Source organism: Arvicanthis niloticus, chromosome 29 (genome assembly GCF_011762505.2).
Source record: "Arvicanthis niloticus isolate mArvNil1 chromosome 29, mArvNil1.pat.X, whole genome shotgun sequence".
Taxonomy (NCBI): Eukaryota; Metazoa; Chordata; class Mammalia; order Rodentia; family Muridae; genus Arvicanthis; species Arvicanthis niloticus.
Window position 1 is genome coordinate 95282 of NC_133437.1, and position 70089 is coordinate 165370.

Sequence of the window (70089 nt, forward strand, 5' to 3'; positions counted from 1 at the left end):
CACTCAGTTACACATGATTGGTTGCATTTTCACTCAGTTACACATGATTGGTTGCATTTTCACATGGTTACACATGATTGGTTATTTTACAAATTTTGAACATAAGCAGGCTGTAGCACTAGGAAAACCTCGGGGGGGTGGTAAACAAGAACAGTGAAAAGTTAGCTACTTCTTGGAACCAACCTGATGACTTGCATCTTTCTCTGTGGTCAGGAATGTCTTCTTGCTTTGGGCCTTCCCCATCCTGAGGCTTGAAGAATATTAATCCAGCAAGTGTCCTCTGATTCAGGGATAATGCCCTCCACCCAGAATGTGTCCCAGGGCAGTGAAGACCTGAAATCTTACATCCAGTTCCACTTTCTGGAACTTGCATTCTTTTACTCAGGTCTAGGGTAAAGAATAACCTGTATATATTTCATAAAATCGTCTTTGTAATTTTTCACTCGACATCCCCACTTTTTCTGATTAGGTTATGTTTTTAATCATAAAAACTCAATTATTAATAAGTCTATTCTCACCCCACTTTTTCTGATGTGGATCTTTAGAAAAATTTAAACTCCCATGTCATCATAATTAAAATTTTCTTGACCTAAAGCTCGATATTGATGGCACAACACAAAAAGCTAAACAGCACTTATCCTTTCTCTAACAAAAGTTACTAATCTATTTACAATGTCTAACCAACTTTGCTGCACCTCTCTATCTTTCTGTCTCTGGTATAACCTTAACATTCCTCTCTTAGAGTAGCACACAGACCTTCTTCTTTAAGAAACAGCAAGTCTAATCCTCTTCTGTTCTGCAGAACAACCTCTGAGAGGGAAGATAATGACCCTGATAACTTTGATACTGATTGTTTTAGGGCTCTCAAATCTATATCAATGGCAGCCCTTAGCTCATGGAAATAACCGGGTGTCTGTAGTAGTGCAGCAGTACCTATTCCCACACCTGTGGCCACTCCAGGTCCCAATGTAACAGCTAGATTCAAGGAAAATAGGCTCTCTGTGGAAGCATCTAGGGTGTATTTCAAACTCAGATCTCAAGAGTACCTGTAGGATGGTAGTAAACCCGGGGAAGTAGCTGGACAAATATATAATAATCATTGGCCTCATGTAAGACAGAAGTAGGTAAATAAATACAGGATTAATCTTGAACTGCAAGCTCACCATTTATCAATCTTAGGCACTAAGTATCTGTTAGCAGGGGTCCTTGGGCTCTATTTTATTGGCTAGGGGTCTCAAAATGTTCTTATTCATTTCAAACACACTTTCAAAGTTGTCCTCTGACTTTTACCATATTTTATGGCACATAGTTGTTTACATACACATGAAATCACATATATAATAAAGACAAATTGGAAAAAGAACAAGTCTATATAACTCTAGATTCAAATTTTGATTTAAATCTTGGAATCACAAGCTGTCATTTAACTTTGGGTGTACACACCCTAAGCCCCACCCTCTAAGGCAGCATTACCCCTGTTCCTCTAGGGTGGGATGTCTCAGGTGTCAAGGCCTGCTGTTCTTTGGCCTAGTAGAATAGCAGAAGACCTTGGGCTAAACAGCAGGGTGTTGTTCTGGATGTCTTCAATTGGCATCAGGCACAGGTGGTGTTGGTGAACTTCAAGGAGGTTGGATGGTCACCAGCACCAGGAACAGTCTCTTAGTAGCCTGAAAAATCATTTTTCACACAAAAGGGACATTCTGGGTGTGGAACAAGGACAAGGAACACTCTAGCCAGTGCCAGTTCCTGAGGGCAATTAAGTTTTAGGGTTCTGTATATTCTCTTTACCTGTCCTGAGCTTCGGAGACAGTACAAACTGTGGAGCTTTTAATTAGTCTCTATTATCTCTGACAATTCCTGACTTACCTTAAAAACAAAAGTAAAACTGCTACCTGATTTAATTACCTAGGATACTTGAAACCTCGGGAAGGTCCCTATTCTAGGCTGTTTTCTCCTAGGTATTTTCTTATTTACTCTAAGTCTCATAAGCCTTTGCTTGTTGGCATATCTTACACTGTCTAATTATTTCTCTGGCCCAAAACCTGAGGTCCATTATATGTTTTAAATTTCTTGGCTGCTTGGTTGCACTCATATCTTAAGAGTCCATCTGTGCATTTAGCCTGGTAAGTCTTTTGTTTTCTGGGGAGTATAGTTCTCCCTTCTTGTGTGCACCATTGTCTCTTTTTCTCTAGATAGTAGCTGGCAGGATGGCTAGCAATCTGAGTTCTTTCTCTTACTCTGTGTTTTAAGTGAGGCCATCTCTTAGGCCCAAAACTGGGAAGGGCTCCTGTATTAAGCCACTTGATCTGTCTGGTTATTGCCTCAGGCCACTGAGTCTCCTCCCTTCTGGTGTCCTGGGCAATGAATATTTACAGTTGTTGGCTTCATCAGGGTTTCCTCTCTTGGTATATAGTCCTGCAGACATGGGATGTGGCAAAAACATACCTGCTGTCCATGCAGATGTTGATTTTTTTGTCAGCCCCAAGTTCCAAGGTTGCTCTCTGCACTGACAATCCCAGGGGTGGGGAGTCAGCCCAGATGACATTTGTGTCCACCAAAATAGCGCTGGCTTGTCTCTGACCAGCATGGAGAAAACTGCTCCCGTCTGTAAAGCAGGTTACCTCGGCTCCCGGCTGGAGTCAGTAGGAGAAGCCTTTCCTCTACCCGTGAGTTCTTGTCAGCTAGTTGCAGCCCATTGGGTAGAAAGTGTATCTGGGCCCCCATCCTTGGGAGTAAGTCTTGACCCGACAAAGGGTAGGAAGAATCTAGGATGACTATAGATGGGATATCCAGCCCATCTCTTAGTCGACCATTTTTTGGGTAGTCCATGAATACATTTTGGCCCATTGGCCTGGAGGAGGACTCTGTGTCTATCAAGAGTTGGGTGGCTCCAAGCTGCCCCATCTATCTCAATACCTGTCTTCACACAGAGCTAATATCTTCGCCATTTGGGGTGTTTTTCAAGGCCTGGGATTTCCTGGCCCTGGCTTCTATTTGTTGGGGCCCTCTTGGACCCTGAAGCTGGTTCCTTCACTTGCAATGTGCACACTGGTCATTTTCAAGCAGTTTATCTCCCTTTGATTGGAGTCCCTTTTCTCTGCTTTGTTTAAATTCTTTTCCTGTTACCTTTCTTTTTCTTCACCTCTCTCTAGTCTCAGCAACTTACACTAGACCTTTTATCTTACACTAAACCTTTTATCTTCTCCACTCCTTTTCTCTAGACTTTTACTAAACCTTCTCCACTCCTTTTCTCTAGACTTACACTAAACCTTCTCCACTCCTTTCCTCTAGACTTACACTAAACCTTCTCCACTCCTTTCTTCTAGACTTACAATAAACCTTCTCCACTCTTCTTCTCCACTCCTTTTTTCTAGACTTACACTAAACCTTCTAATGTCTTGTAGTTTCTCTAGCCTCCCTGTTTAACCTCATGTGCCTTGGTCAAAATTATTGGGGTCTCGTGCTATTACACAAGATCTATCAACAGGATCTGGCGTGGGCCTTTGGGTGTCCCTTACCTTCTGTAACCTGCTGTTGACCATGGCCTGATCAACTGATGGGGTCCCTATGTCTGAGGGAACATTCTTTTTCCAGTGTCCTCTCTTGTTCTTCACTCCGGAAGAACAGAACCTACAAGGGTCTTGTGGAAGAAAGGCTTTTACCAGGGTAAGGGTATTCTTCCACTAGATTTATCTAGGTGACTATATTGGGCACTAGATCTAGGTGTCTGAGGGATCCTGGCCTACCTATTGCTATGATTACTAACTTAGTTTTTACTATAAATTTGTATCTGTACCAAAATGGAGGACTATTCTTTTGGCTCTTTGACTCAGGACAGCCTGTAACTTCTTGTAGTAGGCAACCAGCCTGACCTGTCTGCAGGCAGTTTTGTTGGTTCAGAGTTTCTAAGCTGAAGTCATATCAAGTGACTCATCACAGAGCTAAGTAGTGTACACACTGGTCTTTTTCAAGGAGTTTATATCCCTTTGATTGGAGTCTCTCTTTTCTGCTTTCTGTAACTTTTTTTTTTACTTTTCTTTTTTTAGAAATCTCAGCGCCAGTCACTCACTATATTTTTAATAAAAATATATAATTATAACTCTCAGGTGAAAAATCTTGCTAGGGCTGTTTGTCCAGCTGCCCTGGCTACACTGCCCGGTTTTTAACCACCTGTGCCCTATCTATCTTCATAGGCAGCAGGTGGAAAACCACCAGTTTGCTACAGCAATGACCCCAGGTTCCCAGTACAATTATACACACCAAATTAGGTGGTGGCCAACTTGCGGGGCTGGGTGGCTCAAGGAGGCTCTGCTGGGGAAGCACTAGCTGTTGTCCACCAAGTGTGGGCTGGGCAAGGGTACCCTCCATGTGCTGTTACCTGGAGGATGTCCTACATGCAGTAGGTGGGCTGTCTGAACATGAACCACAAACACAAACTGCAGTGTGTGCCCCTTACTAAAGGACCTGCCAGCCTCTCTGCTCTGCAGCAGTACTCTTACACTGACAGCTTCATCTCTTTCTCTGCTGGTGATAATGTTATGTCTTTTTAACTCAGGATGTTTAACACAGTAGATTAACAGCTAACACACAGACAATTTGCCAAGAAAACACACACAAAAAAATAACACAGATAGCTCACCCTTCTCACGGGTGGCACATAAACCAGGTGATACAGACAATTCTCGCCCCTGCCATGGGTGCAGAGACCAAGTTAAACAATAAGGGCATAGAAAGACAGCCAGAAATCCGCCTGTCTTTGCCCCCCCAAGTAAGACTCCAATAACCAGACAGTGCAGTCAGTCTTCACAGATTCAGATTTAACAGATTCAGATGACTTGGCCAGCCTATGCTGGACCAAGTTTAACAGATTTCTAACATGCCAGCAATGAACAACCCAAAAATAGACACACTGTCATGAGAGCACAACAGCCGCTGCTCTAGGCAGTGGTGGCCATTTCTGACCTTTTCTCTCTGCCCCATTGTTAACACACAAAGAGACTAACAAAAGCCCATCTCAATTGCCAGTGCCAGCCAAGAGGGATACCACATCCTCTCTAGCACCTAGATGAATCCCCAGACATCTCTGGGGGTGCAGCAGCTAGTGACATCACAGCACATCTGCTAGTCACTCGTTTATCTCCTCCCGAGACAGAAACGGTTTGCTGCCCCTCACAAGACAGAAACACCTCAGTCCAAACCGAAAGTGCACTTTTCAGAAACCAAATGATTCAAACATATGGACACAAACAACTTAGAAACCAAATAACTCAGACTTAGAAACCAAGTAACTCAGACAAACCAGCACATGAGAAATCAGACGATTTAGACAAACACAACCAGACAGAATACTGCAGTGTTCCCTCACCTCCCAGTGGAGTTCTTGGATTAGGGTGGTCGCAAAATCCAGGATGAGGCCCCAAATGAAGCTCCCCAAACATGGGAGACCTTTACTCAAGTCTCAGGAAATCACAACCACCCAAAAATCACAAGAAACCATACCTGGATGCAATCAGCAGAGGTTTATTGGGGAGAGATGGCTAGCCAAGGTCAAAACTGCTTGTCCACAAAGGAACAGAATTTTGACCATGTATGTTGTTGTTGTCATCATCCTATGGCATATAAATACTTCCCAGTTTACTTTCATTTGTTTTAGCTTTCAGCCTTGCTTCTGACATGATTGAGTGGATCTGTCATCTCACAAGTTTTTATTTGCTCCCAATGTTCTAATTTCCTTGACAAGTTTCTCCTTTGTGTTTTTAATTACCCTCCCAGATTGTTGGTGCTTTCGTCAACTCAGCCAACTTTCTCATCTGGGGTCATGAATGATCTGCTCAATTGTTTCATCAGTATGGGTCCTGCAAGTGGCTGTGTTTCTTCATATACTGGGACTCTGGAAAGGTATTCATAAATTTCATTCCCTCCTTTCCTCGATTATGTTGTTTATGGTGTTAGACTGTTCTGTTTGAAGGTGTGATGACAGTGAATGTTTTCTCATATATATGTGCAAATGTATGTGTGTGTGTGTGTGTGTGTGTGTGTGTGTGTGTGTATGTGTGCATGTGTATATGTGCATGTGTTTGTTTTGCACATTTTTGGGGTGGTTAGTCTCTGGTTTTTAATTCTCATTTTCCTTGTCCATGTTGCCTCTATTACTGGGACTGTCCAGTGTTCTGTCTTCAGCTGAATTTATATTTCTTACTGCAGTGTGTTGGGTAGGGAGGGAGAACCACAGCACCAGATGCAGTGATTGACAGCCAGCCCAACTTAACCTGAAGTAAAACAATTGTGCTTCTCCTGTGGCCCAAGTAAGGTCCAGAGACAATGAAAGTAGAGATCCTTGTCTCCATGTGTTCTCTTTCTAAGCAGGTCTTTCTTCTGGACTGCACCCAGATTAAAGACAAAGGTCTCATGTTCCTTTGACTCTGCTTTCCCAGGAAGTAAATCGTAGAGAAAGTTACTTCTCAGTCTGTTTATTTAGGGAATATACAGAAACTCAGCCTCTGCCACTAGGGTACCATTTCTGCTCTGTCTTCATAGCCCTTGCTGGTTTCACATTTGCACATCAAGATCCTAGGCTCATTCCTGCAGCTCAAACTCTCTCCCCTCTCTTTACCTGAATATGTATTGTGCATATTGTCTTGTGCTGAGGTCTGTGCATAGAGGAGGCCAAGGCCATTTCCAGTTTTCTAAACCTTTAATCAAAGTATTCTGGGTGGATTAGTTCTGTACCCATTCATAGCTGAGTGACAGTGGGATTGGGTCTCATGACACGGTTTTTACAAAGAACCTATCTAGTTTGTCTTGTGATGAGAGTTTCAATGTATTTGGTTTAACCCTGGTCCCTGTTTGGTCACATGGCCCTATCTAGGATCTAGACCTGAAAAGCCATTTTTGGATAAGGATCTGCTTAAGGGTATAGATTTCACCCTGTATATGATGAGCACTGAGCCTGGGCGGTTAAGGTTGCACTGGAATTCTGGCTGGCCTTGATTGGCTTTAGCACATAGCTAGGCTGGACTGGAACAGAGTCACTGAACTGTTCTATGGTCCCCAGCCAAGACCTAGGTCTGCAGTGCTGCTTCTTGTGTGCATAGAGCTGTCAGTCTCAGAGCACATCTTATTACATTTCATCTCTCAGGACATTTCAGGATCAATGCAAACTTTCATGTCTGTATCTCCCCAACATGTATCAATATCATTGGTCCTATGTTTGAGAATGCCAAAATGGTCATTCCTAAAGGCATGCTAAATATTACTCTTTAATCTTGTATTACTTGGCAAAACACACTTCAGTTCCTCCTCAGATCTGGTTTCTTTTTTATGGCAAAAATACTGGATTACCCAGAAAATTCTTTGGTTAAGATTTTGATTTCTACAGTTGGATTGTTAAGTATAATTTTACCCTCTTTATTTTAGGAGCCTTTACAAGTTGTGGGAACCTTATGGTTCCAAACACAGACATTTGTCTCACAGTGTAAAGTTAGTGGAAGAGAGCTAAAAGTCTATACCTGGACAGCCTAGATAGGTGATTGTTGAAATGATCCTTTTCCTAACAGAGTTTTATAATAGAGTCCTAACCAAAATTAGAACTATGAATGCCCACATGCTTTTTCTGTGCTATAGTGTTCTATAGAAACTAACTAAGTATGTCAAATAACTAAGAATATATTTGTTGAGAGAGGAAGTACAAGGGCAATAGCAAAGTCTTCATTGACATGGAGAAATGATGCAGCTTTTATCTTTCTGGGACAGAGTCACTTCACTCAGAATGCGTGTATGTAGCTCCATCCATTCACCTGCAGACTTAATGAATAATATTCATTCATTCATTTTTATATCTATATCTGTATCTATATTTATATCTATATCTATATCTATCTATATATGTTTTTCAGTTGAAAGCATCTAGGTTGTTTCAAGATTCTGATTATTACAAATAAAGCTGCTAGACCATATTGAGCAAGTCTCCTTCTGGTAGGCTAGAATGTCCTTTGGGTATATGCCCAGAAGTGGTATACTTCAATTTTGGGGTAGGTTTATTCCCAATTTTCTGAGAAACTACCATATTGATTTCCAAAGTGACTGTACACATTTGCACTCCCAACAGAAGTGGAGGAGTTTTCCCCTTGCTCCACTTCCTCACCAGCATGTGCTATCACTTGTGTTATTGATATTAGAAATTCTGATACATGTAAGATGAAATCTCAGAGTCATTTTGATTTGCATTTTCTTGATGGCTAAGAATTTACTATTATTATTCTTTTAATTAATTAAAGTTCAACTTGGTGGTTTTGTGGGACTCCTAACACTGGCAGCAGATATGTCTCTGATCTTTTTACCTATTCTTGAGGCACTTTTCCTTTTGATTGCTTTGTCCAGCCTCATTATGAGGACTTTGGCCTTGACTTATTGTATCTTGTTTTGCCTTCTTTAGCTATTATTTTCTGAAGGCCTGATCTTTTATGAAAAGGAAATGGAAGGATATAGATCTGTGGAAATGGGAAGGTATGAGGTGAGGGGGAAGGAAAAACTGTGCTTGGGATGAATTGTATGAGAAAAGAATCAATTTTCAATTAAATTTTAATGCTGTAAAATCTTAAAGAAATAGATGCATTTGTAGACATCCATGACCTATCAAAATCAAATATCTCTCTAAAGAGCTAAGAAATTGGAGCAATACTAAAAGATCTCCTAATGAAGAAAAGACTACATTTAGCCTTCATCTAAGGTCTTTAGCACCAAATTAAGACTGCTGAGGCACCTAGTCTCGTCTACTGAGCAGTTACCAAGTTCTTCACTTTATTTGTCTAGTATAAAACACCAATTATTGGGCTAGTCCATCCATATCATTATGTGTAATTCCAGACATTTAAGGGTAAAACTTACAGCAAACAATCTTCAAACTATTTTATATCATTATGAAAGAGCAGATCACTGCTAGTTTGTGTCTGGCATATGACTACTACATTGATATAAAAATTAAATTGGAACTCAGCAAAATTGTATATACCTCTTTCTCTGAGGAATAAGTTACTTTTTGAAATATGTGTGGTAGTGATTCTGCATGCTTTTAATTCAACACTCAGGAGGCAAAGACATGTGGATCTTTATGAGTTTCAGGTCTGCCTGGTCTACACAATGAGTTCCAGGACCACCAGGTTTATACAGAAAAACCTTGCCTGTATAATAACAAAAGAAAGAATGAGATGGAGAGAGAGAAGAAGAAAGAAAAGAAAGAAATAAAGAAAGAAAGCATAGAAGGAAGGAAGGGAGGAAGGAAGGAAGGAAGGAAGGAAGGAAGGAAGGAAGGAAGGACTATGAAAAAAACAAAATCAATAGCATATCTTAAACAATCATAGGTAATGGTGGCTGGAGCAGACACCCAAATAGTCTGCTCCTGTGTGGACAACTTATCGCAAGACATCCTAGAGGGGCCACTGAACTCAGAACAGCAGGTAAGAACAGTCGCCCACTGCCCTACACTCCAGAGCTACAACTTGGAGCAGGGAGTGCTTAGGACCCACCAGACACCCAAACGCCACCACTGTGAAATACCCCTCCCCTTCAACCCCTCACCTGGGCCTTGTGGCTTGGGCAGACACCCAGCCAGTGTGTTCTCATGAAGACACCATATCCTGAGACATCCTAGAAAGGCCATTGACCTCAGAGCAGCTGACACCATATCTTGAGACATCCTAAAAAAGCCACTGCACTCAGAGCAGTGGGCACCCATATCCTGAGACATCCTAGAGGAGCCATTGCACTCAGAGCAGTGGACACCATATCTGGAGTCATCCTAGAGAAGCTACTACACTTAGAGCAGCAGAAACCTAGCTGGTCTGCTCCTGTGAAGATAACTCATCCTGAGACATCCTAGAGGAGACAGAGCACCCAGGGCAGCAGACACCTAGCAGGTCTGCTACTGTGAAGACACCATATCCTGAGACATCCTAAAAGAGCCACTGCACTCAGAGCAGTGGGCACCCATATCCTGAGACATCCTAGAGGAGCCACTGCACTCAGAGCAGTGGAAACCATATCTGGAGTCATCCTAGAGAGGCCACTACACTCAGAGCAGCAGAAACCTAGCTGGTCTGCTCCTGTGAAGACACCTCATCCTGAGACATCCTAGAAGGGACACAGAACTCAGGGCAGCACACACCTAGCTGGTCTGCTACTGTGAAGACACCAAATCCTGAGACATCCTAGAGAAGACACTGCACTCAGAGCAATGGGCACTTATATCCTGAGACATCCTAGAGGAGCAACTAAACTCAGAGCACCAAACACCCAGCTGGTCTACTACCATGGAGACACCATATCCTGAGATATTTTAAAGGAGCCACTGTACCCAGAACAGCTGGAGCTCATGATCACAGAGATATGCGGACCCTGGGGAGTTCTGACACAAGCAAGATAACTGGAAAGGCAGGCTCCAGTCAGAACCAGTGAGTGCCGGTAGAACTAGAGCTAAATAAATGGTGAAAGGCAAGCTCAAGAACATAAACAACAGAAACAAAAGTTACTTGGCATCACCAGAACCCAGTTCTCCCAACATAGTAAGTCCTGAACACCACATCACACTGGAAAAGCTAGATTCAGAATTAAAATCACTTTTCATGATGATGATAGAGGACTTTTAAAAGAACATAAACAACACTCTCGAAGAATTTTCAGAGAACACAGGTAAACAGATAGAAGCCTTTCAAGAATTGGAAGAAAACACAACCAAACAGGTGAAGGAATTACACAAAACTATCCAGGATCTAAAAATGGAAGTAGAAACAATAAAGAAATCTCAAAAGGAGATTACCCTGGAGATACAAAACCTAGGCAAAAGATCAGGACTCATAGATGCAAGCATCACCAACAGAATACAAGAGTTAGAAAAGTGAATCTCATGGGCAGAAGATACCATGGCAAACATTGACACAACTGTCAAAGAAAATGCGAAATGTGAAAAGCTCCTAACACAAAACATCCAGGAAATCCAGGACACAATGAGAAGACCAAACCTAAAGATAATAGGTATAGATGAGGGTGAAGACTCCCAACATAAAGGGCCAGTAAATATATTCAACAAAATTATAGAGGAAAACTTCCCTAACCTGAAAAAAAGAGATGTCCTCAAACATACAAGAAGCCTATGGAACCCCAAATAGACTAGACCAAAAAAGAAATACCTCTTGTCGCATAATAATTAAAACATCAAATATACAAAACAAAGAAAAGATAATAAAAGCAGTAAGGGAAAATGGTAAACTAACATATAAAGGCAGACCTATAAGAATTACACCAGACTACTCACCAGAAACTATAAAAGCCAGAAGATCCTGGACTGATATTATACAGACCTTAAGAGATCACAAATGCCAGCCCAGACTACTATACCCAGCAAAACTCACAATCAATATTGATGGAGAAACCAAGATATTCCATGACAAAACCAAATTTACCCCATATCTTCCCACAAATCCAGCACTTCAAAGGATAATGAATGGAAACCTCCAACACAAGGAGGAAACTACAACCAACAAAGAGCAAGAAAGTACACTTCCATCAACCCCAAAAGAAGATAGTTACACAAACATAATTCCACCTCTAATAACAGGAAGCAGCATTCATTTTTCCTTAATGTCTCTTAATATCAATAGACTCAATTCTCTAATAAAAAGACATAGACTATCAGACTGAATACATAAGCAGGACCCAGAATTTTGCTGCATAAAGGAAATGTACCTCTGTGAAAAAGACAAACACTACCTCAGAATATAAGGATGGAAAACAATCTTCCAAGCAAATGGTCCCAAGAAACCAGCTGGGGTAGCAATTCTAATATCAAATAAAATTGATTTTCAACCAAAAGTAATCAAAAAGAATAAGGAACGATACCACATACCTATCAAAGGGAAAATGTACCAAGAAGAACTCTCAATTCTGAACATCCATGCCCCAAATGCAAGGGCACCCACATACATAAAAGAAACTTTACTGAAGCTTAAAGCATGAATTGCATCCCCACACAAAATAGTGGAGGACTTCGACACCCTACTCTCAGCAATGGACAGATTATGAAAACAAAAAATTACCGAGACACAATGAAACTAATGGAAGTTATGAACCAAAAGGATTTAACTGATATCTATAGAACATTTCATCCTAAAACAAAAGAATATGTCTTTTTCTCAGCACCTCATGGTACCTTCTCCAAAACAGACCATATAATTGGTCACAAAACAGCCTCAACATATACAAAATGATTGAAATAATCCATTGTACCCTATCAGACCACCATGGACTAAGGCTGGTCTTTAATAATGACAAAAACAATGGAAAGCCCACATACACATGGAAACTGAACAAAGCTCTACTCAATAATGACTTGGTCAAAGAAGAAGTAACAAAAAGAAATTAAAGACTTTTTAGAATTTAATAAAAAGGAGGACACATCATACTAAAACTTGTGGGACTCCATGAAAGCAGTACTAAGAGGAAAACTCATACCTCTAGGTGCTTACAAAAAAAACTGGAGAGAGCATATACTAACAACTGGACACACATCTGAAAGCGCTAGAAGAAAAAGAAGCAAATATACCCAAGAAGAGTAAACAACAGGAAATAATCAAACTCAGACCTAAAATCAACCAAGTAGAAGCAGAAAGAATTATACAAAACATCAACAAAACCAGGAGCTGGTTCTTTGAGAAAATCAATAAGATAGATAAACCCTTAGCCAGACTAATCAAAGGGAAGACAGAGAGTATCCAAATTAATAAAATCAGAACTGAGAAGGGAGACATAACAAACAGAAACTGAGGAAATTAAAAAAAATCATCAGATCCTACTGCAAAGGCCTATACTCAACAAAATTGGAAAATCTGGATGAAATGGACAATTTTCTAGACAGATACCAGGTACCAAAGTTAAATGAGGAGCGGATAAACCACCTAAACAGTCCCATAACCCCTAAAGAAATAGAAGCAGTCATTAAAAGTCTCCCCACAAAAAAAGTTTGGGACCAGATGGTTTTAGTGCAGAATTCTATCAGAGCTTCAAGGAAGACCTTATACCAATTCTATTCAAATGATTCCACACAATAGAAACAGAAGGAACACTACCCAATTTGTTCTATGAAGCTACAACTATGCTCACACCTAAACCTCACTAAACCCAAAAAAGAAAGAGAATTACAAACCAATCTCACTTATGAATATTGATGCAAAAATAGTCAATAAAATTCTCACAAACTGAATCCAAGAACACATCAAAACAATCATCCATCATGATCAAATAGGCTTTATCCCAAGAATGCAGGGATGGTTCAATATTCGGAAATCAATCAATATAATCCACTATATAAATAAACTCAAAGAAAAGAACCACATGATCATCTCACTAGATGCTAAGAAAGCACTTGACAAAATTCAAGATCTCTTCATGTTAAAAGTCTTGGAAAGATCAGGAATTCAAGGCATATACCTAAACATAGTAAAAGCAACATACAGCAAGTCAGTAGCCAACATCAAACTAAATGTAGAGAAACTTGAAGCAATCCCACTAAGATCAGGGACTAGACAAGGCTGCCCACTTTCACACTACCTATTCAGTATAGTACTGGAAGTCCTAGCCAGAGCAATTAGACAACAAAAGGAAGTCAAAGGGATACAAAGAGGAAAAGAAGAAGTCAAAATTTCACTATTTGCAAATGATATGATAATATACTTAATTGACCCTAAAACTTCCAGCAGAGAACTCCTAAACCTGATAAACAACTTTAGCAAAGTGGCTGGATATAAAATCAACTCAAACAAATCAGTAGCCTTCCTCTACTCAAAGGATAAACAGGCTGAGAAAGAAATTAGGGAGATGACACTCTTCACAATATTTACAAATAATATATCTTGGATTGAATCTAACCAAGAAAGTAAAAGATTTGTATAACAAAACTTCAAGTCTCTGAAGAAACAAATTGAATAAGATCTCAGAAGATGAGAAGATCTCCCATGTTCCTTGATTGGCAGGATTAACTTAGTAAAACTAGCCATCTTGCCAAAAGCAATCTACAGGTTCAATGCAATTCCCATCAAAATTCCAAATCAATTCTTCATAGAGATAGAAAGAGCAATTTGCAAATTCATTGGGAATAACAAAAAACCCAGGATAGTGAGAACCATTCTCAACAATAAAAGAATTCACCATCCCTGATCTCAAATGTACTACAGAGCAGTAGTGATAAAAACTGCATGATATTGGTACAGAGAAAGGCAGAAAGATCAATGGAATAGAATTGAAGATCCAGAAATGAACCCACACACTTATGATCACTTGATCTTTGACAAAGGCACTAAAACCATCCAGTGGAAAAAGGACAGCATTTTCAAAAAATGGTGCTGGCTCAACTGGAGGTCAGCATGTAGAAGAATGCAAATTAATCTATTCTTATCCCCTTGTACAAAGCTCAAGTCCGCTTGGATAAGAAGCACTTTAACATAAAGCCTGATACACTGAAACTAATAGAAGAGAAGGTGGGGAAGACCCTCGAATTCTTAGGCACAGAGGAAAAGTTCCTGAACAGAAGACCAATGGCTTATGTTCTAAGATCAAGAATGACAAATGGGACCTCATAAAATTGCAAAGCTTCTGTAAGGCAAAAGACACTGTCAATAAGACAAAACAGCAACCAAACAATTGGGAAAAGATCATTACCAATCCTAGATCCAATAGAGGGCTAATATCGAATATATACAAGGAACTCAAGAAATTAGACTCCAGACAACCAAATAACCCTATTAAAAATGGGATACACTTTCTGCTCTTTGATGCTGCAGGAGGAAGCATCGCTGAAGGCTCTCATCACCCTGCAGGTCATGTCTAAGTCAGAGTCTCCCAACGAGCTGGAACAGCCCCGGAAGCTCTTCATCAGAGGCCTGAGCTTTGAATCAACCAATGAGAGTCCGAGGAGCCATTTTGAGAAATAGGAAACACTAACCAACTGTGTGGTAATGAGAGATCCAAACACCAAGAGTTCCAGGGGCTTTGGCTTTGTCACATACGCCACTGTGGAGGAAGTGGATGTTGCCATGAATGCAAGACCAAACAAGGTGGATGGAAGACTCGTGGAACCTAAGAGGGCTGTGTCAAGAGAAGATTCTCAGAGACCAGGTGCCCACTTAACTGTGAAAAAGATCTTTATTGGTGGTATTAAAGAAGACTCTGAAGAATACCACCTCCGAGATTATTTTGAGCAGTATGGGAAAATTGAAGTGATAGAAATTATGACTGGCAGAGGCAGTGGAAAAAAGAGAGGCTTTGCTTTTGTCACTTTTGATGACCATGACTCTGTGGATAAGATTGTTATTCAGAAATACCATACTGTGAATGGCCACAACTATGAAGTAAGAAAGGCTATGTCAAAGCAAGAGATGGCTAGCGCTTCATCCAGCCAGAGAGGTTGAAGTGGTTCTGGAAACTTTGGTGGTGGACGTGGAGGCAGTTTTGGTGGCAATGACAATTTTAATCGAGGAGGGAACTTCAGTGGTTGTGGTGGCTTTGGTGGCAGCCATGGTGGTGGTGGATATGGTGGCAGTGGGTATGGCTATAATGGATTTGGCAATGACAGAAGCAGTTTTGGAGGTGGTAGAAGCTACAATGATTTTGGCAATTACAACAATCAGTTTTTAAATTTTGGATTGATGTAGGGAGGAAACTTTGGAGGGAGGAGCTCTGGCCCTTATGGTGGTGGAGGCCAGTACTTTGCTAAACCATGAAACCAAGGTGGCTATGGAGGTTCCAGCAGCTGAAGTAGCTATGGCAGTGGCAGGAGGTTCTAATTAGGGCCAGGAAACAAAGCTTAGCAGGAGAGGAGAGCCAGAGAAGTGAGAGGGAAGCTACAGGTTACAACAGATTTGTGTACTCAGCCAAGCACAGTGGTGGCAGGGCCTAGCTGCTACAAAGAAGACATGTTTTAGACAGTACTAATGTGTGTGGGCAAAAACTCCAGGACTGTATTTGGGACTAATTGTATAACACGTTATTTTAGTTTCTGTTCTATGGAAAGTGTAAAGCATTCTAACAAAAGATTTTACTGTAGACCTTTTTTTACCCATGCTGTTGATTGCTAAATGTAATAGTCTTATCATGACTATTACACTTAATAATAATTGAATAATAGCTGAATAAATGTGTCTTTTTTAAAAAAAAATGGGGTACAGAGCTAAACAAAGAATTATCAACTGAGGAAATTCTAATGGCTGAGAAGCACCTTAAGAAATGCTCAACATCCTTAGTCATCAGGGAAATACAAATCTAAACAACCCTGAGATACCACCTCACACCAGTCAAAATGGCTAAGATAAAAAATTCAAGTGATGGTAGATGCTGTCAAGGATGTGGAGAAAGAGGAACACTTCTCCATTGTTGGTGGGAATGCAAGCTGGTACAACCACTCTGGAAATCAGTCTGGCAGTTCCTCAGAAAATTGGACATAGCAACTACGTGAGGACCCAGATATACTACTCCTGGGCATATTCCCAGAAGATGCTCCAACATATAACAAGGACACATACTCCACTATGTTTATAGCAGCCTTATTTATAATAGCCAGAAGCTGGAAAGAACCCAGATGTCCTTCAACAGAGGAATGGATACAAAAATGTGGTACATTTACACAATGGAGTACTACTCAGCTATTAAATATAATGAATTTGAGAAATTCTTAGGTAAATGGATGGAACTAGAAAATATCATCCTGAGTGAGGTAACCCAATCACAAAAGAAGACAAATGGTATTTCCTCACTAATATGCGGATATTAACCCAAAAGATTGAAATAGCCAAGATTCAACTAACAGACCACATGAAACTCATAAAGAAGGAAGACCAAGTGTGGATGCCTCGGTCCTACTTGGAAGGAGTGACAGAATGCTCAAGGAAGCATATATGGTGACAAAATGTGGGACAGAAAGTCAAGGCGGGGCTGTGTGGAGACCACTCTACCTTGGTTTCTGTCCCATATGCAGGCACCAAAGATAGACGCCAATACAGATGTCAGAAAGTGCATGCTGACAGGAGCCTGTTGTAGCTGTCTCCTCAGAGGTTTGCCAGAGTCTGACATACTCAGAGTTGGATGCTCAAAGCTACCCATTGATCTAATCAAGGGTTCCCAATGGAGACGTTAGAGGACTGAAGAAGCAGAAAGGGTTGCTGGCCCCAAGAGGAGAGCAACAGTGCCAACCAACCAGAGCTCTCCATTGTCTAAACTACCAGCCTGGGAGCAAAAAAGGAGGCCCCCATAACTTCAGCTGTATACTTAGGGGAGGATGGTCTTGTCAGGCATGGGTGGGAGAGGAGATCCTTGGTCCCATGAAGGCTGAACACTGAGTAGGGAGGAATTTGAGGGTGGGGAGAACGAGGGGGGTAGGTGAGGGTACACCCTTCTGGAGGCAGGAGGGGGGATAGGATAGGGGGTTCCTGGGTGGTGGGGGAAATCAGGTGAAGGGATAAATCTGAAATGTATTTTAAAAAAATAAAAAAGATTAGTTTTTTAAAAAAAGAAGAAAAAAACCCAAATCTGTGAATGATTGGGATAGAAAAGGAGAAAAAACACAACTCAACATTATGGAAAATATTTTTAACAAAACCATAAAAATGTTTTCCTAGTCTAAAGAAGAAAGTTTCTATCAAGATAAAAGAAGGACAAAACTTCAAATATATAGGACCAGAAAAGAAATTCCCTACAGGACATACTCAAAATACAAAGTGTGCAAAATAAATGAAAAATATTAAAAGTTGTAAGAGGCTAGCTAGACTTTGTTCTCCTAGAACTAGCTCTGTAGACCATGCTGCTCTTCAACTCAGAGATCCACTTGCCTCTGCCTCCTGAGTGCTGGGGTAAAAGGCGTGTTTCACCATTGCCTGGCTAAGATGAACAACCTTTTATGAAAATTAATGAACAGATGTAAAGAGAAGATATCCAAATTAATAAAATTAGATATGTGGGGGTTGGAGACATGGACCATTGAATAACAAAGTTGGCTGCTCTTCCAGAGGACCATGGTTTGATTAATTCCCAGAACCCACAGAGTGGCTCACAACCATCTGCTACAACTTCTAGAAAATCCAGAACCCTCATCTGAACTTTATTAGCACTGCATGCATGTGGTGGACAGGTAACATGCTGGCAACACTTAAGCAGACACACACAATAATAATAGTAATAATAATATTAATAGTAATAATATAAAGACAAAAGAGCCAGTATAATCACTTGTACCTTACTATATAATAGTATAATAAAACCAGAAATAAGTAGCAACAGAATTTGCACAAAGATTTGAAGATTGAACACTGCAACTTTAAATGAACAGTGGATCATTGCAGAAATGAACAGAGAAATGTAGAAATTTCTGGCATCAGGTGATAATGTGATAATTTCCATATCTGCTTGGAAACTTTTAATGATTTCCCAAATAGTAAAGTTTTCTTTCTGATATAGTTCAACTGGGAAAATGCACATCTTCAGACAGAGACTGAGCTCTTATTTACTTGGCTTAATCAATTACCATGAGGATCACATTGTATTTGGAGTAATGTTTTCCTTGGAGTGCATTAAAATGATGCACATTAAACAAGGTCATTGACAGCGTGGAAGGGAGAGTCCTATCCTATCCCTTATTTAGCCATGGCTCCTGTGAGGCAGCCTTCCCAAGACATTTCGTGCCTGTGATGCTTCATGTCTGTGGGATGCACAGTGCCATGAACAAGAGTCTGTAGCAGGCTGCACTCAGAGCAAGAGGAGGTATGGCAGTCTTCCCACTGTTCTTCTCCTCTAGTTTACCATTCCATTTATAATACCTTACAGTACCTTACACAGTGGGGATTTTGTTTTGCTTTTCAGATATGCTTTTCTCCTATTTTTCCGTCAAGATAGGATATCCCCTTTCTTATTTTTCTGTACAGTATTGCTCTTGGTCTTCAGAAATGTATTTTCTTCTTTAACTTTTTATTCATTTAATTTTGTGTATATTGGTTTTCCTACATGTATGTCTGTGAAACACATGAGTGCAGTTCTCCAGGAAACCAGCAGGTGTCATATCCTCTGGAAGTGGTCTTACAGACAGGTAGGAGCCTCCCTAGGTTGATGGGAATTGAACTCAGGCTCTCTGGAAGACCAGCCAGTGCTCTTAAGCACTGAGCCATCTCAAGCACCCATTTTTTTCCTATAGTAACACGTTTGCATCTGATCCAAAAATTCAATCTCATGAGAAAAAAACCCATCTGAATTTTTATAATTCTAAAATCTTTTGAAGGATGTTTTTCTTGTAAAATTTTGCACATTTCTCTTAAAGCCCCATTTTGGCTTAAGTAGTCATAATGTAGTCTTTTAACAGGCATTAGGACTTTCCCAGGTGCTATACACAACATTAAATTTTGGTGCTGTGTCTTTTCTTCTGGAAAACAACAAAGTCTCACTGAGGAATGTTAGCATATGCTCTACAAGACAGTGGCTTTGGCTTTTTGCTGTATATGTCTGTTGTTTGCTAGTGTTCTGCTTTTATGTATTTGACTTCTTTATCTTAGATTTCATTTTAAATTTCCTGTTAAATATGCTCCTGTCTTCTCACATCTCTTATCTATTTCACAAACACATTTTCACAGGAGACACACTGCAGTTTATGTTCTTAATGGATTTTTTTATTATGTGATTGCCAAAACTTGAATTCATTATAACATGCTGTGAATCAGGTAGGTATTCACTTTCTTTTGAGGGAAGCATGTTCATGTATGAGTATGCTCACTTGTTCACGTATGTGTAAGGGTAGACATTGGCAACTTGTGTCTTCCTCTGTCTCCTCCAAATTGTTTGAGAAATGATTTCTCACTCAACCTGGAGCTGGTCTGTGGGCTGTCACTACCCTGCCCAACCCACCACCTTCAACCTTTACATTGGGGCTTGATATCTGAACTCAGTTTCTGAGGCTTGCATGATGAGCACTTAATTCTCAAAGTTGTCTTTCCAGCCCCATTATGTTGCTTTTATAACACAATATTATGAACACAGAATCTTATCTAAAAGCAAACTAAATCATTGATGATCCTTTCTTTAATGTTGGTTACACAGCCCATTTATTCCTTAATGCATATGTACCTGATGGCAAAGGGTTTCTGCTTTAGTGTGACTGTGTATTATTTCATTACACTGGGACTCTATCTAGCTCTATTCATTAGACCCCATTTTCTCTTTTCTCTGTTGGTTGCTGAAATGCTAGATGACATTGTTAAGACTTCCCATCAAGGTGGGCATTTCAGCACACACCTTCACTTGCAATATCAGGTAGACAGAAATGGGCAGACATCTGTGAGTTCAAGGCCAGCATGGATTATATAGTTAGCTCCAGGACAGCCAAAGCTACATACATAGTAAAACACTGTCTCAAAAAAAATCCCATCTCATTGGTTGTGACTGTTATACATCCTATCATATTCTGAGCCTGATTATATATAGATATTACATTTATTGTATCCTCAAGTGTAGTCTTACGTTGCTGCAAAAAAAAAGGGTTTTTAACATGCAGGAAATGTGTTTCTGTAACATTTCCTTTGTGAAATATATACTATTCAAGGTGAAATTTTTTGTTAGTTAACTTAAAATTCTTTCTCCATTTTTTTATCTTGAATTGTTCTACATCTTCCTGAGAGTTGAAACTCATAATACACAGTGCAGTGGAGTAATTTTTCTGATATACATTAGAACACTCCAGTTGCATGCTGATCATCATGTATAAAAGGGACCTTTTCCTCTCTTAATTCTACTTGATGTGTTTCAAGTGGTCTAAAGCACTGAGTCTTTTAGCAATTACCTAGAATGTAGATTTTTTTTCCTTCTTTCTCCAACATGCCAACATGCAGATAGTTTCATTCACAGGAAAAAGGAACATTTTCAACTTGGTTCTGAGTAAAATTTAAATAGCTTGTCCTAAATAATATGTGTCATTTGTATTCTATGGACTGTGTATGTGATTGAGTTAAAATTATCAATCTTATTTTCCATTACATAGATGTATTTTTGTACAACTTGAAAGCTCATTGCTCAATTTTTAGAACACATCTGTATATTTGCTATGGCTTAAATTTTTGTGATTTTTCTTTATGCTTGAGGATTTCACACATTTATACAATCAAATATGATAATATTTATTTGAATTCATCACTTTTTTGACATGTGAAAAGCCAGTTGGTTCTTTTTCTTTTCTTTTTTATTTTACTATATCTGTTTATCAGTATTTAAATTCCATTTTCTTGAATGTCAAAATAGTTTGGGGTTTCATTGTTCATTGATGGTTTCTTCTGTGCCAATCATAGAGTGAGTCTGTTCCATTTCTGTTAAGATGATAGTCTGGTATTTTATTCAAGAACTCTTATTCTTTGTAGGAGCAAATATGAAAGACAACGCTAGTAGAGGGAGTTTTCAGTACTGTACTAGGAAACAGAAGTATGAAAAGTTGAGGAATCTAAGAGTAGATACAGAACAAGAAGAACAGATGCGTAAAAACAAATTTCTGTTGTACAGTGAGGAGAGTAACTATCAGTTAGGGGTAAAACATAAGAAGGTGTGAGTGATACCAAGGAAATAAATGTGAATCTAAAAAAATACATAAAGCAAGGAGTGACAAGATGTGTTCAAAGCTTAGAGTTTGGTGGCTACTGTTGAATATATAAGGTATTGTACCAGTACCCAATCAATTATTCAAATCAGTCCCTCCAGAAGCATATTCTTTACTACCTGCCCCAAAGTTCTGGGTTCCTTAATGAAAAACACACAAACAGTTTTTATATTTTAATATGCCTCTAAAGCTCAATGGCTGGGCTCCTTCCTAACCTCCATGTGGCTACTCCACCACCCTCTGATATTCCCAAGTTATTACTTGCTAGATTCTATATTCCATCTTTGCTGCCTTGCACCCAGTTGATCAGTCCTCTTGGGGCTGCTCTCCCCCTGCTCCTATATGACTGTTATGATCTTTGTCCGGTATCTTCACAGGCATGGTGCCTTTAAATTCTGTCTCCCTGCAAGGTAGATCTCCTTCTTCCTCCTCTTTTCTATCTGTCAGTTGCCCAGGAATTCTAGATGTCTTGCCTCTGTCTGTCCTGCTCAGCCATTGGTTGCTAGCAACTTAGTTTACCAATCAGACCTAATTTAGGACAGGATCCTTTAAGGTCTTACACATGGACCTGCAGATTCTATGCAAACAATGTTGGAGACCAAAATTAATACAATATAAACAGCATTAGACAAAACCACTACATTTCTGAAGTGTAGCCCATTTTAAAAGGCTCTTTTCTCTCAGATATAAATTGAACAGAACTATGACAATTTTGTAAATCATAAGGTATGGTATATATTTAACACCTAATCTATAAATTCTGTCCATTTAAATACAGTACTTTATCATTTATCCTAAATTAATCAGTTTATAATCTTGTGTCTGAATTATGTTGATTTTTAACTTGTATTACCATCTGAAAACCATTCTTTCAAATCTAAAACATCTTTTTAAATGCTAAATGAGTTAAGTTTATTATGAGACTATAACTAGTCCTCAACCCCTTCAGAAATTTGAGAAGAAAAGAAATATTACTTATGTATGAAGCACAAAGACATAGCTTCCAACTTAAACAGTTGACTGCCTTGACAGTCTCCTATATTTCTCATAAAATTACATCATCTGTGTGTAGCCTTCTGGCCCAGAACCATGTGACAGACAATAAAAGAAGTCGGAATCAAAGGACTATTTTACCATGTATTGGCAGAGCTAAGTGGTTGACTATCTCTCATCGTATGTTGTTTCCTGGACAGCATATTTTGTCTATATTTGAATTATGGCAAATTTTGCCCAGTTGTTAGCTTGTCACAATTAAGGAACTCTACATAAAGATAATGACGTTCAATATCTTCTCTGAAGTAGAATGGATGTACTGTCAGGAGTTGTACTGACTCCTATTCAAGAGATCTATTAATAGAGAAATGATTATAAATGTTATACTATGTCAATCACTGATATTTTTGAAAGCCATCTATCTACATAGATATTGTAACTGAATTTTCAAGTATAATATTAATTACTCTTAGATATTTAGTCTTTCAGTAGTATTGAAAACACTTTAATGTAGTTAAAAAAGCACAGTCTTATGTTACCATAAGTTTGTTATCTGACCGTTAATTTATATTATGTAATTGTCTTAAATAGTTTGTAATAGAAGATATTAGAAGGACTGTGTTTAAGCCTTGTATTCTTGAATGTGTTTTGGGAAGGAATTACAAAATTTACTCTTAAAGAAAATATTTTATATCCATAATCTTACATTGATAAAAATCTCTAAATTTTGATATAAATTGAAGTTATATTTTCTTACATTGGTGCAAAATTTATATATTGATATAAGTTTAAAGTTTTCATTGGAATAAATCTTTGTATATTGATACAGAATTTGAAAATAATTTTGTTACTCTTAGAAAGGCATTGTTCCTATATAACTCACTCTTTGTTTTAAATGTTATTCCCTCACACTAGAATATGTTGACTGTAATGAGGACTCCTGACAAAGTAGTGAGTCATGGTCTGTAAGGAGGAATCAGATCAACACATTAGGAAAAGTCTAATAGACCTTGTCAAGATAAAGTAGAATGTTGAGGGATCCATAGATATCCTCCAAGAAATAAAGATTTGTATTTCGGGTAACACAAATAATTAGATCAGTGGAGGAATGGGTCTAAAGTTAATACTTCAACCACACACACATACATCCAAATCCACAGAACATGGATTGTGAAGTTCAAGGTCAAGGTACATGAATCTTGTGTCATTGTTGTTCTCTGTGTAACTGTGGCTTTGAGAACTCTGCCACTATAACACAAATACAAAAGAACCTTCAAGTGGAATCGAATCCAGATGTTGCAATAATGAAATATACAAGTCTTTGTTAGAGTGGGTTTATCAATCAAAACCAGCATGGTTGATCTGGTCACCAAATATCACAGAAAACACAATCTGTGAAGATGTGCTCGATACTGTGTGATGTGTAGTCTCACCCTGGCCTTTGTGTTCTGACTCTCATCTGTTCAGCTCTAAGTTGTGAGTAACATAAATGGATAAAATGAAGTGAAATGCCTCAGAACATTGCTGATTAACCTGTAGAATAGAATGAGTCTCACATGGGAAGTCTAAGAATTTAGTCATCACTAAGCTGACAGAAACATATCTGCAGCCCAAATACTAAAGGTCAAGTATACACATTACTATATATGTGATAAAAGCAAATGTTGTTGCAAACATGAAAACATTGATACTTGAGTTTAAAAAATAATGTTGATTGATGAATAGAAATTCATTAGGGCTGGAGGGATGGCTCAACAGTTAAAGACCATTAGCTGCTCTTCCAGAGATCCAGGGGTTGATCCTGAGGCATGTTTTTAATGTACATACATGTAGGCAAAACACTGGTATACATAGAATAAGTAATTTTTATATTTATCATAACATTCAATTTTGGCTTTCACATAGGTCAACATATGCTTCTGTCTGACATAACAGAATTCAGGATGTTTGGGTGGAGTTGACGTTTTATTATTCTCAATACATTATTCTGTCCTCTAAGATGGTCAAAATCCCAGGAATGCAGTTGCTAGTGTCATCTCTGGACCTAACATTGAAAGAAGTTGTACATTTCTCCAGAAGGTGGTGGTCAACAACTTTGTTACCAGCATTTGAGAGGTATTTGGATCTCTGTGAGTTTGAGGCCAGCCTGATCTACAGAGCAAGTTCCACACTGGGCAAAACAGAGATTCCTTGACCTGCAAAAGCAAAAGAAACAGCAAAGAGAAAGAGGAGGAAGAGGAGGAGGAGAAGGAGAAAGACAAATAGGAAGAGAAGAAGGAAGAGGAGGAGGAAGAGGAGGAAGAAAGGAAAGATAAGAGTTGGACATTTCATCACTTCTCTTTGTTCCTTTGCTGTCATTCATTATATTTTTCTACAAACACCATTTTTAAAATTGTTTTAAAATACAATCCATTTATTTGGCACTATAGACCAACCTGACCCCCTTTAATATCATGCTTCCAAGTGACACCATCTTCCAGATTTTTCTCATATTCCAGCTTTGTCTTGGTGTTTTAGGGAACACAGCTGTGTTAATGTTATATATACACAATTTATTCTTCAAGCCCCATTTTAAAAAGTTGATAGATTTAGTTTTCATGCACCTGACAATAGTTAATATGCTGACAATCATATTCACATTGATAAAAGATATCATGTTATCCTTTGGAGTACCCAATTTTCTGGGCGATGTCGGTTGTAAAGCATTTTTGTTTTTATGCAGAGTCAGCCGGGGTCTGTCTATCTGCACTACCTGTGTTCTAAGCACATTCCAAGTCATCACCATTACTCCGAGTAATTCTAAGTGGGCCTGGATTAAGCCTAGACTCTCTATATGGATTTTTTATTCCTTACTTTTCTCCTGGCTTATTAACATACTAATCTATGGGTATATGCTTGACCTGGTAATGGCCAAAATCAATAATACCCATGTTGGCCATGGATATTCAGATGGTTACTGTCAAAACAGAGATTTTGATATTCTCAATCCATGGTTATTTATTACCCTTATCATGATTCACGATTTCTTCTTTGTGGGTGTCATGATGTGGGCCAGCTTCTATATGGTGATTTTCCTCTACAGACACCGCAAGAGAGCCCAACATCTCCACAGCCCAAGTCTTTCCTCCCAGTCATCTCCTGAACGTAAAGCCACTCACAGCATCCTGTCTCTGGTGAGCTGCTTTGTGTTAATTTATTGGTTGAACAACTCCGTGACCCTTCATGGTTTTTATACTAATGATAAAATTCCAAGACTTGATGTCAATTAATGCCATTTTAGTCAACATGCTACCCAACCATCTGCCCTTTTTTACTCATGAAGAATAATAAAGTTATTTTGCAATTCACTTCTTCATTTTCTGTACTGAAAATGTCCTGTTTTCAAAGTTCACTCCATGGCTAAATTGAACCCCACACTTTATTGGTGTTAAAACAGTGTCTGATTTTCATGAAATAAAGAATGTGAACATGGCCTTGAATGCCTGAAATGACATTAGTTATAATTCAGACATTATGTATACTATTAAAAATTCAGGTAGTTAATATTTTTTGAATACAACTCCATGTACATAATTTTAATATTTATTACCTGCTCAAACTATGACACTTTGTCCAAATTAAACATATTTTAAATATTTTGAACAATATTTATTTTCTGATTTTTGGCTATTAAAATACTTCTAATCAAAATTTTGAAATACAATTTGGAGCTTGGGTTATGCGTTTTACAGTGTTTTCTGTTCTAAGGAACACATTTTAAACATTGAACAAATACATTTCTGTTTCTTAACTACCAAGTACCACGAATATTGCTGTAGGTAAGACTTCTATATATAACAAATGGCAGTTATCTAATAAATGTCCTTTTATCATAGCTGGCTTTGAGTCACCAATATTTATTTTTACTATTTTAGTATGTTTTTAGTTATTTCTTATATATTTCAAATTGTGACATAATTTGGCAATTTCCCTCTTTTTTTCCTCTTTGAAGACCCTGCTGTATATCTTCTTCTTGCTCTCTTTCAAATTCATGGCCTCTTTTTTCATTAATAGTTATGTATGTGTGGGGGGCAGGTATTCTTAAATGCATAAATGCTACTTACTCCTTATAAAGTGTCAACAATTAATGAAAAAAGAGGACATGAATTTGAAAGGATAACAGCCAGGTGTTTCTACACAAGCATGAGTATCTGAGTGCAATCACCAACATCCAGGTAAAGAACAAGTCACAGGGGCATGTGTTTATAGCTGCAGCTATAGGGATGTGAAGACAGTAGGATTTCTGGTCCTCCCAGGACAGTCATCATAGACTAACTGATGACAGTCAGAACCCATAGAGATCTTGTCTCAGGAGAGAAAAAGGAAGATGGCTCATAAAGGTTATAATGCTGAACAATAAGAAAGAGCTTTGTGAGTACAAACTATTAGACATGACATTGTTGTTGCAAGCTGGAACTCCTAGAACACATAGTGACCTTCACAGGATCAAGAAACTTTAAAATCCCAGAATGGCATCCAGTGGCTGATGGAAACAGATGCAGAGACCCATAACCTAACATTAGGTAGAGTTTAGAAGTCCTGTGGAAGAGTCAGGAATAGGATTGAGGGAGCCAGAGGGGTCAAGGACACCACAGATCAACAGAGTCAATTAACTGGAGCCCATGGGGGCTCACAGAACTGAACCACCAATCAAAGAGCATACAAAGGATGGACCTAGACCTGTTACACATGTGTAGCAGATGTGCAGCTTGGTCTTCATGTCGGTCCCCAAATAATTGGAGCAGGGCTGTCCCTGATTCTGTTGTCTGGTTTCCATCCCCTTCCTTTAGCTGGACTGACTTGTCAGGCCTCAGTAGGGGACCATGAGCAACTTAATGTGCTAGGTGAGTTGGAATCCATGGGGGTTTCTTCTTCTTGTGGAGAAGGGGAGGGTGAAGTTGTGGAGGACTTTGTGTGTGTTACTGGGAAAGGGGCTGAGATCAGAATGTAAAGTCAATAAATAAATAATAAATAAATAAATAAATAAATAAATAATAAATAAAATTTTCAGCATGGGAGTCACTCATGTGTCACTATCCCTTAATAATAAGTGATTGACCTTTTCTTCTGACCTCCACTAGCACCAGCCACAAGTGTGGTACACATACATTCATTCAGGCAAAACATTCAAACACAAGAAATAAAAAAAGAGAAAAGTGTTCTGAGGTTCTCATTAGATGGCTCATCCTTTAAGAGCACTTGCTGTTCTTCCAGAGGATACAGGTTCAGTTCCCAGAACGCACATGGAGTCTCACAACAGCCAAGTGTGGTTTTGATTCTATGCTTTTGTTTCAGAAACAGGTAGGAAAGAAAAGAGAGAGAAGAGAAAATCGAGAGAGACAGAGAGAGAGACACAGAGAGAAACAGAGACAGAGAGACAGAGAAACAGAGAGAGAAAGAGACAGAGAGACACACAGAGGGAAAGAGACAGAAAGACACACAGAGGGAGAGAGAGAGAGAGAGAGAGAGAGAGAGAGAGAGAGAGAGAGAGAAAGCATGCATCAAGCTGAGTTGCTAGGGATGTAGGAGGAATCCTGGAGCAATTGGTAGAAAGGAAAAAACTAAAACATACAGTGTGAAAATAGGCTACACAGAGAAACCCTGTCTAAATGAACCAAAAAATTAATGATGATGATGATTAAAATGATGATGATATAATAATAATAATAATAATAATAATAATAATAATAATAATAATAATAATAAGTTTAAAACCCAAGCAGGGATGAGAGAGAAGCCCCTGAAGTCCCAATTGTACATTGGCACTTGATGGCTACTCTGAGATGACAGTCATTTTCATTAGACCTCTGGCTCCCAGGAGACTGCTCACATCCCAGGGAATAGCTTTGGACCCATGAACACCTGACCACACTGAGTGGGTGAAATGAGTTATAAGTTTTACAAAAGAAAGCATATTAGTTAAGAAAGAGATGTGTCGGGGAATGCTGACAGAAGTTGGACAGAGAGATGGAATGGGAAGTGGATATTTTCAATACATTGTATGCTGTTTTCCAAAAATAAATAAAATGGTTTTTGATAGTTTTGTTTTTTTTCTATTGTTGTTGTTGTTGTTGTGGTGGTGGTGGTGGTGGTGGTGTGGTGGTTGTGGTTGTGGTTGTGGTTGTTGTTGTGGTGGTGGTGGTCGTGGTTGTGGTTGTGGTTGTGGTTGTTGTTGTGGTGGTGGTGATTTGTTTGGTTTATGTTTTCATTTCTGCTTGGTTTCTTTTGGTGGGGACAGGGTTTGAGATAGAGTTTCACTATGTAACTTTGGCTGTCTTGGAACTCATTGTATAGACCAGGCTAGCCTTTAACTCACAGAAATCCACCTGCCTCTGCCATCCAAGAGTAAAGTTGTATCAAGGTTGTATTAATTTTTGGGTTGCTACAACCACCCACCAAAAAATTTATTTTAAAAGATCAATAAAAATAAAGAGTTGAGTTGGAATTTTCATATTCATCACAAGTAAGTGGCCGGAACTAGAAAATATCATGCATGAGGTAACCCAGTTACAAAAGAAAACACATGGTATGCATGCACTGATAAGTAAATATTAGCCCAAAAATTCACAATGCCCATGATACAACCCACAGACCACATGTAGCTTAGGAGAAAGGAAGACAAGGGTGTGGATGCTTCAGTCCTGCATTGAAGGAGAAACAGGTTGACCTCAGGAGGTTGAGGTGGAGAGACATAGGGCAAGAGAGGAGGGGAGGAAATAAAAGAGAAGTATCAGGTACTAGAGTGGACAGAAGAGAGGTAGAGATGGTCAGGAAATTGAATCAAACTATTTAGCAGGGGTGATGAGGAACTGGGGATAGCCATTGGAGAGTCCCAGACATCAGACCCCAGGACCCAATGGGGGTGATTTTAGCAGAGAAGGGGAGATAGAACCTGTAGAGACCACCTCCAGTAGATAAGCATGGCCCCCAGTAATGGGATGGGAACAGGTACCAATCTTAATATCTTTAACCCAGAAATGTTCCTGTCCAAAGGAAGAACAGAGAAAAAAATGGAGCAGGGACTGGAGGACGGAATGGAAGGAATGGAAGGATGGAAAGGAAGGAACGGAGAAGGGCCATTGAAGGACAGTCCCACTTGGATATCCATCCTGTCTCCAGACACCGAACCTTACACTGTTGCCATTGCCAAGGGGCACTTGCTGACAGGAACTTGGTGTGATTGTTCCTTGAGAGGTTCAGCCAGCAACTGATCAATACAGATGAGAATGCTTGTATCCATCCATCAGACTGAGCTTAGGGACCCTGCTGGGGGAGCTGGCAGAAGGACTGGAGGAGCTAAGGGGGATTTCAACCCCATAGGAAGAACATCAGTTGGCTGGGCCACACTGTGATCCCAATAATTAAACTACCAACCAAGGAGTGTACAGGGAGGGATCCATGGCTCCAGAGACATGGGTAGCAGAGAAGTGCCTTGTCTGACAACAGTGGGAAGAAAGGCCCTTGGTCCTGTGGAGGTTTGATGCCCCAGGTTTGGTGTATGCTGGAGAGGTAGGAAAAGAGAGGGTAAGTCGGAAGGGGAGCAGCCTCATAGAGGCAAAAAAAGGGGGGAGGCTATGGGATGGGGAGCTTCTGAGGAGTAACCTGGAAGTGAGATATCATTTGAGATGTAAAGGAATGGAATGATAAATAAAAAAATTAATAAATATTATTTTTTTAAAAAATCTGGATTATGAAAAAAGATTCTAAGATTGACCTCTGGCTACCTCCTGCCCATTCATGAATGTGCACATGAACACACAGACCCAAAACCAATTCCACTGATGCAGGTCTCATGTTTATTATGAAACCAGGAAGCTTGGTTTCACAGAAATCCAGGATCTCCTTTCTTAGACTTAACTTGTACTAGAGTTTACACCTCTACCAATTGTGTGCTCTACCTGCAAAGGTCAGAAGAGGGAGCCAGGTTGCCATGTAACTGGAATTACAGATGATTCTGAACTAACTTGTGAGTGCTAGGTACTGAATGAGGTCCAATGCACAAGCAACAAGTTCTCTTAACTGCTGAGCCACTTGTCACCCTCCAAAGATTATCATTTAAAATACTGATGAGAGGTTTCTTTGTGGCCATCCTGATGAGAACAGAAGAGCGCAGCTTTTCCACAACTCAAGCCTCTCCTCCAGCCATCTCCTGGATATAAGCCATGCCCAGCAGCCATTACTGTTTTCTTTTAACAGTTGAACAACTTTGTTACTAGTTATTGGTTTTATACATCTGATTGCGGGCAGAGGGTAATGTAATTTTAACAATATATTCTTTTCACAAAAGCTATGAAATAAAATCAAACTAATACTTTATACACTGAAGAAGGGATTTTTTTTAAATGCAGATAAATGGAAAAACACGGACATTATCTTTTGAAGAAATTGCAAAAAGTGTTAATGTGACTGGGAACAAGGTGGACTTGTTTGTGGTGAAGGCACCTGGTGAGAGACAGAATAGATGACGTGGAGAAGCAGGTTTATATGAGCTGAACGTGCAGCATTAAGTGCTGCATTTGCAGCATATCAAGTGTTGGGAAACACTGCTACATAATGTTGAATCTACCCTGTCCACATAGCTCCCCTGAAATCAGTGCAAAATGAAGGACTCCCTTTCCCTACAGGGCTTGCTCTTCTCTACATTACAAGGCCTCCCAACCACCACAGTCTACCTATGGAAAGTCACACATCCCTTGGGAATATTACAAATTCAACTTCCTGGAAAGCCTCTCCATGCAAATGAGGTTTCTCTAGAACCTTCAACCTCAGCCAATGAAAATTCACCCTAAGAAGAAACCCTTCCCACTTTCCAAGGATTATACAGTCCTGTTCACCCCAAACAAATAACACAAGTTGTTTTTTGAATACGGTCTAAGAGAGCTGTTTTCTAAAAGAGCTATAATATCGACACCCCCAACCCCACACACATGTCCTCTACCTTCCATCCCCCACCTCATCCCCAGCATTCATTCTAGCCTTTCATCCTTTCCTGCCTGGTGTATAAAAAGACAATCAGACCCAGAACTCAGCTCCAATTCATCCTTCCATGTTTGGTATGAAGCAGCAGCACCTGGACATCCAAAGGGAAAAGAGAAAAACGAAACCACAGTCAAGGGAGTGGAGGACTGTATGGAGCTGTGGTGCACCAGGTTCAAGGCATCCTCACGTACTCACCCAGGATCCTACAGCCTCTCCCTCATCCAGAAACGCATTCCTATGGTTCCTGAAACTCAGCAGAGAAAGGTATATATAGGGATGGAAGTTGGAACCTACTGAGAGTAAAAACTGTTCTTGCCATAAAAGCAGAAGACCTTCCTTAATGGGGTGTGGTTACTTGGAGAAGGCACCTGTGTGAGGTGCTCAAAGCTGACCTAGCAGATTAATCAAGGGAAAATGTGTATGGGAACAGAGAAGTTTCTACCACATCTGCCTAAGCAGACACTTTCCAGCCTTGTTTGAGAATGTGTCTCTAATAAAGTCTTTTGCTTTGTTCAAAAAAATATTTTGAGAAATATCAAATAAATAATTTAATGTCATATCCAGGTATGATGGTATACAACTTTAATTCCAACTCTTTGCAGGCAAAGGCAAAGAGGCAAGAAGATTCCTGTGAGTTGCAGTCGGACCTGATCTACAGTCTGAGACCAAGGATGGACATCCGGAACTCCATAGAGAAACTGTCTCAACAAAAAACTTACTGATGCACCTGAAACATGTAAGCTTTTATAATTTGGGAGTTGTTGTTTGTTTGTTTGTTTTGTCTGTTCAAGACAGGATTTCTCTGTGTAGCCTTGGTAGTCCAATACCTCACTCTGTAGACCAAGCTGGCTTTGGAGATCCATTTGACTCTGCCTCAGAGTGAGGGACTTAAAAGTGTGAGCCACCACTGCTCAGCTGTAATTTTGTAATTTTCCTGTCTTTACATCATGAATATCATCATTGTGTTTGTATACTTCCTACTGCCTCCTCTACTTCATTTCTCATTCTCATTGACCCCTATTTCCATTCATTTTTCTTTTTCTGAAACAGAGTCTCATTGCAGCATTGACTGGCCATTGACTTGCTATATAGAGCAGGCTGGCTTTGAAGTTAGCTCTCTGCTTCTGCCCCCTGCCCCGGTCCCACCTGTGCCCTTGTTCCTGGCCCTGCCTCTGCCTCTGTCTCCCAAGATCTGGAAATATAGGAACCCACTACACCCAGCCACCCCTCCTTTTTGGCATTCAGGTCTTGAGTATGTGAACACCACTATGGGGTGTTCATGGTTGTCATGACCATGTCAAAACCAGGAGACAGCATTTCATGACATTGTTGCTATTGACCTTAGAATGTTTGCTCTCTTTTTGCAGTGTTCCTGGATCTTGAAAAAGATATAATAGATATCATGCTTATGTCTCCCAGACATACTGGCCAGTTATTCCAAGCAATTTAAACACTTGTGAATCTCCATGTTAAACATCAACCTCTGATAAGAAGGTTTTGTGATCTGGGCTGAACTAAGACTTGTCTGTAAGTATAAGCATAATATTTGGTATGGCAGATGGACTAGTGTGTGTTTTGCAAAACTGAGCAATCTTAAAGTCAAACTCTATTGTTGAGCAAAGATGTAATATAACCATGACTAATTCATGATATATGTGGTCAAAATAAAACTTCAAATGTTTGTTCATATTCTTTATTGACCTTAAGAGTAAAAGGCACAGTGGTCTCCACTGGAAGAGTTTGAGTGTTCTCTGTTGATATTCTTGGAATTCAGCTTTTATTTTAACAGCTGTGATAATTCCCACCACGGTCTTAACTTTTAATGTCTTCCTCAGTCCTCAAGTTTACTTTCTGATATTGTAAACCTTGGGAAAACTCACAGCTTCAGATTAGATTTTACATTTATTATTTTAAAGTTATCTAAGAGATCAAAGTTTTCCTCTGGTTTCATCTAAGTAATGTGCAGTAAACAAGTTCATTGCTACCATGGATGAAAAGCTGGTTCATGTCCACTGGGAGGAAGAATCCTGACATCCTGTCCTTTGCACCTCCTGCCTGGCAGCCTTTCCAAGGCATATTCTATCTATGGGATTCACACTGCCCTGAGGGCTCCCATTACTCAGCACTCAGAGCCAGAGGAAGGCATGATGAGCTTCCCACTGATCCCCTTCTCCAGTCTACCCTGTTCTAGACTTTGGACAGTTCTTCCTTCAGATTTCCTTTTTTCCTATATTTCTTTGCAGATAGCTAAATTGTATCATTTTTGTTTTTCTTACAAACTCTTGTCTTTAGTTCATAATATTTTCATTATTTTCCTACTTTCATTTGCTTATTTATTTATTCATTTGCATGTGTTGAAGACTTCACCCCATGCCTTTTATCTTTCTGTTTCCACCTAAACTATCTACACTTTCATTAGAGTTAAATCTCATAGAGTGTATGCAGTGTAGTAAAGAGTACATTTCTATTTTTTTTGAACACTCGAGCTATATGCTCATTAGCATTTACACTTTATTCATCGATTACCTTCGATATGATTGTGTCTTTGTTAAAATATGGACATACTAAGAGGTCACTGGAATGTAATGTTTTAGTGATGACATGTATGACACATTTGATATGTAATAGAAAACATTATACATTTAGTGTATTTAGTCCAATTTGGGGTTTGTTGTTGATGTTGTTGATTCATTGATGCTTTATGAGATCTTATTGACAGATACACATCCTATCTGTATATTGTACTATGCATCTGGTTATATGCACAAGCATGACTTTCATGACATTTGCCCATAGTTCCCTACTGTATCACTCTGCCAATTCCATTTCTCACACATAGCTAAGAATCACCCCATTCGTTTTTTGAATTTCTCCTCCAGATTCCATATTTGATGATATATGTCATGTTTATCTGTGTGAGAATGCTTTATTTCACATAATATATTCATCTTAAATTCTGTTTATTTCCCTACAAATAATAAAAGAGTCACAGGAAAATATATTTCTCTGAGAATGTGCTCAACACTGGGCTATGTTAACCATATTAACAGTATCTTTGTGTTCTGAAAAATAGAAGCTCTACACAGGGTTATAGACCCCAAAATGACCCAAAGGTTGGACTCAGAAACAAATCTCAAATGAAAAATCTTTCATTGAGAAATGTTTTTTTAAACTCAAAACACTTTATCAGTATTTGTATATACATATATACATATACATGTATACATATATACATACATATATGAACAATAATTAAATAATAAGATGTATTTGAAAATTATGCGGGGTTGGGAAAAGTGGGAGGAAGCAGAGAAAAAGAAAAATTATGTAAATACAGTGCTCATAGATAAAATTCTCAAAAAGGAATCCAGTTTTTTAAAATGTTCAACAGATTAGCATTTTACAATATGAAAATAAATATGACCTATAATTATGTTGAAGGACATTTTAAATCATTACAAACTTTGAAGTTTAAAATGAAATCAATAAAATTATTTTACCAGAATACTAAGAAAAGCCACAATAATGTTTTAAAATTCAAAGTATTTCTGGGAACAAGAAAATGGATTGTCAGAAGCTAAGCCAGAAGAGCCAGAGGGACATTGTGTGTTATTTCTTTTTTATTACTATTATCAAATCATAATTTTTACTTTTTAACACAGGGGTTATAAACATGAAAATACAAAATGTAGGGAAGGGGATAACAAAGGAGCATAGGTGTTCAGGGGGAGTACAGATATCTTTCAGAACAGAGTATCAGCTGGGTGAAGGTTCAGGGGTCAGGTCAATACGACTCTGCCTATGATTCACTTGTCCTTATCTAATTTGGTACTATCCACCAAGGCTGCCTATTTACAAGGTCTATGACTACTCAGGCTGTTAGACTTCCACAAAAGCTGCCTGTTTACAATACTTTATAGACATCTGTTTCAGTGTTTTTCAATAGAGACTCAAGATTTTGTGTTAGCAGGCATGTATGTCAGGTCTATTGCTGATTTTAGGCTTATGGATAATTTTAGGCCTTCAGTGTATAAGCAGGGCTGCCCCTGACATCTCCACCCTTCTCCAAGTATAGAAGGGCTGTGGCGATTCTAATCTTGCCAAGGCGGGGATAGAGGCCTGACTTCCAGTAATTAAAGGGGACCTTGTAATGGCTCTAGTCCTCCTGTCATTGTCCAGTGAGGCATGAGGGCCATACCCATCCAATGTTTTTTTCCTGGAGAGGGGATACATTTGACATCAACCCCTATGCATTCAGGCTTGTCCCTCAGGGAACTCAGACATATTTTTAACTTGTATTTATATTTTCTTGCAGTGCTTAGCCTCACAGCCTAAACAAGAATTCAGATCGCCAGTCAGAGCAGGTTCTGGGTGGCCACTCTCTGCTTGGTCTAGGGGCAGAAGTCCTCTCTTTTAGGTTGGGTGGACATGGGACTTAGGAGCACCCTTGATAGAGTAACATCCCCATCTAGAGTCTAGTGGTCCTCCATAGCTAACTTACGATAATGTATCTGAATAAATTTAGCTATCAGATTATCTATATGTTGTTTCACAAAGTTAGTCAGCCTATTTAAGGTCCAGCGACCAAAGGAAATAAGCAAAGATAACCTAATTAATGGTCCCAAGATGGAAGGAAGTAGGGTTAACAATCATAAAGAGGTTGAAGTTCAATTCTTTTACAAGCTCTAATTTTTCTCTTTCTCTGTCTTTTCTCAAGATCTTCTCTGGCCTTTTTCATGCTCCCTTTAATCATCCCTGTTTTGTCTATGTAAAAGCAGCATTCTTCTTTAAGGGCTGTACACAGTCTAGAGCTGTACACGGTCTTTTCTATTGTAAAAGGGAAAATCAAGTCCAATAATGTCCTTTGCAATTTGGGGGGATCGCATCAGACAGAGAAAGGAAGGATTTCTTCAGATTAGTGGTATCAGTCTATAGCTGTTTGATGTCCTTGTCAAAGGTACATTGGAGGTCTGAGTAGTATAAGTCCGGAGGCCAGCATCAGGATTAGAAATAACAGCAGACATCATGGGTGATCAATTTTTACCTGGAAAGGAAAAAAGAAGGGAATTCTCAGGGAAATTTCTCTTCCCTGGATGTCAATTGTTATTCATCTTATTTATAATTGGGCCTGGTTTTGTGGGGGTATCTATTTAATTCATTAATCCTTTTGGCAGCCCTTTTTTAAAATTGTTTTTTAATTTATTCTTTTCTTTTATATGTATAGTATTTGGCTTGCATGTATGTATGTGAAGTATGTGGGTATGTACATTTCTGATGTGTTTGCATGTCTGGTGTCACAGAGGCAGGAAGAAGGTATCACATCCCCTGGAAATGGACTTACAGTTGTAAGCCTCAAAGTGAGTGCTGGATTCTGTTCTGGGTTCTCTGGAAGAGCAGCTGGTGCTCTTTACCTCCAAACAATTATCACTGTTGTGAATTTAAAGATAAATAACGTGGATGAGACGTAGAGTGAAACTGAACCTCCAAACATGTTCAGATATGTATGTTACTATTAGAACTTTATTTTTAAATGTTAATCAAAGGCTTTATAAGTTTGGTAATGCTCAATCTGAAGTGTAACCCAATACCCAACCTAGATATATCAACTATCTCTGACTGGTGGAGACACGTGAACATCTGCCTCCATGCTCCCCCCTTTCTCTCTCTTATCACCTAGCTTCTCCTCTCCTTCTCCTACTCTCATTACTCCTTCTCTTCCTCTCACCTTAGCTTCTCCTACATATCACCCTTCCTGTTAAAATAAAACTTTTCTCTCAAAAATACAATTAGAGCATAATTATACCAATTTATACCAGTGAGGTACAAGATAGTCCTAATACCCAGTCCATCATTTTGTTGACAGAACCTCTGTCATCTCTCCTAACTAAAACACTTACTTTTGATCCTGCCCTTTTTTGGCTTTAGAATGAATGTCAGCTGAAAACCATCTACTCATATCTTTTCTCTCAAAGTAAATAGTCAGGGTTGGCTATGAGACTATAGGTCTTCAACCCCATCAGAAATCCAGAATGACTGAGTTTACTGAAATTATGGGAAGCAATAAACATAGCTTCAAAAACTTAGCCAATTTATAGAGACCACTGAACACCTGGAAAGCCTCTATATTACCGAAAGTTGGAGCATTAAATCTTCAGCCTTCTGGCCCAGAATCATCTGACAGACCTTAGTGATGCAGAATTATTAAGGGCTGATTACTCTGTCTAGGCAGATATAATCAGTCGGCTATTCTGCAAGTGTGTCCTTTTCTGGACAGTAATGTGTCTGTAAATGGAAAGAGGCAATTCTTGCCTAGTGGCTGTCTCACCAAAACTGGAGTAACTCCAAAGATGCTCAATTTCTTCTTAGAATCCAAGACAGGAAGGTGTCAGGAGGATACAGGTCTCTAATCAAAATGAACATAATTACAGAAATGTTTGTAACATCAATTCTGTGGACTTCTGACATTTTGAAAACCAACTATCCATGTAAGGTAATCTGGAGTGTTGTCTGTTAACTCCTCTCAGCTATTCTAAATAAAATATAGAAAACACCCTAGCAATAAATTCCAAGCCATGAATTTGTTATAGGTCTTTAACTCACAGGGTAGCCATTTCAAATTAGTTAAGAACGTTAAAGAAGGACTGGGTCTAAGCCTTGTAGTCATAAATGTATTCTACAGGCACAATGCCTGTGAGAGTAACAATAATCTTCTAACTTTTATATCAATAAGAAGCTCATACTAATGGAAACCTTACATTTGAAATCAAAGTAAATTTTGTAATATTTAAGAAATTGTAATTCATCTTGATAACAATTATACAGATTTCTACCACTACGTTATGGCTATGAAATAAATCCTAGCTGATCCTCCCTCCCTGTTCTAACAAAACCACTACTTTTCCATAGAAAGACAGCCCAATATTAACCACCGTAGTCCACAAGCCCAGGGCATAGGGGTGCTGACTCTTCATTAACATCTTCAAGCTGGTTATGGGCATTGAGATATTAGAAGAGGGACGGGAAGAAGAGTAAATTGATAAGCCTCTGACGCTGTGTCTTCACTGCATCCAGATGGATTTCCAGGACATTGGAGGTTTGAGCAGGTCTGCTCAGTTTGCTTGATGAGTAGATACACCAAGGCTGTGTATTCTGCAATATGCAATTCTCAGAACAAGTTTTAGTATCAAGATAATTTTTTTCCTAGAGGGCTGACATTTTTTTTAAAGGTTTTGGTTCTAACAACTTTTCTTATTTTTCCTTTTTTTTTCCTTTTTTATTGGACATTTTGTTTACATTTCAGATGCCATCCCCTTTCTCCATCCCCCCCCCAGAAACCCCTATCCCATGCCCCCTTTTCCTTTTTGCATTTATACACTTTTGAAAAATGTTAATCAAAGGCTTTATAAGTTTGGTAATGCTCAATCTGAAGTGTAACACAATACCCAACCTAGATATATCAACTACCTATGACTGGTGGAGACATGTGAACATCTGCCTCCCTGTCTCCCGCCTCTTTCTCTCTTTCTCTCTCTTATCACCTAGCTTCTCCTCTCCTCCTTCTCCTCCTTTCCTTACTCCTTCTCTTCCTCTCAGTACTTCTCCCAGCTTAGCCCCTCCTACATATCACCCTTCCTGTTAAAATAAAACTTTTCTCTCAAAAATACAATTAGAGCATAATTATGCCAATTTGTACCAGTGAAGTACATGATAGTCCTAATACCCAGTCCATCATTTTGTTGACAGAACCTCTGTCACCTCTCCTAACTAAAACACTTAGTTCTGAACCTGGCTTTTTCCTTGGCTTTAGAATGAATGTCAGCTGAAAACCATCCACTCAAATCTTTTCTCTCAGAGTAAATAGACAAGATTGGCTATGAGACTATAAGTTTTCAAGCCCATCAGAAATCCAGAATGACTGAGTTAACTGAAATTATGGGAAGCACTAAGCATAGCTTCTAAAACTTAGCCAATTTATAGAGACCGCTGAACACCTGGACAGTCCCTACACTACAGAACATTGGAGCATCTGATTTTCAGCCTTCTGGCCCTGGATCATTTGACAGACCTTACTGATGCAGAATTATTAAGGGCTGATTACTCTGTCTAGGCAATTCTGCAAGTCTGTCCTTTTCTGGACAGTAATTTGTCTGTAGATGGAAAGAGTCAATTCTTGCCTAGTGGCTGTCTGTGGGGAGATTTTAATGACTGTTTCTATTTCTTTAGGGGCCATGGAACTGGTTAGATGGTTTATCTGCTCCTGATTTTAATTTTTGAACCTGATATCTGTGTAGGAAATTGTCTATTTCATCTAGATTTTGCAGTTTTGTTAAGTGTAGGCCTTCGTAGTAGGATCTGATGTTTGTTTAATTTCCTCAGTTTCTGTTGTTATGTCTCTCTTTTCAGTTCTGATTCTATCAATTTGGATCCTCTCTCTCTGTGCCCTTTGTTTAGACTGGCTAAGGGTTTATCTATCTTGTTGATTTTCTCAAAGAACCAGCTCCTGGTTTTGTTGATCCCTTTGTATAATTTATTTTATTTCTAATTGGTTGATTTCAGCCATGAGTTTTAGTATTTCCTTCCATCTACTCCTCTTGGGTGTATTTGTTGTTTTTTTTCTAAAGTTTTCAGGTGTGCTGTCAAGCTGTTAGTGTATGCTCTCTCCAGTTTATTTTTGTAGGCACTTAGCACTGCTTTCATTGAGTCCCACAAATTTTGATATGATGTAGTCCTCATGATCATTAAATTTTAAAATGTCTTTAATTTCTTTCTCTACTTCTTCCTTGACCAAGTCATCATTGAGTAGAGCATTGTTCAGTTTCCACTTGTATGTGGGATTTCCATTATTTTTGTCATTATTAAAAACCAGTCTTAGTCCATGGTGATCTGATATGGTACAAGGGATTATTTCAATCATTTCTATCTGTACAGGCCTGTTTTGTGGCAAATTATATGGTTTGTTTTGTAGAAGGTAACTTGAGGTGCTAAGAAAAAGGTATATTCTTTTGTTTTAGGATGAACTGTTCTATAAATATCAGTTAAATCCATTTGGTTCATAACATCTGTTAGTTTCATTGTGTGTCTGTTTAGTTTCTGTTTCCATGATCTGTTCATTGCTGAGAGTAGGATGTTGAATTCCCCACTATCATTGTGTGAGATACAATGTATGCTTTGAGCTTTTGTAAAGTTTCATTTATGTATGTGGGTGCCCTTTCATTTGGGGCATTGAGGTTCAGAATTGAGAGTTTATCTTTTTGCATTTTTTGACAGTTGTGTCAATGTTTTCACATGAGATTCTCCCTTTTTTCCCCTCACCCCCAAGATTCTCTCTTCTATCTCTTGTATTTTGTTGGTGATGCTTGCATCTATGACTCCTGATCTCTTTCCTAGCTTTTCTATCTCCAGGGTAGTTTCCCTTTGAAATTTCTTTATTGTTTCTACTTCCATTTTTAGATCCTGGATGGTTTTGTTTAATTTCTTCACCTGTTTGCTTGTTTTTTCTTGCAATTCTTTAAGGGAATTTTTTTGGGTTTCCTCTTTAAAGGCTTCTACCTGTTTACCTGTGTTCTCCTGTACTTATTTAAGGGAGTTATTTATATACTTCTTAAATTCCTCTATCATCTTCATTAGAAGTGGTTTTAATTCTGAATTCTGTTTTTCACATGTGATGGGGTGTCCAGGGCTTGCCATGGTGGAAGAACTGGGTTTTGATGATGCCAAGTAACTTTGGTTTTTGTTGCTTATGTTCTTGTGCTTTCCTTTTACCATCTGGTTAACTCTAATGCTACCTGCACTCACTGTCTCTGACTGGACCCCATCTTTCCTGTTATCTTGCTTGTGTCAGAACTCTTCAGGGACAAGATGTCTCTATGATCCTGTATCCTGAGCTCCATCTGCTTTGAGTGCAGTGGCTCCTCTAGGATGTCTCAGGATATGGTGTCTCCACGGCAGCAGACAAGCTAGGTGTCCACTGCTCTGGGTATAGTGTCTCCTCTAGGATGTCTCAGGATATGTTGTCTTCACAGGAGCAGACCAGCTAGATGTCTGCTACTCTGAGTGTAGTGTCTCCTCTAGGATGTCTCAGGATATGGTGTCATCTGCTCTGGATTCAGTGGCCTTTGAAGGATGTCTCAAGATATGGTGTCCACATGGGAGTAGACCAGCTGAGTGTCTGCTCCAGCCACAAGGAACAGGCAAGGGGCGATAGGGGAGTGATATTCTGCAGGGGCAAGGTTTGGGTGTCTGGTTGGTCCTAAGCACTCCCTGCTCCCAGTTGTAGCTCTGGGGCATAGGCTAGTGGGTGAGTGTTCTTATCTACTGCTGTGAGTGCAGTGCCTCCTCTAGGATGTCTCAGGATATGGTGTCTTCACAGGAGTAGCCAGGTGTCTGGCCCAGCCACAAGGACCAAGTGAGGGCTTGAGTTAATTTTAAATCCAGCTACTTTGTTGAAGTTGTTTATTGGGTTTAAAAGTTCTCTGGTTGAAGTTTTGGGGTCACTTAAGTATACTATCATATCATTTGCAAATAGTGAAATTTTGAGTTCTTATTTTCCTATTTGTATCCCTTTGACTTCCTTATGTTGCCCAATTCCTCTGGCTAGGACTTCCAGTACTATATTGAATAGTAATGAGAGAGAGGGCAGCCTTGTCTAGTCCATGGTTTTAGTGGGATTGTTTCAAGTTTCTCTATTTAGTTTGATCTTGGTTGCTGGTTTGCTGTATACTGTTTTTACTATGTTTATGTATGGGATTTGAATTCCTAATCTTTCTAAGACTTTTATCATTAAGGGATGTTGAATTTTGTTAAATGCTTTCTCAGTATGTAGTGATATGAAAATATATTTTTTGTGTTTGTTTATATAGTGGATTATGTTGATGGATTTCTGAATTTAACCATCACTGCATTCCTAGGTTAAAGCCTACTTGATCATGATGGATGATTGTTTTGATGTGTTCTTGGATTCAATTTCTGACAATTTTATTGAGTATTTTGGCATTGATATTCATAATGGAGATTGGTCTGAAGTTTTCTTTCTTTGTTGTGTCTGTGTGGTTTAGGTATGAGTGTAATTGTGGCTTCATAGAATGAATTGGGTAGGGTTTCTTCTCTTTCTATTGTGTGGAGCAATTTATCGAAAATTGGTAGTAGGTCTTCTTTGATGGTCTGATAGAACTCTGCACTAAAACCATCTTGTCCTGGACTTTTTTTGGTGGGGAGACTTTTAATAACTGCTTCTATTTCTTTAGGAGTTATGGCACTCTTTCAATCATTTATCTGGGCCTGATTTAAGTTCAGTAACTGGTGTCTGTCTAGAACATTGTCCATTTCATTCAGATGGTCTAGTTCTGTTGAGTATATGTCTTTGTGGTAGAATCTGATGATTTTTTTAATTTCCTCAGTTTCTGTTGTTTTGTCACCCTTTTCAGTTCTGATTTTATTAATTTGGTTACTATCTGTCTGCTTTCTGATTAGTCTGGCTAAGGGTTTATCTATCTTGTTGATTTTCTCAAAAATCAGTTCCAGGTTCTATTGAATTTTTGTGTAGTTCTTTCTGTTTCTTTTTTGTAAAATTTTATTTTATATTTTATTTACATTTCAGATGCCATCCCCTTTCCCCATTTCCTCTCCCTAGAAAACCTCTGTCTCATGCCCCCTTTCCTTTTTGCTTTTATACATTTTTAAAATGTTAATCAAAGGATTTATAAGTTTGATAGTGCTCAGTGAGAAGCGTAACCCAATACCCAACTTAGATATAAAAACTATCTTTGACTGGTGGAGACATGTGAACATATACCTCCATGCCCCCTCTCTCTTTCTCTCTCTCATCACCTAGCTTCTCCTATGCTTCATCTTCTCTCCTTACTCCATCTCTTCCTCTCAGTACTCCTTCCCACTTAGCTGCTCCTACATATCACTCTTCCTGTTAAAGTAAAACCTTTCTCTCAAAATACAATTAGAGCATAGGAACATGAACCGCAAGCACGAACCGAGGTAGCTGCCCCTTATTAAAGGACCTGCCCGCCTTTCTGCAGCTGCATTCTTGTACTGGTGGCTTCATTCCTCTCTCTGCCGGCAATCATGTTACCTATTTTTAACTCAAGGTGTTTAACACAGTAGATTAACAGCTAACACACAGAGAATTAGACAAGAAAAGACACACACATATAAAAAACAATACAAATAGCTCATCCTTCTCACGGGTGGCACATAAACCAGGTGATACAGACAGGATCTCGCCCCTGCTACAGGCACAGGGACCAAGTTACACAATAAGGAAGGGCATCAGAAATCCGCCTGCTTCTGCCTTCCAAGTAAGACTCCAATAACGAGATAACGCAGTCAGTCTTCACAGATTCAGATTTAACAGATTCAGACAACTTGGTCAGCCTATGCTGGACCAAGTTGTCTGAATCTGTTAAACTTGGTCAGCCTATGCTGGACCAAGTCTAACAAATTTCTAACACACCAGCAATGAACAACCCAAAAATAGACACACTGCCATGAGAGCATAACAACCATGGTGGCCATTTCTGACCTTTTCTCTCTAGTTTCATTGTTAACACACAAAAAGACTAACAAAAAACCCGTCTCAATCACCAGTGCCAGCCAAGAGAGGATTCCACGTCCTCTCCGGCACCTAGATGAACCCCCAAACATCTCTGGGGGTGCAGCAGCTAGTGACTCTCCAGAACGTCTGCTAATCACTCATTTATCTCTTCTCGAGACAAAAATGGTTTACTGCCCCTCATGAGACAGAAACAGCTGCCAGTCCAAACCGAAGTGCACTTTTCAGAAACCAAATAATTCAGACAGATGGGCACAAACAACTTAGAAACCAAACAACTTAGACAAACCTAGACAAAACAGCACAGGAGACATCACACGATTTAGGCAACTCCAGCACATGAGAAATCAGACAATATAGGCAACCCAGCACGTGAAAAATCAGAAACCAGTACATGAAAAACCAGGCAATTTAGACAAAAGATCATACAACAACCAGACAGAAAAACTGTGGTGTCCCTTCACCTCCCAGTGTGGTTCTTTGAATAAGGTGGTCGCAAATTCAGGACAAGCCCCCAAATGAAGACCCCCATACTCGGGAGACCCTTCCTCAAGTCTCCGGAAATCGAGACAACCCAAAGATCACAAGAAACCATACCTGGATGCAATCAGCAGAGCCTTTATTAGGGAAGATAGCCTGTGGTCAAAACAACAAGCTCTTTAGCTCAAGAGCAAGGTTTTGGCCTAGAGTGGTGGGTTAAAGGGTCTTTTATAGCATGGGGTGAGGGAAGGAAGGCATTTTCGCGTGCTTACACATGAATGGTTGCATTTTTGCACGGTTACACATGATTGGTTGTTTTACAAATTTTGAAAATAGCACTTGGAAGACCAAGGGAGGGGTAACCAATAACAGAGGAACATTTCAGAGGACTCTAGCCCAAATGATCTAGAGTCATGTGAAAATCACTCTGCACACTCATTCTTCTCAAAAATGTGGATTTTACCATGCTATTGTGTCCTATCCTGCCATTTACCAACTATTTCAGATTAACTATCTTCCAGCTATAGCCCCACCTAGGTGACAGCATCTTTATCTGTAGTCAGGAATGCCTTCCTGCCTTGGGCCTCTCCCACCCATAGGTGGTAGAGGCTTGAGGAATGTAATCCAGCAAGTGTCCTTCACCTGGAATGTGAAGGCCTGAAATCTTATTTTCAGTTCCACGTTCTGAAAGGCAAAAAATCTACACATATTTCATAAAATGGCCTTTATAATTTTTCACTCTACACTCAGAATGGAGAATTCATCTTGCTTGACTTTTTCTTTGATGAGTATGAAGTGTCCTTCTTTATATTTTTGATAGTTTTAAGTTGAAAGTTGATTTTATTGTATATTAGAATAGCTTTTCCAGCTTGTTTCTTAGGACCATTTTCTTGAAAAATCTTTTCTATCATTTTACTCAAAGGTAGTGTCTGTCTTTGCCACTGAGATGCATTTCCTGTATGCAGCAAAATGCTGGGTCCTGTTTATGTATTCACTCTATTAGTCTATGTCTTTTTATTGGGGAACTGAGTCTATTGAGGTTAATAGATATTAAAGGAAAGAGATTCTTGCTTCCTGATGTTTTTCTTATTTGAGGTGCAATTAGGTTTGTGTGTCTATCTTCTTTTGGATTTGTTGAAAGAAGATTATTTATTGTTCTTTCTAGTGCATAATTTCCCACTTTGTATTGGAGTTTTCTCTCTGTTATTCTTTTAAGTGCAGGATTTGTGGAAGGATATTATGTAAATTTGTTTTTGTCATGAAATATCTTGGTTTCTCCATCTACGGTATTTGTGAGTTTTTCTGGGTATAGTAGTCTGGACTGCCATTTATGTTCTCTTAGGGTCTATATGACATCTGTTCAGGATCTTCTGTCTTTTAGAGTTTCTCGTGAAAAGTCTGGTGTAATTCTGAAAGGTCTGCCTTTATATGATACTTGAGCTTTTTTCCCCTTTCCTTTTTAATATTCTAGTTTTGTTTTGTGTATTTGGTGTTTTGATTATTATGTGATAGGAGGTGTTTCTTTTTTTGGTCTAGTCTATTTGGAGTTCTGCGGGCTTTTTGTATGTTCCTGGGCATCTCTTTCTTCAGGAGAGGTAAGTTCTTCTCTATAATTTTGTTGAAGATATCTACTGGCCCTTTAAGTTGGGAAACTTCACTCTCAATTATGTATATTATCTCTAGGTTTGCTCTTCTCATTGTGTACTAGATTTCCTGGATGTTTTGGGTTATCACGTTTTGCACTTTGCATTTTTGACAGTTGTGTTAGTGTTGTCCATAGTATCTTCTGTACATGAGATTCTCTTTTCTATCTCTTGTATTCCATTTTTTATGCTTGCATCTACAACTCCTGATTTCTTTCCTAGGTTTTCTATCTCAAAGGTAGTCTCCCTTTGTGAATTCTTTATTGTTTCTACTTCCATTTTTATGTCCTGGATGGTTTTGTTCAATTCCTTCACTTTTTTGGTTATGTTCTCTTGTAATTCTTTAAGGGATTTTTGTGTTTTCTCTTTAGGTGCTTCTATCTGTTTACCTGTGTTCTCCTCAATTTCTTTGAGAGTGTTATTTATATCCTTCTTAAAGTCCTCTACATCATCATGAGAAGTGATTTTAAGTCTGAGTCTTCCTTTTCTGGTGTGATTGGGTATTTGGGACTTGCTATGGTGGGAGAAATAGGTATGGAGGATGCCAAGTACCCTTGGTTGCTGATGCTTATGTTCCTGTGCTTGCCTTTTGCTATATGGTTATCTTTATTACTACCTGCACTCACTGTTTCTGACTGGTTCTTGTCTTCCTGTTATATTGGTTGTGTCAGAAATCCTCAGAGCTCAGCTGTCTCTGTGATCCTGTGATCCTGTGATCCTGTGATCCTGTGATCCTGTGATCCTGTGATCCTGTGATCCTGTGATCCTGTGATCCTGAGATTCTGGGTGTAAGAGCTCCTGGGATTCAGGCTACTTCTGGGATCCAGAAATACTTGAGTGATCAATCTCCTGAGATCCAGTTATCCTATGATTCCATGTTCCTGGGTGTGTTAGAGCTTTTGGGAGTCTAGCCTTTTCTGGATTTTGTGGGATTGGGTGTAGAGCTGAAGCATAAGATTTCTTCATTGCTCAGGCACAAACTGGAAGAAATCTGTGCCACTGGCCAGGAGTGAGTTCCTGGGTCCCTGTGGATCCCAGTTTCTTTCTGTTTGGTGCGGATGTTGCTGCATTTTTGCCTAAGATCCTGCCAGGGTTAGAGCTCCTGGCTGTCCTGCCTCCACATTTTAACTCTTGATATAGGACCCCACTCTCTGAAATCATTAGTGGAAAGTAAAACAAAGCTCTTCAAATGTAGGTGCAGGAACGGTTTTCTGTATAGGTTTCCACTCCCTCAAGAAACAGTGTCTGCAATTAACAAACTAGATCTCATATAATTATAATCTTCTTTGAAGCAAAGGAATATATGTCAAGTAAAGAGGTAGCCCACAGAACAGGACTAAATCTTTGCTAGCTACAAACTAATAAAGGATATGAAAGATGATAGAAAGTAAAAAGAACTCTAAGAATTAAACAAAAAATCAAAGAAGCCAGGAGATAAATAGACTACTGAAATGAATAGAGAGATCTCCAAATACAAAATTTAAAATGCCAGTGACCACAGGTAACAATAATAACTGGAAAATATGAGGTCATGAATTTGAGAGGAAGCTGGAGAACAAACATAGGGAGTGTTGGAGGGGCAGATAGAGGAATAGAAATTATAGAAATTTAGTACTTGTCTTAGTTAGGGTTTTATTGCTATAAAGAGACACCATGACAAAAGCAAATTTTATAAAGAAAACATTTAATTGGGTCTGGATTACAGTTTCAGAGGTTCAGTCCATTATCATCAAGGTGGAAAGCATGGCCACATTCAGGCAGACATGGTGCTGGAGAAGGAGTTGAGAGTTCTACATCTTAACCTGAAGACAGAAAAGGGTGAGACTCATTCCACACTATGCAGAGCCTGAGTGTAAAGAACTCAAAGCCCAGCCTCACAGTGGCACACCTCTTCCAATGAGGCCATACCTCTTAGTAGTGCCACTTTCCAAGGGCCAAGCATATTCAAACCACCACAGTAAGCATGTATAAAATGCAGAGCAGAGAGGTGGGGAGGATATGAGAACAGTTTGGGTTCAGGGGTGTGGGAGTCATGATCAAAATATTATATTTTAAAAAATCTAAATTAAAAAGTCTGTATATTATATACTTTATTACTAGTATGTATGTGTTTAGATACACTACCTATCAAAGAAGCACAAATCAGGATGGAAATTTGTCTTAGTGGAGACAAGAACTGGCTCTCCTTCCAGAGGACAAGGGGTTCACTTTCCACCACCCACATGAACCTCACAACAGTCTGACTTCAGCTCCAGGGAATCTGACACCATCACATGGACACACAAACAGGTAAGATACCAATGAACATAAAATAAAAATATATCTTATAAATAAATAAATGCAAATCTAGTCTACAGTGACATTCCATCCTACCTCAGTCAGAATGACACTCCTTTCCCCATTGCTTTTTTCCATCCAGCCATTCTAGTCCCATTGCTCTTCCTGAAACCCCTTCCTTGACACCTGCTCTCAAGATGATAGCCTCTTTTTCTGTGGTTATTATTGTTATATACATACTTATATAAATACACAAATCTATATTGTGTTGTATGCTACCAGAACACTTTGTTTATGTATGTATAACATGCTAGGAGCCCATCCCTAGACAGAGAACTACACGAAATTAATGACTACCTGGAGAAGGAGAACTAGCCTTTCCCAAATATGAACTCCCCATTCCCCATTATGGGTTGCTCAATGCCAAATGGTCAGCTGTAAAACCATATACTTACAAACAATAAATAATTCTTTAAATAAATATAAACAAGTAAATAAACCAACAAATAATAAAAGACCTATTTTGTGACACAGCTGTAGCACTCTTTGTCACTTACTTAAAGGACTCCATGAAAACATAAACAGTAATGTGCTTTCTAGACAAGCATGAATATCTGAGTGTGATACCCAGCACCAAGGTAAAGACTAAGTCACAGGTGCATGTGTTTGTAGCTGCAGCTATAAGAATGTGAAGACAGTAGGATTTCTGGTCCTCCCAGTATAGTCAGCATAGACTAAGAGATGATACTCAGGACCCAGGAGAGATCTTGTCTCAGGAATGGACAAGGAAGAGGGCTCATAGAAGAAGTAAGGCTGGACAATATAGGAGAGCTCTGTGAGTGCAAACTATAAGAGATGATATTAATGTTGCAAGCAGGAACTCCCAGAAGCTATAGTGATCTTCACTTTAAAAATCTTAGAATGGCATCAGCGGGTGATGGAAATAGATGTAGAGACCCACAGCCAAACATTAGGTAGAATTTTGAAGTTATGTGGAGAAGTTGGGGAAAGGATTGAGGGAGCTGAAAAGGTCAAGGACACCACAAGACCAATAGAGTCAACTAACACGGGACCATGGGGGCTCATAGAGACTGAACTACCAACTGAAGAGCATGCAAGGACTGGACCTAGACACATATGTAGCGGATGTTTAGCTTGGTCTTCATGTGGGTCCCCTAACAATTGTAGCAGGGATCTCTCTGACTCTGTTGGCTGCCTTTCTATCCCTTTCCCTTAGCTGGACTTCGTTGTCCAGCCTCAGTAGGAGAGGATGTGCAGCTTGATGGGCCATGGTGGGTTGATACCCATGGGTGTTTCTTCTTCTCTGAGTAGAAGAGGAGTGGTAATGTGGGGAGGAGTTTGTGAACGTTACACCAGGGAAGAGGCTGAGATCGAAATATAAGACAATAAACAAATAAATAAGAAAAATTTCAGCATGGGGGTGACTCATGTGTTTCCATGTCTTAATAATGAGCTATTGATAGTTGATAACTTATGATGCAAAGAAAGACATTATTCTTTAATGGTGAGGTGCCTAGTAAGTGTACCATACTCCAGTGAATGACCCCAAATTCAGGAGTTTATAGATAGCACAAACTGGACTCAATGATTTTTTAAAGCAAACATGAATTTAAGAAGGGAGGAATTAGGAGAGGACTGCGAAACAATCAAAGCATATTGTATGACTTTTTCAAATAACTAATAATAAATACCTGAGAGGGTACAGAGGGATGTGTCAATGTTTAAGAGCACTTATTGCTCTTGAAGAGGACCTAGAATCAGATCCCAGCATCCTCATGTTGGCTCACAACCGTCAGTAATTCCAATTCCAGGAGACCTGACACACTCTTCTGATCAGCACCAGTATAAGCCACAATATGGTACATATATGTTCATTCAGGCAAAACACTCAATACAGAAAATAAGAAAAAAAATAAGAAGGAAGATTTTTTATTTGTTTTGTTTTCTATCTTTATTTTATTATCAAATCATAATTTTTAATTTTAACACAGTTAAAATTATAATTTTTAATTTTATATTATAATTTTTAATTTTAATTATAACAGTTGTTATAAACACAAAAATTCAGGATGTGGGGAAGGGGATGACACAGGAGCATGGGTGTTCAGGGGGAGTACAGATATATTTCAGAACAGGGTATCATCTGGATAAAGTTTCAGGGGTCAGGTCACTATGACTCTGCTTATAAGTATGTAAGTTGGTATTATCTGCCAAGGCTGCCTATTTACAAGGTCTATGACTACTCAGGCTGGTAGATTTCTACAAAAGCTGCCTGTTTACAATAGCTTAAGCCATTTGGTTCAGTGTTTTTCCATAGAGACCTAAGACTTTGTGTTAGTACCCATGTATGTCAGGTCTATGGCTGATTTTAGGCTTATGGTTGACTTTAGGCCTGAAAGAAGATTTTCACTGGGCAGTAGTGGTGCACGCCTTTAATCCCAGCACTTGGGAGGCAGAGGCAGGCAGATTTCTGAGTTTGAAGCCAGCCTGGTCTACAGAGTGAGTTCCAGGACAGCCAGAGCTACACAGAAAAACTCTGTCTTGAAAAACAAAACAAACAAATAAAAAAGAGATTTTCTATTGGATATTATATTTACATTTCAGAATTTATAACCTTACCCCATTACCCCACAACCAGGAACACTCCTATGCCATCCCCATACTCCAGCTTCTATGAGGATGTGACACCACATGCCCCCTACTCCTACCTCCCCACCCTCAAATTTTCTCCCTACTCGATGTTCAGCTTTCATGGGACCAAGGGTCTCCTCTCTCACCTATGCCCCACAAGGCCATCTTTCCCTACATATACAGATGGGGTTCCTCCCTATGTGTTCTCAGGCTGGTGGTTTAGACCCTGGGGAGCTCTGGGTGGTTGGTATTCTTGCTCCCTTCATGGGGTCATGGACACTGTCAGCTCCTTAAGTCTTCTCTCTGACTTCTCCATTGAGAACCCTTTGATCAGATTAATGATTAGCTGTGAGCAGCTGCCTCTGAATATGTCAGACTATGGCAGAACTCTAAGGAGACAGCTATATCAGGATCTTGTCAGCATGCACTCCCTGACATCTACATCACCATCTACCTTTGGTGAGTGCACATGGGATAGATATCCAGGTGGAATGGTCTCCAGATGGCCCCTCCTTCAGGTTCTGTCCCACACTTTGTCTCCATATTTGCTTTCTTGAGTATTTTGTTAATCCTTCAAAGTAGGACTAAGGCACTCACACTTGGTCAACCTTCTTCACGAGCTTCATGTGGTCTGTGAGTTGAATCTTGGCTATTTCATTATTTGGGGCTAATACCACTTATCAGTGAGTAAATACCATGTGTGTTCATTTGTAATAGAAAATATCAGAATGATATTTGCCTATCTATTATCTATCTGGGAGTTCCTGCTTGCAACATTAATGTCATCTCTAGTAGTTTGCACTCACAGAGCTCTCCTATATTGTCCAGCCTTACTTCTTCTATGAGCCCTCTTCCTTGTCAATTCCTGAGACAAGATCTCTCCTGGGTCCTGAGTATCATCACTTAGTCTATGCTGACTATACTGGGAGGACCAGAAATCCTACTGTCTTCACATTCCTATAGCTGCAGCTACAAACACATGCACCTGTGACTTAGTCTTTACCTGGGTGCTGGGTATCACACTCAGATATTCATGCTTGTCTAGAATATCTATTTGCCTAAGAATTTCTCAAATACATTATTTTTAATAGCTGAGTAATACTCCATTGTGTAAATGTACCAAATTTTTGTACTCATTCCTCTATTGAAGGTTCTTTCCAGCTTCTGGTTATTATAAGTAAGGCTTCTATGAAGATAGTGGAGCATATGTTCTTATTATATGTTGGAGCATCTTCTGGGTATATGGCCAGGAGTGGTATAGCTGGGTCCTCAGGTAATTCTATGTCCAATTTTCTGAGAAATCACCAGACTGATTTCCAGAGTGGTTGTACCAGCTTGCAATCCCACCAACAATGGAGGAGTATTCCTCTTTCTCCACATTCCCACCAGCATCTACTATGACCTGAGTTTTGATCTTAGCCATTCTGACTGGTGTGAGGTGGTATCTCAGTGGTGTTTTGAATTGTATTTCCCTCATGACTAAGGATGTTGAACATTTCTTGAGGTGCTTCTTGGCCAGTATAGTTTTCTCAGATAAGAATTCTTTGTTTAGCTCTGTACCCCATTTTATAATAGGGTTATTTGGTTGTCAGAGTCTAATTTCTTGAGTTCTTTGTATATATTGGATATTAGCTCTCTATCAGATGTAGGATTGGTAATGATCTTTTCCCAATCTGTTGGCTGCTAGTTTGTCCTATTGACAACATTCTTTGCCTTACAAAATCTTTGGAATTTTATGAGGTTCCATTTGTCAATTCTTGATATTAGAACATAAGCAATTTGTGTTCTGTTCAGGAACTTTTTCCCTATGCCTAGGTATTCGAGGGTCCTCCCCACCCTCTCTTCTAGTAATTTCAGTGTATCTCGTTTTATGTGAAAGTCCTTTATCTACTTGGACTTGAGCTTTGTACAAGGGAATAAGATTGGATTGATTTGCATTCTTGTACATGCTGACCTCGAGTTGATCCAGCACCATTTGTTGAAAATGCTACCCTTTTTCCACTGGATGGTTTTAGCTTTTTTGTTAAAGATCAAGTGACCGTAGGTGTGTGGGTTCATTTCTGGATCTTCAATTCTATTTCATTGATCTTCTTGTCTGTCTGTGTATCAATACCATGCAGTTTTTATCACTATTGCTCTGTAGTACAGTTTGAGATCAGGGATGGTGATTCCCCCAGAAGTTCTTTCATTGTTGAAAATAGTTCTCACTAACCTGGGTTTTTTTTTTTTTTTTTTTTTTTGTTATTCCAAATGAGTTTGTAAAGAAAAGAGTTTTGAGGAGCTCAATACATGGCTCATCCCTTAAGAGCACTTGCTGTTCTTCCCGAGGTTCCAGCTTGAGTTCCCAGAACCCACATGGATGCTCACAAAGGCCAACTCAACTTTTAGTTTGATTCTTTGTTTTCTTTTAGAGAAAGCCAAGAGAGAGAGAGAGAGAGAGAGAGAGAGAGAGAGAGAGAGAGAGAGAGGAAAAATCATGAAGCTGAGTGTGTAGGGATATGGTGAGATTTCCTGGAGAAGTTAGAAGAAAGAAAAAACTATCAAAAAATATTGTATGAAAAAAAGCTACACAGAAAAACGCTCCAAATAAAACAAAGTGATGATGAGTAGGAGGAGGAAGAGGAGGAGGAGGAGGAGGAGGAGGAGGAGGAGGAGGAGGAGGAAGAGGAGGAGGAAGAGGAGGAGGAAGAGAGAGGAGTAGGAAGAGGAGGAGGAAGAGGAGGAGGAGGAGGGGAGAAGGAGTACTATTTTTAAAAATTCAAGCGGAAATTAGAGAGAGGCTCCTGAAGTGCCAGTTGTACATTGGCAGTTGATGGTCACTACAACAGGAGAGTCATTTTTCTTAGAGGTATGGCCCCCAGCAGACTGATGTTAAAAAGGAGATGTTTTGGGGGATGCCTACATACTTGGATAGAGAGTTGGATTTGGAAGTGGACATGATCAATAAATTGTATTCTATTTTTTAAAAATAAATAAAATGGTTTTTGATGGTTTGATTTTGTTTTCTTTGGTGTTTTGTTGTTGTGGTGGTGGTGGTTTGGTTTGTTTGGCTTTTGTTTTCATTTTTGGTTGGTTTCTATTGTGGTACAAGGGGTTTGAGGTAGGGTTTTACTATGTAGCTTTGGCTGTATTAGAACTCACTGTGTAGACCAGGCTGACCTCAAACTCAGAAAAATTTCTCTGCCTCTGCCACCCATATATTGAAATTAGAGGTATGGGCTGTCACCACCACCACACATCATAAAATGTTATTTTTAAAAATCAATAAATATTAATTTTTAAAAAATCAGGATTATGAGGAAAGATGCCAAGATTGACCTCTGGCTCCCATATGGCCATGCAGGAATATGCACATGAACACACAGACCAAAAACTCATTCCACTGATGCTGATCATGGAGATTCTCATGTTTATTGTGAAACTATGTTGCTTGGTTTCATAGTAATCACTTTTTTAGACTTGTATTGGAGTTTTACCTCTACCACTTGTGTGCTTTGCCTTCAGACGCCAGAAGAGGGAGCCAAGTTGCCATGTAACTAGAATTACAAATGATTGTGAACTAACTTGTCAGTTCTAGGTACTGAACCAGGTCCAATGCAGAAGCAAGAAGACCTCTTAACTGATGAGCCACTTCAAGGATTATCATTTAAAATACTTATGAGAGGTTTCTTTGTGGCCATTATGATGAGAACACAAGAGCCCAGCATCTCCACTCCCCAAGCCTCTCCTCCAGCCATCTGCTGGACATAAGCCACACCCAGCAGGCTGTTGCTGCATTCTTTTAAAAATTGAACAGCTTTGTCAGCTAGTTCTCCATTCACTGATGAGTGGATATCTAAAAATGCAGATAAATGAATAGACATAAATATCCTCTTTTGAGGAAATTGCAAAAAGTGTTAATGTGGCTGGGAATAAGGTGGAGTTGCTGGTGCTGAAGGTGAGCTTGGTGTCCTGGTGAGAGACAAGATAAATGAGATAGAGAAGCAGGTTCATATGACCAGCAGGTGCAGTTTCAAGTGCTGCATTTGCAGCAGATCAAATGTTGGAAACACTGCTAGTTAAGGTTGAAGCTACCCTGTCCAGATAGCTCCCCTGACCTCAGTGCAAAATAGAGGACTCCCTTTCCCTATAGGACTTCCTCTTCTCTATCTTACTAGGGATCCCAACACTACAGTATACCTGAAGAATGTCCCATAATCCTTGGCAAAGTTACTAGTTCAAATTCCTGGATAGCTTCTCCATGAAAAGAAGGTATCCCCAGAACCCGGGAATAAAGGGACCCACTACACCTACCCACCCCTTCTTTTTTGCTGTCTGTTCTTGTATTTAGGTATTGAGTGGTAGAACACCACTTTGGGATGCTCATGGTTGTCACAGCCATGTCATACACAGGAAACAGTGTTTCATGATATCATTCCTTTGGAACTTTGAAATCATTGCTCTCTCCTTGCAATGTTCTTGGGTCTCAAAAAAGATATAATAGATGTGATGATTAGGTGTCCAGAATTAATGGCTAGTTATTCCAAGCACTTTGAACACTTGTCAGTCTCCATATGAAACATCAACCTGTGATAAAAAGTTTTTTGATCTGGGATGAACTGAGACTTATCTGTGAGCATAGGCATAATATTTGGATGGCAGATTGACTAGTGTGTGTTTTGCAAAACTGAGCAATTTTAGAGTCAAATTCCATTGTTGACGTAATACAACCATGACTAATCCATGCAATATGTGGTCAAAATAACTCCAAGTGTGCTATCGTATTCTCTATGGAATCTTAAAACACACCTTAAGAGCAGAAGGCACAGTGGTCTCCACTGGCAGAGTTTGAGTGTTCTCTTCAGTCCTGCTTGGAGTGCAGATTTTGTTTTAACAGTTGTGATAATTCCCACCACTGTCTTAAAACTTTTAATTAAAATTAAAGTTGTTCATGTCCAATGGGAGGAAGGGTCCTGTCACCAGGCCTTGATTTAGCCAGGCCTCCTGGTAGGCAGCCTTTCCAAGACTCATCCTATCCATGGGATTCACCCTGCCCTCAGAGCTCCCAGTGCTCAGTGCTCAGAACCAGGGGAAGGTATAATGAGCTTCACATTGATCCTCTTCCCCAGTCTACTCTGTCTTAGACTTTGGATGTTTTTTCCTTCAGATTTCTTTTTTCCTTTTTTTCTTTCCTGAAAACTAAATTGTATCTTTCTTGTTTTTCTTACCAATCTTTGTCTTTAGTTCATAATATTTTCATTATTTTCCTACTTTTATCTGCTTATTCATTTACTCATTTGCTTCTGTTGAAGTTATCTCCCCATGCCCTTTATGCTTCTATTTCCACCTAAACTGTCTACAGTTTCATTAGAGTTAAGTCTCATATAGCACACACAGTGTAATAAAGTTTACATTTCTAATTTCCTTTGGGCACTGGAGCTATGTGCTCATTAGCATTTACACTTTACCCATCAATTACCTCTGATATATTTGTATCTTTGTTAAAATATGGACATACTAACAAGTCAGCAGTATGTAATGTTTTGGTGATGATTTATGACATATTTTGAAATGTAATAGAAAACACTATACATTTAGTGTATTTATTCCAATTTTGTGTTTGTTGCTGCTGTTGTTGATTCATCGATGCTTATTGAGATCTTATTGACAGATACATATCCTATCTGTGTATTGTACTATGAACTTGATTACATGCACAAGCATGACTTTCATGACATTTGCCCATAATTCCCTATGTATCACTCTGCCACTTTCTTTTCTCACACATAGCTAAGAATTGGGTTTTTGAATTTCTCCTTTAGATTCCATATTTGATGATATATGTCATAATTATCTGTGTGAAAATGGTTTATTTCACATAACACAATGATCTGAAATTCTGTTCATTTTCTTACAAATAATAAAAGAGTGACAGGAAAATAAATTTTTTTGAGAATGTGCTATGTATTGGGCTATGTATTGCATCGACCAGCTCTTTGTGTCCTGAATCACAGAAGATCTACATAGGGAGTGAAACCCCAAATGACTCAATGGTTGGACTCAAAAACAAATCCCAATTGAAAAATCTATTTTGAAAATTGTTTTTTAAATTTATTATTTTCTTTTACATGTACAACGTTTGGCTTGCATGTATATTTGTAAAGTGTGTGAGCATGTATGTTTGTGATATGTGTGCATGTCTGGAGCCACAGAGGCAGGAAGAAGGTATCAGATCCCCTGGAAATGAATGTACAGTTGTAAGCTTCCAAGTGAGTGCTAGATTCTGCTGTGTTCCCAGAAGAGCAGCTGGTGCTCTTTACTACTGAATTATCCCTTATTTCTGTTGTGAATTTAAAGTTAAATAGCTTGGGTGGGTTTAAGAGTGCAACTGAACCACCAAAACTGTTCATATATGCATGTGACTGTCTACTTGGGAAACAGTAGAACTTTCAAAAAGAGTTTTAAAAATATACAGTGTGAAATTGGAGCTGTGTTCCTGTGTCTGCTGCTGTGTCTAGTTGTGACTGCATGGGAGCTGTTTCTCAACAGGCATGATGTGATGTCATTGATTGGAGCCATCAGTGAGGGATTCATCAAATTTAATGTGCAATATAAGCTGTTAAGCAAGGTTCAGAAAGAGCTAGTATGAAGTAAAAAACACATGCAGTGTTGGTTGCACTGAAGAGGACACAGAGCTTGTCGCTCACCAGAAGAAAATTCTCCACATTCTCCACATTGACAACCATGTTGGTATTTCAATTGCAGTCTAACTGCTGATGCCAGACTGTTATGTAACTTTATATTCCAGGAGTGTCTGCATTCCAGATTTATATTTGACAGAACACTTTCTGCATCTCGCTTTATGTCACTAATTGAAGCAAGACCCAGATCCAAACACAGTGATATGGCTCGAGACCATATGGTGTCTCTTATAACTACTTACTGCTGGTTATGATGATATGGGTACTCACATTTTCCAAACCTGTCCATCTGCTAACTATTTTAACTGCAGAGCTATGTCTATCAGAGCTTTCTCAATCAGCTCATACTTACATGGTGAGACTTATGTCTGAATTTATGGAGTGCAATTTGGATGAACTGGTTAAACATGGTTGGTATGCCTTAAGAGAAACACTCTCTGCAGAGCAGGACCTGACCACAAAGAATGTTTCCATTGGAATTGTTGGCAAATTGTTGGAAGTTACAATCTCTGATGATGATATGTCTCCATTCCTGGTTGTTCTTGAAGAAAGGCCACAGAAAAAAACAGAGCATTCACAGGCTGCAGAGAAACATGATGAAATAATAGAACAGTAAGTGCTAAAGGTTATAAGGACATGAGGATGCAGGAACATATACTGGTGGCAATAATCTGTATTTCAAACCAACAGAGTATTGTGCAGTATGTTTTAGAAAACAGTCTAGATGTTAGGTTTCTCTAACCAAATTCACTGAAATCATTTAATAGGGTCCATTTTCATTGAAAAGGTCCACATAATTATTTCCTAGAAAATTTAGGTATCTATACCAATGTTTTAATATAAAGAAAGTAAGTGTCTTTGCAGTTTTTTTTTTATTTTTTTATTTTTTTCGAGACAGGGTTTCTCTGTGTAGCCCTGGCTGTCCTGGAACTCACTCTGTAGATCAGGCTGGCCTCGAACTCAGAAATCCGCCTGCCTCTGCCTCCCAAGTTCTGGGATTAAAGGCATGCACCACCACTCCCCGGCATCTTCACAGTTTTAAAGACCACTGAGAAATAAAATTCTTTCACCACAAAAATATATATTTATATGCAGTGTGGGCTGGAGAGATGGCTCAGAAGTTAAGAGCACTGGCTGTTCTTCCAGACATCTTGATTTCAATTCCCAGCAACCACTTAGTTGCTCACAACCATCTGCAGTGGGATTGGAAGCCCTTTTCTGGTGTGTCTGAAGATAGCTACAGTGTATTCATACACATAAGAGAAAAAATAATTTTTTAAAAATTATACACTCTAATCTACTGAATAAAAACTCTTTATAATAATAGTGCAAGTTTGCCTTTCAGGTCATTAACCTTCTGCTTCTTAATATAACAGCACTCAAAAAATTTTTGCTTTGAGTCCACCTGCTTCAATACTTCTTATCATTTCCCATAAACATCAGTATGTACGTAGCTTTATACTTCAACCTGATTCATTTTCACTGAAGGCCTGACTGAGATGATGTTTACAAGCAACACCTTCTTGGGAATTTTCTTCATATCCCAGCACTGTGTGGGTGTCATAGGGAACTCACTTGCTCTTCATGCTGTACGTGTACAAATTCTTGGTCAAAGCTCGCTTTAGCTGACCTATTGATCCCATTTTCCTGCACCTGATGATAGTCAATATGTTGGCAATCTTATTCACATTGATACCATATATCATGTCATCCTTCGGAGTACCCAGTTTTCTGGATGATGCTGGCTGCAAGGCTGTTGCATATATCTACAGAGTCACCCAGGCTATGTCCATCTCTACCACTTCTATTCTAAGCGCGTTCCAAGCCATCACCATCACTCCCAGTAATTCTACGTGGGCATGGGCTTAAGCCTTTAATGTGCACTTTTTGCTGTTCACTGTTTTTCCTGGTTCATCAATTTGGTCATATATGTGCAACTCATTGCGACCCTGATAGCAAAAACCAACTACACTGATGTTGATTATGGACATTCTCATGTTTACTGTGGAAGTCTTCCACTCAAGTACCCCAACCCAGGATTATTCCTGAGCATTATCATAATAAGATACTTGCTCTTTCTGGCCCTTATAATGTGGACCAGCTTCTACATGGTGACACTTCACTACCAGCACCACAAAAGAACCCAGCATCTCCACAATTCAAGCCTCTCCTCCCAGCGGTCTGGGACAAAGACAAAGCTACACACTCAATCCTGTTGCTTGTGAACTGCTTTGTGTTCTTTCATTTGTTGAACAACTTCTTTACTATTTATGATAGCTTTTGTACACATGAAAGAACGCTGTTTGGGGGCAATTATTGCAATGTTGGCATTATTTTAACCCACTTTCTGCCCATTTTTACTGATGAACACTGATAAAATTCTTTCACAGTGTATTTCTTCCCTACCTGTTTTTAAAGAACCATTGGTAAGCAATATCATTCTTAGGTGTTTCATGAACAAATCTAGAGATTTTTGTGATATGTTGGAATTTTTATGGCTCTTGAGACCTTTGTATGGTCCCAATTATCATTCTCACTAGTTGGACATTTTTGAGTTTTAAATTTTAATATTTTGAATCAATAAAATCACATCCACACCACTTCAACAATTTTCAAATTTGTTGTTTATTGGAATTATAATACTTTGAAGCTTGTAAAATAAAAACTAGGACTTGTTAATCTCCACATAAGTGCCATCATAAACACATACACACAGACACACACACAAACACACACACTTTTGGTACACTTGATCATACCATGTACTTACACACACAAAGATAAATAGATAAGTAGATAGATAATAGATAAATAGATGATAGATTGTTTTTCAAAGACTGTTTTCTATTTTGACACGTTGAAAAGTTTTTTCCCTTTATTTTGTTTTGCTTTGTGTTTTGAGACAGGGTCTCTGTAGGTAGTCCTATCTCCTTTATGGAACTCACTATGTAGACCAGGCTAGCCTTGAATTCAAGAGATATGACTGTCTCTGCCTCCTGATGGCTGGGCATGAAAACATGTCCTACCACACGAGAGCATTTTATGAATGTTTTATGCTATTCTGTGGTGTTATCCCTCTTAAAATTTGTATTTAATAGACTCAAAATATTTGTGTCTTGGATAAAATTTCTTTTAAATAGTCATTTTCATTTTTTTCTCTAAGCACTGGCCTTTTTTGTTGGATATTTTATTTATGTTTCAGGTGTGATCCTCTTTCCCCATTTCTCCACCACACAAAAAACTCCTATCCCATCCCCACTCTTCCTGCTTGTATGAGGATGTGCCCCCACCCACACCCCCACTCCCACTTCCCCACCCACAAATTCCCACACACTAGGTGTCCATCCTTCATGGCACCATGGATCTTCTTTCCACCTATACCTGTCAGGGCCATCCTCCAAACATATAGAGCTGGATTCATGGGTCCCTTCTGATGTGCTTTCAGGCTAGTGGTTTTGACTTTGGAACTCTGGTTGGTTGGTGTTGTTGCCCTCCCCATGGGGACACAAACCATTTCAGCTCCTTCAGTTTTCTCTCTAACTCCACCATTGGGAACACCATGATCAGTACAATGGTTAGCTGTGAGCATCCTCCTCTGTATATTTCAGGCTCTGATATACCTGTAAGGAGACAGCTATATCAGGCTCTTGTCATCATGCACTTCCTGACATCCATATCAGCATCTATCTTTGGTGACTGCACATCACATGGTTACCAAGGTAGAACAGTTTCCAGATGACCCCTCCTTCAGGTTCTGTTCCACACTTTGCTTTCATTTTTGCTCCCATGAGCATTGTGTTACTTCTTCTAAGAAGGACCAAAGCACCCACACATTGGTCTTACTCCTTCATGAGCTTCATGTAGTTTGTGAGTTGTATGTTGGGTATTGTGATGTTTTGGTCGAATATCCAATTATCAGTGAGTTCCTATGTGTGTTCTTTTGTGATTGGGTTACCTCACTCAGGATATTTTCTAGTTCCATCCATTTGCCTAAGATTTTCTCTAATTCATTCTTTTTAATAGCTGAGTAAAAACTCCATTGTGTAAATGTAGCACATTTTCTGTATCCATTCTTTTGTTGAAGAACATCTGGGTTCTTTCCACCTTCTGGCTATTATAAATAAGGCTGCTATGAACATAGTGGAGCTTGTGTCCTTCTTATATGTTGGAACATCTTCTGGGTATATGTCCAGGAGTGGTATGGCTGGGTTCTCATGTAATGTTATGTCCAATTTTCTAAGGAACTGCCAGACTGATTTTCAGAATTGTTGTACCACCTTGCAATCCCAAGAGTGGAGGAGTGTTCCTCTTTCTCCACATTCTTGCCAGCATCTGCTATCACCTGAGTTTTTTATCTTAACCATTTTGATGGGTGTGAGGTGAAATATTATTGTTTTGATTTCCATTTTTTAGATGACTGAGGATGTTGAATATTTCTTTAAGCAGGTCATGGCCATTTGAGTTTCCTCAGTTGAGAATTCTTTGTTAACTCTGTACCCCATTTTAATAGGGTTATTTGGTGGTCGGAAGTCTATTTTCTTGAGTTCTTTGTATGTCTTGGATATTAGTCCTCTATAAGATGCAGGATTGGTACAGATCTTTTTCCAGTCTGTTAGTTGCCATTTTGTCCTATTGACAGTGTCCTTTACCTTACAGAAGCTTTGCAATTTTATGTGGTCCCATTTGTCAATCCCTGATCTTAGAGCATAAGCCATTGGTGTTCTTTTCAGAACTTTTTCCCTGTGCCCAGGTATTTGAGGGTCTTCCCCACCTTCTAATAGATTCAGTGTATCTGGTTTTATGTGAAGGTTCTTTACTCACTTGGACTTGAGCTTTGTACCAGGTGAGCGTTCTTCTACATGCTGACCTCCAGTTGAACCAGCACCATTGGTTGAAAACGTTGTTCTTTTTCCACTGGAAGGTTTTAGCTCTTTTGTAAAAGATCAAATAACCACAGGTGTTTGGGTTCATTTCTGGGTCTTCAATTCTATTCCCTTGATCTTCCTGCCTGTCTCTGTACCAATACCATGCAGTTTTTATCACTATTGCTCTGTAGTACAGCTTGAGGTCAGGGAGGGTGATTCCCCCAGATGTTCTTTTATTGTTGAAAATAATTCTCCCTATCCTGTGATTTGTTTTTATTCCAAATATATTAATAAATTGCTCTTTCTATTTCTATGAAGAATTGATATATGATATATTGATGGAGATTGCATTGAATCCTTAGATTACTTTGGAAAGATAGCCATTTTTACTATATTAATTCTGCCAATCCATGAGCATGGGAGATTTTTCCATCTTCTTTTTTCAGAGACTTGAAGTTCTTGTCATGCAGATATTTCACTTGCTTGGTTAGATTCACACAAAGGCATTTTATATTGTTTGTGACTATTGTGAAGGGTGTAGTTTCCCTAATTTCTTTCTTAGATTGTTTAACCTTCTCATAGAGGAAAGCTACTGATTTGTTTGACTTGATTTTATATCCAGCCACTTTGCTGAAATTGTTTATCAGGTTTAGGAATTCTCTGGTGGAAGTTTTAGGGTCACTTAAGTATACTATCATATCATCCGCAAATAGTGAAATTTTCACATCTTCCTTTTCTATTTGTATCTATTTGACTTTCATTTGTTGTGTAATTACTATGGCTAGGTCGTCCAGTACTTTATTTAATAGGTAGGGAGAGAGTGGGCAGTCTTGTCTAGTCCCTGATTTTCATGGGATTGCTTCTTTTTCTACATTTAGGTTGATGTTGGCTACTGGCTTGATGTATACTGCTTGTACTCTGTTAAGGTATAGACTTTTAATTCTTGATCTTTCAAAACTTTTAACATGTAGAGACGGTGAATTTTGTCAAATGCTTTTTCAGCATCTAGTGAGATGATCATGTTGGTTTTTTGTTTGTTTATATAGTGGATTATATTGATTGACTTCTGAATATTGAAACATCCCTGCATTCCTCTGATAAAGCTACTTGATCATGATAGATGAATGTTTTGCTGTTTTTTGAATTTTGTTTGCAAGAATTTTATTGAGTAGTTTTGTATCTATGTTTATAACAGATATTGGTCTGAAGTTTTCTTTGTTGCATCTTTGTGTGGTTTAGGTATTAATGTAATTGTGGCTTCATAGCATGACATTGGTAATGTTTCTTTTTGTGGAATAGTTTGAAAAAAATTGGTATAACACATTCTTGAAAGGTCTGATAGAATTTTGCACTAAAACCATTTTGTCCTGGACTTTTGTTAATGACTGCTACTATTCCTTAAGGGTTTATGGAACTGTTTAGATGGTTTATCTGCTCCTGATTTAACTTTGGTACCTGGTATAGGTCTAAAAAATGTCCATTTATCCAGATTTTTAAGTTTTATTTCATATAGGCTATTGTAGGGGGATCTGATGATTTTTTGATTTTCCACAGTTTCTGTTGTTGTGTCTCCCTTTTCAGTTATAATTTTGTTAATTTGTATACTGTCTGTCTGCCCTTCAGTTAGTCTGGCTAAGGGTTTATTTATCTTGTTGAATTCTCAACAAACCAGCTCCTGGTTTTGTTGGTAATTTGTATAGTTTTTTTAATTTCTACTTGGTTGATTACAGCCCTGAGTTTGATTATTTCCTGCCATCTACTTCTCTTGGGTGTATTTGCTTCTTTTTTTCTAGAGTTTTCAGCTGTATCGTCAAGCTGGTAATGTATATTCACTTCAGTTTCTTTTTTAGGCACTAAAAGATATGAGTTTCACTCTTAGCACTTCTTTCATTGTGTCTTAAAATTTTTTGTATGATATGTCCTCATTTTCATTAAATTCTAAAACATCTTTAATTTCTTTATTTCTTCCTTGATCAAGTCATCACTGAGTAGAGTGTTGTGCAGTTGCCACGTGTATGTGGGCTTTTCATTGTTTTTTGTCATTATTAAAACCAGTCTTATTCCCTGGTGATCTGATAGGATACCGGGGATTATTTCAATCATTTTAAATCTGTTGAAGCCTGTTTTGTGACTAGTTATATAGTCTGTTGGGAGCCGACTCTTAGCAGAAAGTGACTATCATCTTTGCAGCCATCTCAGACCATATACCCTGAGAAGAGACTTGTTTTCAACAGCCTACAAGAGCTGAGCACACTCTGATAAACATCTTGTTTTTCCCTCATATCTTGTTTTGCTGTTTAGTGCCTGCAGCTGAATGGCACACATGGTATCTATGATTCTAAGGCCCATGTAGTATTTACACTTGTAAGGTGCACACAGTATTCACACCTACAAGCCACATGGCAAAGTGTATAAATACCCTGGATTTCCTTTCAATGAAAGAGACGAGACTTGATCAGACCTTCTGTCTTGTCTCCATTCTTCGCATCTCTTCCCCTCCATCCCTACTCTCTCTCTTGCTAGATCCTGACCCTTAGACTGGAGCAGCAGTGTGGGCTGTGACAATGGTGTATTTTGGAGAAGGTACCATGAAGTGCTAAGAAAAAGGTATATTTTTTTTTTGTGTGTCCAAACAATTGTGTTTATTAAATGAATGCAATTTTCTGTTTACTGGTAAAGTTTGGATCTCCTGAATCACACTATAAACTGAATTAATTGAAATTGTCATCAAAATGAAACTTCTTTTTTAAAAGGTTTATTATTATTATTATTATTATTATTATTATTATTATTATTATTAAATATTTTTTTTAGGATCTGATAATTTTTTTATTAGATCTTTCATTTACACTTCAGATACCATCCTGTTTCCCCATTCCCCCCCTTAGAAAACCCCTATCCCATGCCCCCTTTTCATTTTGCATTTATACATTTTTTTTAAGAAATGTTAATCATAGGCTTTATAAGTTTGGTATTGTTCAATCAGAGGTGTAACCCACTACCCAACCTAGATATATCAACTATCTTTGACTGGTGGAGATACATGAACATCTGCTTCCCTGTCTCCCCCCTCTATCTCTCTTTCATCACCTAGCTTCTCCTCTCCTTCTTCTTCTCCTCTTCTTACTCCTTTTCTTCCTCTCAGTACTCCTCCCACCTTAGCTCCTCCTACACATCACCCTTCCTGTTAAAAGGAAACTTTTCTCTCAAAATACAATTAGAGCATAATTATGCCTATTTGTACCAGTGAGGTACAAGATAGTCCTAATACCCAGTCCATCCTTTTGTTGACTAACCAGCACCTCTGTCATCTATCCTAACTAAAACACTTAGTTCTGAACCTGGCTTTTTCCTTGGCTTTAGGATGAATGTCAGCTGATGACCATACACTCAGATCTTTTCTCTCAAAGTAAATAGCTATAAGTTTTCAACCCCATCAGAAATCCAGAATGACTGAGTTGACTATAATTGTGGGAAGCACAAAGCATAGCTTCTAAAACTTAGCCAATTTATAGAGACCTCTGAACACCTGGACACTCGCTCTACTTCAAAACGTTGGAGCATCTGTTCTTCTGCCTTCTGGCCCAGGATCATCTGACAGACCTTAGTGCTGCAGAATTATTAAGGGCTGATTACTCTGTCTAGGCAGATATAATCAGTCGACTATTCTGCAAGTGTGTCCTTTTCTGGACAGTAATTTGTCTGTAGAAGGAAAGTGGCAATTCTTGCCTAGTGGCTGTCTCACCACAACTGGAGTAACTCCAAGGATGCTCAATTTCTTCTTAGAATTTAACATAGGAAGCTGTCCAGGAGCAGACAGGTCTCTAATGAAAATGAACATTAATACTGTAATGTTTGTCATGTCAATTCTAATGATTTCTGATGTTTTGAAAACCAGCTATCCATGTAAGGTAATCTGGACTGTTGCCTGTTAACTCCACTCAGCTATTTCTAAATAAAACATAGAGAACACCCTTATAATAAACTCCAAGTCATGAATTTGCTATAGTCCCTTAACTCACAGGCTGACCATCTCAAATCAGTTAAAAAAGTTAAAGAAGGACTGGGTCTAAGCTTTGTATTCCTAAGTGTGTTATACTGGTACAATGCCTATGAGAGTAACAATATTCATCTCACTCTTATATCACTAAGAAGCTCATGCCAATGAAAACCTTAAAATTTGTAAACAAAGTAAATTGGTGCCATTTAAGAATTTATATCTTCATCTTGATATTAATTATACAGATTTCTACTAATAGGTTATGGCTATGCAATAAACCCTAGCTAATCCTCTCTATTCCTACAAAACCACTACTTTTCCCTAGGGAGACAGCCCAACATTTACCACCTTAGTCCCCATGCCCAGGGAATAGGGGCGCTGACTCATCATTAGCTTCTTCAAGCTGATTATGGGCGTTGAGATATTAGAAGAGGAGTGGGGGGGGGAGAGCAAGTTGACAATCCTCTGATGCTGTGTCTTCGCTGCCTCCAGATGGAATTCACGGACCTCAGAGGTTTGAGCAGGTCTGCCCAGCTTGCTTGTTGAGTAGATACACCAAGGCTGATCATTCTGCAATATACAATTCTCAAAACAAATTTTAGTATCAAGATAGTTTTTTTTTTTTTAAAGAGGGCTGACATTTTATTAAGAATGTTGGTTCTAACCGCTTTTCTATTTTTCCCCTCTTTTATTGGATATAATATTTACATTTCAAATTTTATCCCCTTACCATAATTCCCCCACCACCCAGGAACCCCTTATCCCATCCCCCCTCCTCCTGCCTCTATGAAGGTGTTACCCACCTACCCCCAGCCTCCCTCCCCACCCTCAGATTCCCCCCCTCAGTGCTCAGCCTTCAGGGTACCAATGATCTTGTCTCCCACCTATGCCCAACAGGGCCATCCTCCTCTACATATACAGCTGGAGTCATGTGTCTCTCCCTATGTGCACCTGGGCTGGTGGTTTAGACCCTGGGGAGCTCTGGCTGGTTGGTATTCTTGCTCTCCTCACAGGGCCACCAGCCCGTATGGTTCACGGTTCCCTCAATTTACTCTCTAACTCCTCCATTGGGAACTTTGATCAGATTAATGGATAGCTGTGGGTATCTGTCTCTGGGTACGTCCGACTCTGAGAGACCTCTAAGGAGACAGCCTTATCAGGCTGCTGTCAGCTTTCCCATCCTGACATCCCTATCAGCGTCTATTTTTGGTGACTGCCTATGGAATGAATACCCAGACACAATGGTCTCTCTACAACCCCCCCTTATGATTCTGACCCACACTGTGTCTCCATATTTGCTCCCTTGGTTATTTAGTTACTCCTTCTAAGAAAGACCTAGGCATCCTCACTTGTTCTTTCTTCTTCATGAGCTTCGTGTCTTCTGGTAGTTGAATCTTTGTTGTTTCAAACTTTTGGGCTAATCTCCGCTTATCAGTGAGTAAATACCATGTGTGTTCTTTTGTGATTGGGTTACCTCACTCAGGATGATATTTTCTAGATCCATCCATTTACCTAAGAATTTCTCGAATTCATTATTTTTAATAGCTGAGTAATATTCCATTGTGTAAATGTACCACATTTTTTGTATCCATTCCTCTGTTGAAGGGCATCTGGGTTCTTTCCAGCTTCTGGCTATTATAAATAGGGCTGCTATGAACATAGTGGAGCATATGTCTTTGTTATTTGTTGAGGCATTTTCTGGGTATATACCCAGAAGTGGTATAGCTGGGTCCTCAGGTAGTGCTATGTCCAATTTTCTGAGGAACCGCCAGACTGACTTCCAAAGTGGTTGTACCAGCTTGCAACCCCACCAACAATGCAGGAGTGTTCCTCTTTCTTCACATCCTCGCCAGCATCTACTATCACCTGAGTTTTTGATCTTAGCCATTCTGACTGGTGTGAGGTGGTATCTCAGTGTTGTTTTGATTTGCATTTCCCTGATGACTAAGGATGTTGAGCATTTCTTAAGGTGCTTCTCTGCCATTTGAGTTTCCTCAGTTGAGAATTCTTTGTTTAGCTCTGTACCCCATTTTTTAATGGGGTTATTTTGTTGTTTGGCGTCTAATTTCTTGAGTTCTTTGTAAATATTAGATATTAGCCCCCTATCAGATGTAGGATTGGTAATGATCTTTTCCCAATCTGTTGGTTGCCGTTTTGTCTTGTTGACAGTGTCCTTTGCCTTACAGAAGCTTTGCAATTTGATGAGGTCCCATTTGTCGATTCTTGATCTTAGAACATAAGCCATTGGTGTTCTGTTCAGGAACTTTTCCCCTGTGCCTAGGTATTCGAGGGTCTTCCCCAACTTCTCTTCTAATATTTTCAGTGTACCTGGCTTTATGTGAAGGTCCTTTATCCACTTGGAGTTGAGCTTTGTGCAAGGAGATAAGAATGGATTAATTTGCATTCTTCTACATGTTGACCTCCAGTTGAGCCAGCACCACTTGTTGAAAATGCTGTCCTTCTTCCACTGGATGAATTTAGCTCCCTTGTCAAATATCAAGTGACCATAGGTATGCGGGTTCATTTCTGGGTCTTCAATTCTGTTCCATTGATTGTCCTTTCTGTCTCTGTACCAATACCAAGCAGTTTTTATCACTACTGCTCTGTAGTACAGTTTGAGGTCCGGAATGGTGATTCCCCCAGAGGTTCTTTTATTGTTGAGAATAGTTCTCGCTATCCTAGGTTTTTTGTTATTCCAAATGAATTTGTAAATTGCTTTTTCTATCTCTATGAAGAATTGATTTGGAATTTTGATGGGTATTGCATTGAATCTGTAGATTGCTTTTGGCAGGATAGCCATTTTTACTAAATTAATCTTGCCAATCCAGGAGCATGGGAGATCTTTCCATCTTCTGAGATGTTCTTCAATTTCTTTCTTGAGAGACTTGAAGTTCTTGTCATACAGATCTTTCACTTGCTTTGTTAGATTCACTCCAAGATAATTTATTTTATTCGTGGCTATTGTGAAGGGTGTCATTTCCCTGATTTCTTTCTCTGCCTGTTTATCCTTTGAGTAGAGGAAGGCTACTGATTTGTTTGAGTTGATTTTATATCCAGCCACATTGCTAAAGTTGTTTATCAGGTTTAGGAGTTCTCTGGTGGAAGTTTTAGGTTCACTTAAGTATACTATCATGTCATCCGCAAATAGTGAAATTTTGACTTCTTCCTTTCCTATCTGTATCCCTTTGACTTCCTTTTGTTGTCTAATTGCTCTAGCTAAGACTTCCAGTACTATATTGAATAGGTCAGGTGAAGTGG

General features: G+C 39.1%; 1 protein-coding gene and 3 pseudogenes across 1 annotated transcript; all 4 read left to right on the top strand.

Annotated features, from left to right (window-relative positions):
- Window positions 1-14867: 14867 nt before the first annotated feature.
- LOC143440260 (heterogeneous nuclear ribonucleoprotein A1-like) lies at window positions 14868-16005 on the top strand (annotated as a pseudogene).
- A 9102-nt stretch (window positions 16006-25107) lies between these two features.
- On the top strand, window positions 25108-26057 carry LOC143440261 (vomeronasal type-1 receptor 4-like). Its single transcript, XM_076926958.1, is given in 3 exon segments — window positions 25108-25914; window positions 25916-25933; window positions 25935-26057. Coding segments are annotated over 3 exon segments (948 nt in total).
- A 6184-nt stretch (window positions 26058-32241) lies between these two features.
- On the top strand, window positions 32242-58582 carry LOC143440228 (proteasome subunit alpha type-1 pseudogene; annotated as a pseudogene).
- Window positions 58583-59465: 883 nt separating this feature from the next.
- Window positions 59466-60382, top strand: LOC143440229 (vomeronasal type-1 receptor 4-like; annotated as a pseudogene).
- The last annotated feature ends 9707 nt before the right edge of the window (window positions 60383-70089 follow it).